This window comes from Oncorhynchus gorbuscha, linkage group LG21 (assembly GCF_021184085.1).
Source record: "Oncorhynchus gorbuscha isolate QuinsamMale2020 ecotype Even-year linkage group LG21, OgorEven_v1.0, whole genome shotgun sequence".
NCBI lineage: Eukaryota > Metazoa > Chordata > Actinopteri > Salmoniformes > Salmonidae > Oncorhynchus > Oncorhynchus gorbuscha.
The window spans coordinates 15,675,847-15,747,935 of NC_060193.1; the positions used below are offsets into that span (position 1 = coordinate 15,675,847).

The following is a 72,089-nucleotide window of genomic DNA, read 5'->3' on the forward strand; positions in this document are numbered from 1 at the left end:
CTTTCCCTCCTTCTATCCCTCTCTCTCCCCCTCCCTCTCTCACTCTCTCGCTCTCTCTTCTCTCTATCGTTCCGTTCCTGCTCCCAGCTGTTCCTATTCCCCTAATCATCATTTAATCTTCCCACACCTGTTCCCGATCCTTTCCCCTGATTAGAGTCCCTATTTATTCCTTTGTGATCCGTTCCTGTCCCGTCGGTTCCTTGTATTGTATTCACCATGCTGTGATTGCGTTTCGCCCTGTCCTGTCGTGTTTTTGCTGTGATTGTGTATCGCCCTGTCCTGTCGTGTTTTTTTGCCTTCATCAGATGCTGCGTGTGAGCAGGTGTCTCTGTCGACTACGGCCTGCGCCTACCCGAAGCGACCTGCAGTCTGTGGCCGCTTCTCCAGTTATTTCCCTCTACAAGTCTAGAGGATTTCTGTTATTCCCTGTTTGGACTTAAATAAACTCTGTTTCTGTTAAGTCGCTTTTGGGTCCTCTTTCACCTGCATGACAGAAGGAACCGACCAAGGAATGGACCCAGCGACTTCAGACGCTCGTTACACTGCCGTCGAGATCCAAGGAGCCATGCTCGGCAGACACGAGCAGGAATTGTCTGCTGCTCGCCATGCCGTGGAGAACCTGGCCGCTCAGGTTTCCGACCTCTCTGGACAGTTCCAGAGTCTACGTCTCGTGCCACCTGTTACTTCCTGGCCTGCCGAGCCTCCAGAACCTAGGGTTAATAACCCACCTTGCTACTCCGGGCAGCCCACTGAGTGCCGCTCCTTTCTCACGCAGTGTGAGATTGTGTTCTCTCTCCAACCCAACACATACTCTAGAGAGAGAGCTCGGGTTGCTTACGTCATTTCACTCCTTACTGGCCGGGCTCGAGAATGGGGCACAGCTATCTGGGAGGCAAGGGCTGATTGCTCTAACAAATTCCAGAACTTTAAAGAGGAGATGATTCGGGTTTTTGACCGTTCAGTTTTTGGTGGGGAGGCTTCTAGGGCCCTGGCTTCCTTATGCCAAGGTGAACGGTCCATAACGGATTATTCCATTGAGTTTCGCACTCTTGCTGCCTCTAGTGAGTGGAACGAGCCGGCGCTGCTCGCTCGTTTTCTGGAGGGACTCCACGCAGTGGTTAAGGATGAGATTCTCTCCCGGGAGGTTCCTTCAGATGTGGACTCTTTGATTGCTCTCGCCATCCGCATAGAACGACGGGTAGATCTTCGTCACCGGGCTCGTGGAAGAGAGCTCGCATCAACGGTGTTTCCCTGCTCCGCATCGCAACCATCTCCCTCCTCTGGCTTTGAGACTGAGCCCATGCAGCTGGGAGGGATTCGCATCTCGAATAAGGAGAGGGAACGGAGGATCACCAACCGCCTGTGCCTCTATTGCGGAGTTGCTGGACATTTTGTTAATTCATGTCCAGTAAAGCCAGAGCTCATCTGTAAGCGGAGGGCTACAGGTGAGCGCAACTACTCAAGTCTCTCCATCAAGGTCCTGTACTACTTTGTCGGTCCACCTACGCTGGACCGGTTCGGGTGCTACATGTAGTGCCTTGATAGACTCTGGGGCTGAGGGTTGTTTCATGGACGAAGCATGGGTTCGGAAACATGACATTCCTTTCAGAGAGTTAGATAAGCCTACGCCCATGTTCGCCTTAGATGGTAGTCATCTTCCCAGTATCAGATTTGAGACACTACCTTTAACCCTCACAGTATCTGGTAACCACAGTGAGACTATTTCTTTTTTGATTTTCCGTTCACCGTTTACACCTGTTGTTTTGGGTCATCCCTGGCTAGTATGTCATAATCCTTCTATTAATTGGTCTAGTAATTCTATCCTATCCTGGAACGTTTCTTGTCATGTGAAGTGTTTAATGTCTGCCATCCCTCCCGTTTCTTCTGTCCCTACTTCTCAGGAGGAACCTGGCGATTTGACAGGAGTGCCGGAGGAATATCATGATCTGCGCACGGTCTTCAGTCGGTCCCGAGCCAACTCCCTTCCTCCTCACCGGTCGTATGATTGTAGTATTGATCTCCTTCCGGGGACCACTCCTCCTCGAGGTAGACTATACTCTCTGTCGGCTCCCGAACGTAAGGCTCTCGAGGATTATTTGTCTGTGTCTCTTGACGCCGGTACCATAGTGCCTTCTTCTTCTCCGGCCGGGGCGGGGTTCTTTTTGTTAAGAAGAAGGACGGTACTCTGCGCCCCTGCGTGGATTATCGAGGGCTGAATGACATAACGGTTAAGAATCGTTATCCGCTTCCCCTTATGTCATCAGCCTTCGAGATTCTGCAGGGAGCCAGGTGCTTTACTAAGTTGGACCTTCGTAACGCTTACCATCTCGTGCGCATCAGAGAGGGGGACGAGTGGAAAACGGCGTTTAACACTCCGTTAGGGCATTTTGAGTACCGGGTTCTGCCGTTCGGTCTCGCCAATGCGCCAGCTGTTTTTCAGGCATTAGTTAATGATGTTCTGAGAGACATGCTGAACATTTTTGTTTTTGTCTATCTTGACGATATCCTGATTTTTTCTCCGTCACTCGAGATTCATGTTCAGCACGTTCGACGTGTTCTACAGCGCCTTTTAGAGAATTGTCTCTACGTAAAGGCTGAGAAGTGCTCTTTTCATGTCTCCTCCGTTACTTTTCTCGGTTCCGTTATTTCCGCTGAAGGCATTCAGATGGATTCCGCTAAGGTCCAAGCTGTCAGTGATTGGCCCGTTCCAAGGTCACGTGTCGAGTTGCAGCGCTTTTTAGGTTTCGCTAATTTCTATCGGCGTTTCATTCGTAATTTCGGTCAAGTTGCTGCCCCTCTCACAGCTCTTACTTCTGTCAAGACGTGTTTTAAGTGGTCCGGTTCCGCCCAGGGAGCTTTTGATCTTCTAAAAGAACGTTTTACGTCCGCTCCTATCCTCGTTACTCCTGACGTCACTAGACAATTCATTGTCGAGGTTGACGCTTCAGAGGTAGGCGTGGGAGCCATTCTATCCCAGCGCTTCCAGTCTGACGATAAGGTTCATCCTTGCGCTTATTTTTCTCATCGCCTGTCGCCATCTGAGCGCAACTATGATGTGGGTAACCGTGAACTGCTCGCCATCCGCTTAGCCCTAGGCGAATGGCGACAGTGGTTGGAGGGCGACCGTTCCTTTTGTCGTTTGGACAGACCATAAGAACCTTGAGTACATCCGTTCTGCCAAACGACTTAATGCCCGTCAAGCTCGTTGGGCGTTGTTTTCGCTCGTTTCGAGTTTGTGATTTCTTACCGTCCGGGTAGCAAGAACACCAAGCCTGATGCCTTATCCCGTCTGTTTAGTTCTTCTGTGGCTTCTACTGATCCCGAGGTGATTCTTCCTTATGGGCGTGTTGTCGGGTTAACAGTCTGGGGAATTGAAAGACAGGTTAAGCAAGCACTCACGCACACTGCGTCGCCGCGCGCTTGTCCTAGTAACCTCCTTTTCGTTCCTGTTTCCACTCGTCTGGCTGTTCTTCAGTGGGCTCACTCTGCCAAGTTAGCTGGTCATCCCGGTGTTCGAGGCACTCTTGCGTCTATTCGCCAGCGCTTTTGGTGGCCGACTCAGGAGCGTGACACGCGCCGTTTCGTGGCTGCTTGTTCGGACTGCGCGCAGACTAAGTCGGGTAACTCTCCTCCTGCCGGTCGTCTCAGACCGCTCCCCATTCCTTCTCGACCATGGTCTCACATTGCCTTAGACTTCATTACCGGTCTGCCTTTGTCTGCGGGGAAGACTGTGATTCTGACGGTTGTCGATAGGTTCTCTAAGGCGGCACATTTCATTCCCCTCGCTAAACTTCCTTCCGCTAAGGAGACGGCACAAATCATTATTGAGAATGTATTCAGAATTCATGGCCTCCCGTTAGACGCCGTTTCAGACAGAGGCCCGCAATTCACGTCACAGTTTTGGAGGGAGTTCTGTCGTTTGATTGGTGCGTCCGTCAGTCTCTCTTCCGGGTTTCATCCCCAGTCTAACGGTCAAGCAGAGAGGGCCAATCAGACGATTGGTCGCATACTACGCAGCCTTTCTTTCAGAAACCCTGCGTCTTGGGCAGAACAGCTCCCCTGGGCAGAATACGCTCACAATTCGCTTCCTTCGTCTGCTACCGGGTTATCTCCGTTTCAGAGTAGTCTGGGTTACCAGCCTCCTCTGTTCTCATCCCAGCTTGCCGAGTCCAGCGTTCCCTCCGCTCAAGCGTTTGTCCAACGTTGTGAGCGCACCTGGAGGAGGGTGAGGTCTGCACTTTGCCGTTACAGGGCACAGACGGTGAGAGCCGCCAATAAACGCAGGATTAAGAGTCCAAGGTATTGTTGCGGCCAGAGAGTGTGGCTTTCCACTCGCAACCTTCCTCTTACGACAGCTTCTCGTAAGTTGACTCCGCGGTTCATTGGTCCGTTCCGTGTCTCCCAGGTCGTCAATCCTGTCGCTGTGCGACTGCTTCTTCCGCGACATCTTCGTCGCGTCCATCCTGTCTTCCATGTCTCCTGTGTTAAGCCCTTTCTTCGCACCCCGTTCGTCTTCCCTCCCCCCCCTCCCGTCCTTGTCGAGAGCGCACCTATTTACAAGGTACATAAGATCATGGACATGCGTTCTCGGGGACGGGGCACCAATACCTAGTGGATTGGGAGGGTTACGGTCCTGAGGAGAGGAGTTGGGTTCCGTCTCGGGACGTGCTGGACCGTTCACTCATCGATGATTTCCTCCGTTGCCGCCAGGATTCCTCCTCGAGTGCGCCAGGAGGCGCTCGGTGAGTGGGGGTACTGTCATGTTTGTCATTTATTATCATGTCTTGTCCCTGTGCTCCCCATGCTATTCGTTTCCCTCTGCTGGTCTTATTTGGTTCTTTCCCTCCTTCTATCCCTCTCTCTCCCCCTCCCTCTCTCACTCTCTCGCTCTCTCTTCTCTCTATCGTTCCGTTCCTGCTCCCAGCTGTTCCTATTCCCTAATCATCATTTAATCTTCCCACACCTGTTCCCGATCCTTTCCCCTGATTAGAGTCCCTATTTATTCCTTTGTGATCCGTTCCTGTCCCGTCGGTTCCTTGTATTGTATTCACCATGCTGTGATTGCGTTTCGCCCTGTCCTGTCGTGTTTTTGCTGTGATTGTGTATCGCCCTGTCCTGTCGTGTTTTTTTGCCTTCATCAGATGCTGCGTGTGAGCAGGTGTCTCTGTCGACTACGGCCTGCGCCTACCCGAAGCGACCTGCAGTCTGTGGCCGCTTCTCCAGTTATTTCCCCTCTACAAGTCTAGAGGATTTCTGTTATTCCCTGTTTGGACTTAAATAAACTCTGTTTCTGTTAAGTCGCTTTTGGGTCCTCTTTCACCTGCATGACAGACCCACTGGAATTGTGATACAGTGAATTACAAGTGAAATAATCTGTCTGTAAACAATTGTTGGAAAAATGACTTGTGTCATGCACAAAAAAAATGCCAAAAGTATAGTTTGTTAACAAGAAATGTGTGGAATGGTTGAACAATGAGTGTATGTAAGTGTATGTAAACTTCCGACTTCAACTGTATGAATCAATAGGACCCAGGAAGTGATTCAGTTCCATTTCCATGTTGATATATGAAATGTGGGCCTGATAAAGTTGATTCTTTCTTGGCATGGAAATACAGTGATTCACACACAGAGAACTTCAACAGAGCACCTTCACACCTGAGAACTTTAAACAGCTCTTCTCAGCACAGAACCCAGTCAACAGGAAGTGGTTTTCAGTTTCTTGTCATAGTCACTCACACTTTAAAAGGTACCTACACCCCCTGACCCTAACCGTATATTTTTACCTCTCAAAGTCATGAATTTCTTTTAGACACACCTGTCTATAATGTTTATGCACCCTCAGCACCTCTACTTCCTACAGCTGTGGCTGCTGCAGCACCCTCAGCACCTCTACTTCCTACAGCTGTGGCTGCTGCAGCACCCTCAGCACCTCTACTTCCTACAGCTGTGGCTGCTGCAGCACCCTCAGCACCTCTACTTCCTACAACTGTGGCTGCTGCAGCACCCTCAGCACCTCTACTTCCTACAGCTGTGGCTGCTGCAGCACCCTCAGCACCTCTACTTCCTACAACTGTGGCTGCTGCAGCACCCTCAGCACCTCTACTTCCTACAGCTGTGGCTGCTGCAGCACCCTAAGCACCTCTACTTCCTACAGCTGTGGCTGCTGCAGCACCCTCAGCACCTCTACTTCCTACAGCTGTGGCTGCTGCAGCACCCTCAGCACCTCTACTTCCTGCAGCTGTGGCTGCTGCAGCACCCTCAGCACCTCTACTTCCTACAGCTGTGGCTGCTGCAGCACCCTAAGCACCTCTACTTCCTACAGCTGTGGCTGCTGCAGCACCCTCAGCACCTCTACTTCCTACAGCTGTGGCTGCTGCAGCACCCTCAGCACCTCTACTTCCTGCAGCTGTGGCTGCTGCAGCACCCTCAGCACCTCTACTTCCTACAGCTGTGGCTGCTGCAGCACCCTCAGCACCTCTACTTCCTACAGCTGTGGCTGCTGAAGCACCAGAAATACATATTCTGGAAGTAGCTTTAAGATGTTGGATATTTCTACGTTTACGATAGCAAAAAGTAGTGCTGAGAGGTTAACCTACATGTTGGGGGGGGGGAGCTTGATGCACACAATGCACAGTTTCTCTATAGATAAATCAGAGACAGCCTGAACTGAGCGATGAAGTAGGGAGTTGTAGTTTCCAACAAGACAAAATTCTACATAGTTTAGTGCATAAAACGTGGCAATTAACTACAGTGACCATAATCCATTGCGCATCTACTTATCCAGTTGTGTTTCTTTTATGCCTGCTACAGAAGAGACAGAAGAATGCGTGACTGTGAAGGGACATAGAGAGCAGCTGATGCTTTGCGAGCTGTCTGTACCTGAAAATACATGATCATAAAAGTATGCACTATTAAATAGCAATTTATTCAGACAGCATAGGCAGCACTTATAGAGATGAGATTAAATGGAATGAAGTAATAAAGCAATCAGATAAAACACGTCATTTACACAACAACTGACATATTATTAAAGTAAAGTCATGTGAATAAATGATAAGCAGTAATGGACAGCCACTACCATCATGGGACCTATATTAATTGTTTATTTATTAATTGTCTCTTTTTTTACAGCGTTCAACCCAAATAATCATCACCGAAATCCGTGATTTAAAAAAATAATCGAACCAAAACCCGAACAGATCTCAAAAAGCACTAATTGCTCAGCACCAGCAACAAGACTGTAGAGCACAGATCTGGGAAAAAATACCGTCAACCTCATTATTATTTGGCATTATCATTTAATTTGACACTTTACTTCAGCAAAGTGTGCCATAAGGAAGTCAACTTTGCACAACACAGAAGTCCCCCATTGAGTCATAAACAACTTCAAAGAGGACGGAGGAAGTAGTGAGGTGAGTAAATGCTACCGTTGTTTATTTAGTATTTGAGTCATTCAAAGTTGTCAGATCAGGGTAAGATACCAGATTTAATCTACCACACTTCTAAATTGAACATTGTGTGGTTTCTACCTCCTTCTCCTTCTCTTCAGGCTGAGGTTCACATTACAGTTTTCTTTAAGATAGTTGCAAAGTTTTCAAGTGTTCTGACAGTTTGTTGTCTGTGTGGTTTTTGTTAATCTATCCTCGTGGAGACATGAAATCCCCCATAGTCCCCACAAGGATAGTAAAACAAGGACAACTCCTTCGTGGGGACATTTCCCACATCCCCACAAGGGCAAAGACAATTTAACATTAAGGGTTAAGATTAGGGTTACAATTAGGATGAAGGGTTAGGTTTAGGGTTTAAGGTTAATGTTAGGTCCCCACAAGGATAAAAAAAACAAGTGTGTGTCTTCAATTTTCACAAGTATGTGCTTAGTACAAGACTCCAAAGAGAAAATTAAAAAGGCAGTTGTTTCAAAACTCTAAGCACTTTAGAGAGAATATAGTAGATGGTTGATGTCAAAAAGTGATTGATAATTTTTTTCTGTCTCCTGTGTTTGACTTGTTAATGTTCTCACAATATTGACTGTGTGCTTATGTAACTTGATAGTGCAGCTGTTTCTTTGAAGTGAAGCACATGTTTGAAATAATAAGTGATGGCCTGGTGATTGATGTGGCGCATAGTGACCTTGTTGAACTTAAAGAAAATGTGTTTGAAAAATGTAATTTCCGGGTAGGTCTGCCTAAGTATTAGTAAGTTTTAGACTTGTCCTGTGAACACTATGAGCGAGAAGAAACCTCATGAGAGATAAACCACAGAAAACTACAGAAAAATGTCTGCCAGACCTATTCTAGGTGAATTGTGTCCTTCATGTTTGTTTTAATGGTGGGATTGATATGAGTGAGGGCCATATGGGTTACATTTTCCAACCGGACGATTCAACGGTGAAGATTTTCCACACACAGCTGCCTCAACATCCTATTCCAGCCCCAAAATGGGAGATTTTCTCATGTGTTTACAACAAAAGAAAACATGTATCGTGTAGTGACGTGTAATAATAACAGTTCTGATCCATATTAAGGTTTAACAATAAACATTAGTGTTATAGTTTAATATTTTATATTGTATAGTATAACGTTAATAACTTGTATACTATGCTTAAATTAATGCAGTAAAGTTTTTGAAGGAAATAAAAGGTTTGAAAGAAACCTTCAAATTAATTAAATCTTTCTCTCTCTGTTCCTCTGTCTCGACAAAAACAATAATTACACATATAAACATTTATTGGGCATTACAGTTTTGTATTGTGTAACAATAATATGTAGGATTTATATTTATTTATTTTATTTACTTCACGTTTATTTAACCAGGTAGGCTAGTTGAGAACAAGTTCTCATTTACAACTGTGACCTGGCCAAGATAAAGCATAGCAGTGTGAACAGACAACACAGAGTTACACATGGAGTAAACAATTAACAAGTCAATAACACAGTATAAAAAATAAAATAAAAAAGAGAGTCTATATACATTGTGTGCAAAAGGCACAAGGAGGTAGGCGAATAATTGCAATTTTACAGATTAACACTGGAGTGATAAATGATCAGATGGTCATGTACAGGTAGAGATACTGTTGTGCAAAAGAGCAGAAAAGTAAATAAATATAAACAGTATGGGGATGAGGTAGGTAAATTGGGTGGGCTATTTACTGATAGACTATGTACAGCTGCAGCGATCGGTTAGCTGCTCAGATAGCAGATGTTTGAAGTTGGCGAGGGAGAAATAAGTCTCCAACTTCAGCGATTTTTGCAATTTGTTCCTGTCACAGGCACCAGAGAACTGGAACAAAAGGCGGCCAAATGAGGTGTTGGCTTTAGGGATGATCAGTGAGATGCACCTGCTATAAAGGTTTAGAAAAAAAAATGGTTTAGTTTAATAAGTTTTTATTGCATAGTAAACTTTGAATAATTGTAAATGTATGTTTAAATCTGTTGTACAAATCTGTCGTTCTGCCCCTGAACAGGCAGTTAACCCACTATTCCTAAGCCATCATTGAAAATAAGAATTTGTTCTTAACTGACTTGCCTAGTTTAAATAAAGGTTCAAAAAAATCCCAAAAGACTGTTTGGGGTTTAATTCCACATCTGCTTGCATTGCTTGGGAGTGTATTAGCACGGTATTAGACAACATAAATAATACAATTTAAGTCAAATAAAAATTAACACTATTGTCCCAAATTGAGATGTGAATAAAAATCTTTCAGAATGTACCTGTTTTCAGTACAGAATGACATGTATACCGATTATATTACAACTTTTTGTGTTTTATCTTAATGATTGTTCTTTAGTAAATAGGAAACTCAACAGTGTGTAAGTCTGAGAAACATGAACTAGATAGTTGTTTTATGTTTGTGAAACCTTGACATTTCTGGGTATGTCTCACCTGTAACAAATAATAATAATCATGATAATAAAAATAATAATGTTATATTTTTATAATAATACATCTGTCAATCACCCAAATGTGTTTCTTGAAACCCTTTTTTGGCATCGGCATTTGTCACAAAGTGTTTTACACATATCCAGCCTAAAAACCTAAGACTAATCAATGAATATGCTGAAGCACAGCATCTAGTAAACACTCCCTATAAGTCATAAACGAGGATTAAACATAGAGAGGAACAGCGCTCCGAGAGCTGTGCTGGGTGCACATTTAAGAGAACATGTGCCCCTTATTGTTATTCAAGAGGTTCCAATAGATGACCCGCAGGGTCAGATATTAACCAGGGTGGCTATAGAGTGGGCAAAAATTCAACACTCAGGAGTTAATGACATGTAATTTGTATTTTATCAGCGAGAGAGAGAGAATTTTTTTTCACTTTTGTATATTATCTATTCACTTGCTAAGGCAATGTTAACATATGTTTCCCATGCCAATAAAGCCCATTGAATTGAATTGAATTGAGAGAGAGAGAGAGATAATCTATTACATAAAGTTATCGCAGATGCACACTATATAACACATTATATTAATTTGATGTCATTGTCTATTTTTTACTTCGGTATACATTGAAGGAGGTAGTCGAAATAGAGAGCGAGACAGTAGTATTACACAATGACATAATATAATCACACCCACAGACCTGGCTTCAATGTTGGTCATAGTTTCTTATCATCGTTTGATCATAGTTTGTCATAGTTTCTAATCATAGTTTCCAATCATAGTTTCTAGTCAGAGTAGTTTTGACACGATAAGAGAGTCAAATAGAACCCAAGAGGGCAGAAGCTATTGTCTACAAACAGTATGAATACAAACAACGGCTACTGCTGAATAGATAAATAGCCTTCATATAAAAATAAAAACATACATGTCAACGAAAACAATGAATACAAATGTCTTAAATAATATATATCTATATCCAAACATCACATTGAATATCCAAATAATGTTCAAAAAGCTCTATGAGGAAGAAAGGATTCCCAGATGATCTTTTAGATGTTCTGACTTCAGGACATTCTGGGCTGATGGCTGTTGGAGAGGGGAGTGGCAGTTGAGTGAGCTAGGGACTTTTGAGGCCCTGCCTCTGGGAGCCTGTCAGCTTGTGACATGATGAGAGAGAAAGAGAGAGATGGCCTACCTGCAAAATATTTTGTGCTTCGAACATAATTATATTTGAAGAGTTTTTGACCAATCAGGGGCCAAATCTCAAACACTCATTTAAAAAATATATATTGTTGACACTAAAGAATGTGAATTTGGTCATAAAAACGCTTTTTGATAAGTTATAAGCACGAAAATAAAGATGCTTAAAAATGTGACATCGATATAAAAGCCTTATTCATATTGGAAATTCAACTCACCTTGCTCCATGAGGAAGAAAGAATTCAAGGAGTCTCTTTAGATGTCTTCATGGCTTCTGTCTGGGTCTTTTCTTGGTTGACTGAGACATCCAATGGATGCTCTTTTATGGGGGTCAAATTGATCTGTTTAGGTCATCAGTAAAAGGGGACATCTTAAAGAGTAGAATTCCTATTTTCTATTTTTTATTGACGGAGTAATCTCAAAGTATAAAAACAGAACAAGGAAGTTGTTGACATTTCCAAAACGTTTGGAAATGTGGGATAAGCCTTTTCAAACTAGATAAAAATGTCATTAAATATAAGAACAAACAACACATTTTTATTTTCAATGACAGCCTAAGAACAGTGCGTTAACTGCCTTGTTCAGGGGCAGAACGACAGATTCTTACCTTGTCAGCTCGGGGATTCGATTTGGCAACCGTTCGGTTATTAGTCCAACTCTCTAACCACTAGGCTACCTGCCACCCCATGAGAGTGAGAGAATGTACTGTACATATACTTTCTTTCTTTCATCACATTTACAGTGGGTCAGAAGTTTACATGCACTCAATTAGTATTTGGTAGTATTTGCCTTTAAATGGTTTAACTTGGGTCAAACGGTTTGGTTAGCCTTCCACAAGCTTGCCTCAATAATTTGGGTCAATTCCTCCTGACAGAGCTGGTGTAACTGAGTCAGGTTTGTAGGCCTCCTTGCTCGAACAAGCTTTTTGAGTTCTGCCAACACATTTCCTATAGGAATGAGGTCAGGGCTTTGTGATGGCCACTCCAAAACCTTGACTTTGTTGTCCTTAAGCCATTTTGCCACAACTTTGGAAGTATGCTTGGGGTCATTGTCCATTTGGAAGACCCATTTGCGACCAAGCTTTAACTTTCTGATTGATGTCTTGAGATTTTGCTTCAATATATCTACATAATATTCCTCCCTCATGATGCCATTGATTTTGTGAAGTGCACCAGTCCTTCCTGCAGCAAAGCAACCCCACAACATGATGCTGCTATGCCCCATGTTTCATGGTTGGGATGGTGTTCTTCGGCTTGCAAGCCTCCCCCTTTTCCTTCCAAACATAACGATGGTCATCAGACCAGAGGATATTTCTCCAAAAAGTACGACCTGTGTCCCCTTGCGCAGTTGCAAACTGTAGTCTGGCTTTATTATGGCGGTGTCTTGTCTTTGGCTATGCTGCATTAAGTGATATGACATGCTAATCTATAAAATATTTTCTCTGTAATTAATATTACCTGATAGAGCTAATCATGTAAATGTAACTAGAAAGTCGGGGCACCACAAAATAATATTTATAGAGCAGTTATCTTCCGAATAAACTCTTAAAGACCTTGTAATATTTTACATCAATAGCAGTTAATATTAATCGTCACCTTATTTCAGTCTCATCTGAAAGTTGTAAATTATTGGTTATCTTCACGAACCCTGGCTAACAAGTTGAATCAGCAATGCAAAATTGAGTTTAATTATTTATTTACTAAATACCTAACTAATCACACAGAATTACATATACACAGAATGAAAATGATGGCATACAGAAAACGTCCCTGGTGGACGGAGCCAACATGACGGCTGGTTACACAAAGGAAAAGGGGGTTGGATTTACAATTGTATTTCTGAGGTCTTGGCTGATTTCTTGTGATTTTCCCAGGATGGCAAGCAAAGAGGCACTGAATTTGAAGGTAGGCCTTGAAATACATCCACAGACACACCTCCAATTGACTCATTTTCACACACTCTACACCACCCAGGTGCATGTTGGGGGAGGAACACAACAAATAAATAGCTTTGCATGTGTGGCTCCTTACCACAATCAATCAGAATTGCAAACATAATCTCTGCTCAGAGGACCTTAGAAATAAGAGTAAAGATAGTGTGGATGGAGCGTCTTCGGAGTCTGACCGTGAGTTGGAAGAAGAGGATGAAACTGACCCTCAGCCAGCCTGAGGACCAGCCTGTCAGAAACCAGCTCATTAGCAGCCTGCAGGAGGAGAAATATGGATGTCAACCAATTGTGAAATGTAATGGTCTTCTTGCCTAAGGAATGAGCCACCCAGCATGGCTGCCAATGTGATAAAGATGCAACCAGGACTGAATGGCAGTTACCCATGTTCAGGACATAAAGTCTTCTTTTGAACTTTTCATCCCAGACACCATCCAGAAAATCACTCTGGACTGTACTAACTTGGAGGGAAGGTGTTTTTGGAGACATGCATACTTTGGGGTTCTTATCCTTGCTGGTGTTTTCAGATCCAATGGGGAATCCACAGAATCCCTGCGGGATGCAGAAGCTGGCAGAGAATAACGTCCACATTATTTTCAGGATTATCCACTTTGAGACACCAGACCAGCTCGGCAGCAGAGAGACAAGCTAGCTGCAATCAGGTCAGTGTGGGACAACTGGGTGGACCGCCTCCCCCTGTTCTACAACCCTGGGCCCAACACTACTGTTGATGAGCAGCTTATGCCATTTAGGGTCCACTGCCCCTTCAGGCAGTACATACCGTCAAAACCCCTAAAATATGGAATCAAGATCTAGACTGCCTGTGATGCTACATCATATAATTTGCGTGGAACTTGCAAGTGTGTACAGCGGATCCAGATGGAGGAGCCCCTGAGAAGAACCAAGGAATACAGGTTATCCTGGATGTAACACAGGGACTCTGGCCACAACATCACATGTGATGATTTTTTCTTCGCACAAGGTAGGAACAGTACAAAAAACAAGTCAGAGCTCCCACCTCAGCTGTTGAATACAGGGAACAGGCCTATCAATTCCTCTAAGTTTGTGTTGACGGCCGACACGTCCCTAGTGTCCTATGTGGTACTCATGAGTACACTGCATATGGATGGGATCATCTGTGGCCAGGAACATAATGGATTACAATGCCACAAAAGGAGGGGTGGAGAATTTAGACAAGCTGGTGACTGGCTACAGCTGTAAATAAAGAACCCTAATCTGGCCACTTGTGATATTCTTCAACATCTTGGACATCTGGATGGCGTTGAACCCCTCCTCTCTTCTCCAGACCATTTCCGGAGACCTTCTCCCTTACCTCACCTCGCTCATCAACTCATCCCTGACCGCTGGCTACGTCCCTTCCGTCTTCAAGAGAGCGAGAGTTGCACCCCTTCTGAAAAAACCCACACTCGATCCCTCCGATGTCAACAACTACAGACCAGTATCCCTTCTTTCTTTTCTCTCCAAAACTCTTGAATGTGCCGTCCTTGGCCAGCTCTCCCGCTATCTCTCTCAGAATGACCTTCTTGATCCAAATCAGTCAGGTTTCAAGACTAGTCATTCAACTGAGACTGCTCTTCTCTGTATCACGGAGGCGCTCCGCACTGCTAAAGCTAACTCTCTCTCCTCTGCTCTCATCCTTCTAGACCTATCGGCTGCCTTCGATACTGTGAACCATCAGATCCTCCTCTCCACCCTCTCCGAGTTGGGCATCTCCGGCGCGGCCCACGCTTGGATTGCGTCCTACCTGACAGGTCGCTCCTACCAGGTGGCGTGGCGAGAATCTGTCTCCTCACCACGCGCTCTCACCACTGGTGTCCCCCAGGGCTCTGTTCTAGGCCCTCTCCTATTCTCGCTATACACCAAGTCACTTGGCTCTGTCATAACCTCACATGGTCTCTCCTATCATTGCTATGCAGACGACACACAATTAATCTTCTCCTTTCCCCCTTCTGATGACCAGGTGGCGAATCGCATCTCTGCATGTCTGGCAGACATATCAGTGTGGATGACGGATCACCACCTCAAGCTGAACTTCGGCAAGACGGAGCTGCTCTTCATCCCGGGGAAGGACTGCCCGTTCCATGATCTCGCCATCACGGTTGACAACTCCATTGTGTCCTCCTCCCAGAGCGCTAAGAACATTGGCGTGATCCTGGACAACACCCTGTCGTTCTCAACTAACATCAAGGCGGTGGCCCGTTCCTGTAGGTTCATGCTCTACAACATCCGCAGAGTACGACCCTGCCTCACACAGGAAGCGGCGAAGGTCCTAATCCAGGCACTTGTCATCTCCCGTCTGGATTACTGCAACTCGCTGTTGGCTGGGCTCCCTGCCTGTGCCATTAAACCCCTACAACTCATCCAGAATGCCGCAGCCCGTCTGGTGTTCAACCTTCCCAAGTTCTCTCACGTCACCCCGCTCCTCTGCTCTCTCCACTGGCTTCCAGTTGAAGCTCGCATCCGCTACAAGAGCATGGTGCTTGCCTACGGAGCTGTGAGGGGAACGGCACCTCAGTACCTCCAGGCTCTGATCAGGCCCTACACCCAAACAAGGGCACTGCGTTCATCCACCTCTGGCCTGCTTGCCTCCCTACCACTGAGGAAGTACAGTTCCCGCTCAGCCCAGTCAAAACTGTTCGCTGCTCTGGCCCCCCAATGGTGGAACAAACTCCCTCACGACGCCAGGACAGCGGAGTCAATCACCACCTTCCGGAGACACCTGAAACCCCACCTCTTTAAGGAATACCTAGGATAGGATAAAGTAATCCTTCTCACCCCCCCCTTAAAAGATTTAGATGCACTATTGTAAAGTGGCTGTTCCACTGGATGTCATATGGTGAATGCACCAATTTGTAAGTCGCTCTGGATAAGAGCGTCTGCTAAATGACTTAAATGTATGTAAATGTAAATACCCCTTTCATGTTGTTGTTATTCACCCAATGTTCACGGGTCTGATGGACCCACAACATTATTGGGTTTTTGAAACAATACAGCCACAACAATTTACGTAAAAATACCAAATAGACTGAGATGTTGACTTATATTTACATTTACATTTAAGTCATTTAGCAGACGCTCTTATCCAGAGCGACTTATATCAATTACAAGCAATATAGACAGCATACATTGTTGATATTTGCCACTAACCTTTACGAGATCACATTTATCAATAAAAGCGCTATTCGTTTTTATAATCAAGACATGGGTATAATAAATCATGTTTATCTCGAACAAATATAAATGAAACAAGGTTTTCATCACTATTGATGTTTATTGCTTTGAACTGAACAAATTGTAAGGACAGATTTTGCTCTCAGTATTTTATGGAAATGATAAATGAGCCCTATTGAACACAAATTAAGGCCGGTCTACACACCACATGAGGGACAGAGTTTACTGTACTGTGTCTTCCTGTCGTCTCAGTGAACTGTTCAGTTACAGCTACAGGTGTGTGGGTGTTGTCTGTCTGCGATGGAGGTCAGTGCACACTGTCACAGCAGTCTCTGTCCACACCAGAGTCAACATCACCATCTCCAGTGGCAGTGGCAGAACCCAGCTAGTACAGTGGATCTGGGCCGATTCCGGCTGAGAGTTGCGGAACTTACGTATGGCTAGGATGTGAGTATTGAGCTCGGGCCGATTCCGTTGTGAGTTATCTGTTCCTAATATATTATTTTGCGCTTGGGTCGATTGTAGCTACTCTCTGACAGGTGATTACACCGGATGCTTTATATAATTAACATTTCATTATTTATTTTTCCATATTTTGTCATGGTTTCTGTAATCAAAAAATGTAATTAACATTTACATTCAATTCTTTCAGAGTCCTGTTCAAGTAGTATTTAGAATTTTGATACTTTGTGCAAATCGCTAATCATTAAAAACGTGGTGGATGGGTCCTCTAGGTGGTGCAGTGGTCTAAGACAATTTGCGATGCTGCAGATGCTGGTTTGATACCCGTGCTAGCCGTGACCGGGAGAACCATGTGAGGCAGTGCACAATTGGCCCAGCGTCGTCTGGGTTAGGTGAGGGTTTGGCCGGCCGGGATGTTCTTGACCCATTGCGGCACTCCTGTGGCGTGCCAGGCGCAGCCACGCCGGCATGGTTGGCTATCGATCTTTGCTTCTCCCAAGGCCGTACAGAAGTTGCAGCGATGGGACAAGACAATTGGATATGACTAAAAGGGGGTAAGAAATAAAAACAATTGTAATTTATTTTGTGGATGGGTATAATTTGAATGTACAAAATGTATATTAGTAATATTTTAAATGACCAAATCAGGTTATTTTGTATACATTTATTTATATTTGCATCGGGCCGCTTCTGGGGGGATTCTGATAAGATGCGGCCTGCTAAATTCCTGTAGATGGAAACGGCCTGATGTACTTGGGCCGATTCTGGGCAGTCCTTCATTTTGATTCTGGGCCGAGTCCGATACCCACTTCCGGGCCGATTCAATCAGTTCCGACCCCCAAGAAGAGGGCCGTTTTTGGGCCAATTCCTCATTGCTAGCTGGGAAATCACTTCAGTGCAGAGACCAGCTCACAACGCATGGAGGACATATGTAAGTCTAATTTACTAGCTTCCACCTTCTGTGTTTTAACATCACTGCAGTTATGTTGTTCTCCAGTAACATTTTGAACAACAGGTAGGTCTCTGTCAACCACTTATTTTGTTTAAATACATTTTTAAAGAATTATAATTTAAATGTTGCTATGATTTCTCATCTCCGAACAGGTCATTGTTCCAGAAGTTGACAACCCAGTGAGCACTATACCAGAAAGACCAGAATCACAGAACACCCCTGGATCTGAGGTGACATCTATCTACATTAGTGCTGGGAGACCAGCAGCAGCAGGGGAAGTCCACCACCCAGTGGACAAAGTGAGCACTTCACCAAAATAGAAGACTCAATCACAGTCCTCCCCAGCAACCAGCGGTACAAGAGCACCATCCAATGGAACGTGCGACTCAAACAAACTCAATTTGTTTGTATGTTGATTAGCACGGTAAACATGATCCCAATTTTTGCTTCAAGATGCTGGAAATTTTAAAAAGTAGATTGTGCTGATTTATCGGCATATTGAACCATGTTTAATTTATTTTATTCATATATATTTTTTACACAGCTGTTACTCACTGTTTATTATCTATGCATAGTCACTTTACCCCTACCTAAATGTACATACTACCAATTTTGTTAATATATTTTATTTAACCTTTACTTAACTAAGGTCAGTTAAGAACAAATTCTTACTTACAATGACGGCCTACACTGGCCAAACCCTGACAACGCTGGGCCAATTGTGCGTCGGCCTATCACGTCCGTTTGTGATACAGCCTGAAATTACCTCGACTAACCTGCACAACTTGGTACCGGTACCCCCTGTATATAGCCACGTTATTGTTATTTTATTATATTACTTTATTTATTTTTTACACATGGGAAAATTGTGAAGTAGAGAGCTTAAAAAAATGAAAACATATGTTAAGGCTAAACCATACAATAGCAATATAAAAATTGGTAAAATATCACAGCACACAATCAATCAATCAGTTAACCAATTAACCAATTAAGCAACCAATCAGTCATCTGAGTATATCATGTTTTTTCTGTAACAATTGTTCTGATATATACTGTACTGTATGTCTAATTATTAATAAGACGAGAAGACATATTTACAAATCTGTTAACTTCTGTGACATCCAGCTGGTTGTATGAAGAACTACAGAATCAATGTATTTATACAGCCCTTCTTACATCAGCTGATATCTCAAAGTGCTCTACAGAAACCCAGCCCAAAACCCCAAACAGCAAGCAATGCAGGTGTAGAAGCACAGTGGCTAGGAAAAACTCCCTAGAAAGGCCAAAACCTAGGTAGAAACCTAGAGAGGAACCAGGCTATGAGGGGTGGCCAGTCCTCTTCTGGCTGTGCCGGGTGGAGATTATAACAGAACATGGCCAAGATGTTCCACCCACTTTGCCAAGCAACAGCCCCCACACCACTAGAGGGATATCTTCAACCACCGACTTACCATCCTGAGACAAGGCCGAGTATAGCCCACAAAGATCTCCGCCACAGCACAACCCAAGGCGGGGCGCCAACCCAGACAGGAAGATCACGTCAGTGACTCAACCCACTCAAGTGACGCACCCCTCCTAGGGACGGCATGGAAGAGCAACAGTAAGCCAGTGACCCCTGTAATAGGGTTAGAGGCAGAGAATCCCAGTGGAGAAAGGGGAACCGGCCAGGCAGAGACAGCTAGAGTGGTTTGTCGCTCTAGTGCTTTTCCGTTCACCTTCACACTCCTGGGCCAGACTACACTCAATCATATGACCTACTGAAGAGATGAGTCTTCAGTAGAGACTTAAAGTTTGAGACCGAGTCTGCGTCTCTCACATGGGTAGGCAGATCATTCCATAAAAATGGAGCTCTATAGGAGAAAGCCCTGCCTCCAGCTGTTTGCTTAGAAATTCTAGGGACAATTAGGAGGCCTGCGTCTTGTGACCGTAGCGTACATGTAGGTATGTACGGCAGGACCAAATCAGAGAGATAGGTAGGAGCAAGCCCATGTGTAGATTATAGATTTAAAGATAAAACAGAATAATTTGAGAATAATGTCAACAAACCAGACACAGTGTACTTCATAATAGGAGATAAACTACCCTACTAAACTCCCCCCCATCCCTCTCAGAGACTGGACGTAGACTCAGATACTGAACCGCAAACACAGCAAATTTTGAACATTTAGATCATTCAATTTTTATTTATGTATTACTTCATGTCTAATTCCATCTATTAGACCTGCACATACAAATACATATATAAAAACAGCTGAATTAATGAATCCCATTGTTACAAATAAATTTGTAAAAACAGCTGAATTAATGAATCACAATGTTACAAATACACCTGTAAAAACAGCTGAATTAATGAATCCCAATGTTACAAATACACCTGTAAAAACAGCTGAATTAATGAATCCCAATGTTACAAATACACCTGTAAAAACAGCTGAATTAATGAATCCCAATGTTACAAATACACCTGTAAAAACAGCTGAATTAATGAATCCCATTGTTACAAATACATTTGTAAAAACAGCTGAATTAATGAATCCCAATGTTACAAATACACCTGTAAAAACAGCTGAATTAATGAATCCCAATGTTACAAATACACCTGTAAAAACAGCTGAATTAATGAATCCCAATGTTACAAATACACCTGTAAAAACAGCTGAATTAATGAATCCCAATGTTACAAATACACCTGTAAAAACAGCTGAATTAATGAATCCCAATGTTACAAATACACCTGTAAAAACAGCTGAATTAATGAATCCCAATGTTACAAATACACCTGTAAAAACAGCTGAATTAATGAATCCCAATGTTACAAATACACCTGTAAAAACAGCTGAATTAATGAATCCCAATGTTACAAATACACCTGTAAAAACAGCTGAATTAATTAATCCCAATGTTACAAATACACCTGTAAAAACAGCTGAATGAATGAATCCCATTGTTACGAATAAATCTGTAAATCAACTGAATAAATAAATGTAATCATATTGTTAGAAATCCAACCTAGATACATTTTCCTGAATAGAAGGTTGAGTGGACAGTCAAAACCTTACAGGCTAAACCATGCAGGCTAAACCATGCAGGCTAACCCATGCAGGCTAACCCATGCAGGCTAAACCATGCAGGCTAAACCATACAGGCTAACCCATGCAGGCTAAACCATACAGGCTAACCCATGCAGGCTAAACCATGCAGGCTAACCCATGCAGGCTAAACCATACAGGCTAACCCATGCAGGCTAAACCATACAGGCTAACCCATGCAGGCTAAACCATACAGGCTAACCCATGCAGGCTAAACCATACAGGCTAACCCATGCAGGCTAAACCATACAGGCTAACCCATGCAGGCTAAACCATGCAGGCTAACCCATGCAGGCTAAACCATACAGGCTAAACCATATAGGCTAACCCATGCAGGCTAAACCATGCAGGCTTTCTAATACTACTGCATTGATCTGTATATCAAGACCGTCTGTTAATTGACTAAAATATCAAATGTTACAATGGAAAGCATATTTACCAATATAAATAAAGAAGTTAAATCCATATCAGTAGGATCTGTCAGATCCAGCTGGCTGTGTGGAGGAACTACACAGGTATGACATTCAATTATAGCTCAAAGCAGAAGTATTTGTTGTGTGGACACAAGCTCAAATGAAGGTAATACTTAGTCCAGCAATACATTCTTAGAAAAAAAGTGGCTATATATTGTCTGTCCCCATAGGAGAAACATTTGAAGTAGTGCTTTTGGTTCCAGGTAGAACCCTTTCAACAGAGAGATCTTCCTCTACACAGAACCCAATAGTGTTCTACATGGAGTCAAAAAGGCTTCTACTTGGAGTCAAAAATGGTTCTCCTATGGGGACACCCGAAAAACCCTTTTGGAACCTTTTTTTCTAAGAGTGTAGGTTTGGTCTGTTTCTAGAAAACGGGCCCTGAATACTTCCCAACAATACGGTGCCTTGTGCTGGTTACTCATTCAATACACTACATTTGGCTTCACTATGGAGTGGCTGCCTGACTTTCACAGACTGCACGACTCTCACAGATTCTCTTAGATGGTTCGGCACATGGAAAGTCAAACCAACAATTTATTTGGTTGTGACATTTTTGACCAATTCGGACACAGTTTTCACTTTCACCTTTAGGCCCATAGTTATTTGGTTCGCCATAGTCCCAGTACCTAGAAAAGGGAGAAGAGAACCCATTACTCCATACAGTATGTCCCAGAATAAATACATTTTTGCGACCAAATGTATTGGCACCATGGATTTTTACAATTTTAATTTTGAAAATAAAGACAAATGGCATGGACAAAATGATTGGCACCCCGGAGCTAGTACTTGGTTGCATAGCCTTTGGCCAAGATCACTCAAGACAAATGCTTCTTGAAGCCATCAATAATCTGCTGCACCTTTCGACAGGCAATTTGGCCCATTATATAGCAACAAACTGCTCCAATTCTTCAATTTGAGGGGTGCCCTCCACCAAGTGCTGTTTTCTGCTCTCGCCATAGGTTATGGATGTGATTTAGATCTGGACTCTTCTTTGGCCACAAACAAACCAAACTACATTTGAGTTACAGATCAGCACTGTGTTTACCGATGACCAAATGAAGCATTCAATGAAAATAACACCCTCCCTACAATCAAACATGGGGAAGGTTTGCATCTCGTCCTGGGGGCCTTGAACATGTGCAAGGCATCATGAAATCAGCAGATTATCAAGGAGTTTCAAACACACATCAAAAGCACCCAGGAATGGTTCAAGAAGAAACGCTGGACTGTTCTAAAGTGGCCAGCAATGTCCAGAACTGAATCACATCCAATATTAATTGCCGATATCGTCCCCAAAAATGTTTTATTGTCACCGGATAGGTGTAGTGAAATGTGTTGTTATACAGGGTCAGCTATAGTAGTATGATAGGTGTAGTGAAATGTGTTGTTATACAGGGTCAGCTATAGTAGTATGATAGGTGTAGTGAAATGTGTTGTTATACAGGGTCAGCTATAGTAGTATGATAGGTGTAGTGAAATGTGTTGTTATACAGGGTCAGCTATAGTAGTATGATAGGTGTAGTGAAATGTGTTGTTATACAGGGTCAGCTATAGTAGTATGATAGGTGTAGTGAAATGTGTTGTTATACAGGGTCAGCTATAGTAGTATGATAGGTGTAGTGAAATGTGTTGTTATACAGGGTCAGCTATAGTAGTACGCTGGAAATGAAGCTCAAAGGCACATCAACAGATTGTTTCACCTTGTCGGCTCGGGAATTCAAATCGGCAACCTTTCGGTTTAGCTCTAATTCGCTAGGCTACCTGCCGGCCAAAAAAGCAGTTGGTTGAGGGCACCCATCCAGCATTGAAGAATTAGAGTGGTTTGCTGCTAAATACTGGGCCAGATTGCCAGTAGAAAGCTGCAGCAAGCTCATTTGTGGCTACAAGAAGCATTTGTCTTCAGTTATGTTGGCCAAAGACTGCACAATCAAGTACTAGCTCCAAGCACATTGTCGATGCCATGAAAACCCAATAACAAGGTGTGTATATTAAAGGCATTTTTTCTATTTCAACTTATTTGTGAAGAAATATGGAATGATTTAATTAAAGTGGTGGTGTGGTCCTGTGTAGCTCAGTTGGTAGAGCATGGCGCTTGTAATGCCAGGGTAGTGGGTTCGATCCCCGGGACCACCCATACGTAGAATGTATGCACGCATGACTGTAAGTCGCTTTGGATAAAAGCGTCTGCTAAATGGCATATATTATTATTATTATTATTATTATATATATATTATATTATTATATTATTATTATTATTATTATAAAGTGGAAGGGTGCCAATATATTTGCCCTCAACTGTACAAGGCTTACAAAACTATGTTTACTACTTTGTGCTTTTGAGTGTACAGCTGATTTGTGTGTGTGTGTGTGTGTGTGTGTGTGTGTGTGTGTGTGTGTGTGTGTGTGTGTGTGTGTGTGTGTGTGTGTGTGTGTGTGTGTGTGTGTGTGTGTGTGTGTGTGTGTGTGTGTGTGTGTGTGTGTGTGTGTGTGTGTGTGTGTGTGTGTGTGTGTGTGTGAATTTATGCCTTAGAAACATCCTTACTTGATGTTCTCGTTAAGAGTTGTATTGTCCATCCAGACCCACAATTTCTCATGCTTCTCATCTGTCAGTCCAATCCAGGGGCTGTGATCATAAGGATCCATTCCCAGTGCTACCACTCTCTGTTTTATAAACTCCTATGGAGAAAACCACATGTTAGTCAACCAATGGACCCAAGGTGCTCATCCTTATGTTCTCTAAATAAAGTATATTTTTAACTTGAAGAGCGAGAACCCTGTCTGCTTTCCACTCAAGTCAACCAATGGAGACCACAGAGAGACACTTAAAGAAGGCCATATCCTAACTTGAAGTCTGCCCTTTATATGAGAGTCAAGTAGCAGTTAATTACACTAAATGACCAAAAGTATGTGGACACCTCAAATATCTCATTCCAAAATCATGGGCATTAATATGGACTTGGTCCTCCCTTTGCTTCTATAACAGCCTCCACTCTTCTGGGAAGGCTTTCCACTAGATGTTGGAACATTGCTGTGGGGAAGTACTTCCATTAAGCCACAAGAGCCTTGCAGTCGACATTCCAATTCATCCCAAAGGTGTTCGATGGGGTGTTCGATGGGGCAAAAATGGAACTGACTTGTTGGAAAGGTAGCATCCTATGAAGGTGCCACATTGAAAGTCTGAGCTCTTCAGTAAGGCCATTCAACTGCCAATGTTTGTCTATGGAGGTTGCATGGCTGTGTAATCGATTTGATACACCTGTCAGCAACGGGTGTGGCTGAAATAGACATATTGACTAACTTGAAGGGGTGTCCATGTACTTTTGTATATATAGTGTACTACACCTCCAATCCTACCTGCTCCTGCTGACTCTCTATGATGACCAGGTGTCCTCCATCGTGGATGCAGGCGTACTGACTCTGTTCCCAGGTCAGTTTGCCTATAGAGAAGTAGTAACATGATCCATTGTAGAACTCCCAGCCAGGAGAACACAGCTGACTGGTATTACATCTCATCTGATTCCCTGTAAAAGAGAGAGGAGAGACAAGAACACACAAGAAGACAAGGAGATAAGAGACAATGAGATGCGATTTGTATTTGATGACTTACAGTACTACACTATATACTATATTTATATGTATATCCAGGATATACAGTATAATACAGTATAATATTCAGTACTATAGTATGTCCTATACTTATATGTATATAAATACAGCATAATAATATAAGTACAATATAATACAGTATAATATTCAGAACTACAATATATGGTTGTACTATATGGCAGTATATTATAACTGTTCATGAGGCATCCACTTTTGTACTCTCATGCATTGGAGGATGATAGAACTAACCTTGGATGGTTGCCAGGAGATCTTTGACCCTAGTAAGGTTGGCATTACAGTCTTGTAGCTCTGAGGAAAACAGGTCTCTCTGGACTGAGAACAGAATAGATTGATATCTTATTAGAAGATTTTTCCTATCTTAATCTTTTCTTTTTATTGGCCAGTCTGAGATATGGCTTTTTCTTTGCAACTCTGCCTAGAAGGCCAGCATCCCGGAGTCGCCTCTTCACTGTTGATGTTGAGACTGGTGTTTTGTGGGTACTATTTAATGAAGCTGCCAGTTGAGGACTTGTGTGGTGTCTGTTTCTCAAACTAGACACTCTAATGTACTTGTCCTCATGCTCAGTTGGGCACCGGGGCCTCCCACTCCTCTTTCAATTCTGGTTAGAATCAGTTTGCGCTGTTCTGTGAAGGTAGTAATACACAGCGTTGTAAGACATTACATTTACATTTAAGTCATTTAGCAGACGCTCTTATCCAGAGCGACTTACAAATTGGTGCATTCACCTTATGACATCCAGTGGAACAGCCACTTTACAATAGTGCATCTAAATATTTTAAGGGGGGTGAGAAGGATTACTTTATCCTATCCTAGGTATTCCTTAAAGAGGTGGGGTTTCAGGTGTCTCCGGAAGGTGGTGATTGACTCCGCTGTCCTGGCGTCGTGAGGGAGTTTGTTCCACCATTGGGGAGCCAGAGCAGCGAACAGTTTTGAATGGGCTGAGCGGGAACTGTACTTCCTCAGTGGTAGGGAGGCGAGCAGGCCAGAGGTGGATGAACGCAGTGCCCTTATTTGGGTGTAGGGCCTGATCAGAGCCTGGAGGTACTGAGGTGCCGTTCCCCTCACAGCTCCGTAGGCAAGCACCATGCTCTTGTAGCGGATGCGAGCTTCAACTGGAAGCCAGTGGAGAGAGCGGAGGAGCGGGGTGACGTGAGAGAACTTGGGAAGGTTGAACACTAGACGGGCTGCGGCATTCTGGATGAGTTGTAGGGGTTTAATGGCACAGGCAGGGAGCCCAGCCAACAGCGAGTTGCAGTAATCCAGACGGGAGATGACAAGTGCCTGGATTAGGACCTGCGCCGCTTCCTGTGTGAGGCAGGGTCGTACTCTGCGGATGTTGTAGAGCATGAACCTACAGGAACGGGCCACCGCCTTGATGTTAGTTGAGAACGACAGGGTGTTGTCCAGGATCACGCCAATGTTCTTAGCGCTCTGGGAGGAGGACACAATGGAGTTGTCAACCGTGATGGCGAGATCATGGAACGGGCAGTCCTTCCCGGGAGGAAGAGCAGCTCCGTCTTGCCGAAGTTCAGCTTGAGGTGGTGATCCGTCATCCACACTGATATGTCTGCCAGACATGCAGAGATGCGATTCGCCACCTGGTCATCAGAAGGGGGAAAGGAGAAGATTAATTGTGTGTCGTCTGCATAGCAATGATAGGAGAGACCATGTGAGGTTATGACAGAGCCAAGTGACTTGGTGTATAGCGAGAATAGGAGAGGGCCTAGAACAGAGCCCTGGGGGACACCAGTGGTGAGAGCGCGTGGTGAGGAGACAGATTCTCGCCACGCCACCTGGTAGGAGCGACCTGTCAGGTAGGACGCAATCCAAGCGTGGGCCGCGCCGGAGATGCCCAACTCGGAGACGGTGGAGAGGAGGATCTGATGGTTCACAGTATCGAAGGCAGCCGATAGGTCTAGAAGGATGAGAGCAGAGGAGAGAGAGTTAGCTTTAGCGGTGCGGAGCGCCTCCGTGATACAGAGAAGAGCAGTCTCAGTTGAATGACTAGTCTTGAAACCTGACTGATTTGGATCAAGAAGGTCATTCTGAGAGAGATAGCGGGAGAGCTGACCAAGGACGGCACGTTCAAGAGTTTTGGAGAGAAAAGAAAGAAGGGATACTGGTCTGTAGTTGTTGACATCGGAGGGATCGAGTGTAGGTTTTTTCAGAAGGGGTGAAACTCTCGCTCTCTTGAAGACGGAAGGGACGTAGCCAGCGGTCAGGGATAAGTTGATGAGCGAGGTGAGGTAAGGGAGAAGGTCTCCGGAAATGGTCTGGAGAAGAGAGGAGGGGATAGGGTCGAGCGGGCAGGTTGTTGGGCGGCCGGCCGTCACAAGACGCGAGATTTCATCTGAGAGAGAGGGGAGAAAGAGGTCAGAGCACAGGGTAGGGCAGTGTGAGCAGAACCAGCGGTGTAGTTTGACTTAGCAAACGAGGATCGGATGTCGTCGACCTTCTTTTCAAAATGGTTGACGAAGTCATCTGCAGAGAGGGAGGAGGGGGGAGGGGGAGAAGGATTCAGGAGGGAGGAGAAGGTGGCAAAGAGTTTCCTAGAGTTAGACGCAGATGATTGGAATTTAGAGTGGTAGAAAGTGGCTTTAGCAGCAGAGACAGAGGAGGAAAATGTAGAGAGGAGGGAGTGAAAGGATGCTAGGTCCGCAGGGAGGCGAGTTTTCTCCTCCATTTCCGCTCGGCTGCCCGGAGCCCTGTTCTGTGAGCTCGCAATGAGTCGTCAAGCCACGGAGCGGGAGGGGAGGACCGAGCCGGCCTGGAAGATAGGGGACATAGAGAGTCAAAGGATGCAGAAAGGGAGGAGAGGAGGGTTGAGGAGGCAGAATCAGGAGATAGGTTGGACAAGGTTTGAGCAGAGGGAAGAGATGATAGGATGGAAGAGGAGAGAGTAGCGGGGGAGAGAGAGCGAAGGTTGGGACGGCGCGATACCATCCGAGTAGGGGCAGTGTGGGAAGTGTTGGATGAGAGCGAGAGGGAAAAGGATACAAGGTAGTGGTCGGAGACTTGGAGGGGAGTTGCAATGAGGTTAGTGGAAAAACAGCATCTAGTAAAGATGAGGTCGAGCGTATTGCCTGCCTTGTGAGTAGGGGGGGAAGGTGAGAGGGTGAGGTCAAAAGAGGAGAGGAGTGGAAAGAAGGAGGCAGAGAGGAATGAGTCAAAGGTAGACGTGGGGAGGTTAAAGTCGCCCAGAACTGTGAGAGGTGAGCCGTCCTCAGGAAAGGAGCTTATCAAGGCATCAAGCTCATTGATGAACTCTCCGAGGGGACCTGGAGGGCGATAAATGATAAGGATGTTAAGCTTGAAAGTAAGAGAGTAAGAGATCTTCCGTTTCTTGGCAATTTCTCGCATGGCCTTCATTTCTCTGAACAAGAATAGACTGACGAGTTTCAGAGGAAAGGGTTATGTTTCTGGCCATTTTGAGCCTGTAATCGAACCCACAAAGGCTGATGCTCCAGTTGAACAGTTTTCAGCTGTGTTGACATAATTGCAAAAGGGTTTTCTAATGATCAATTATCCTTTTAAAATGGTAAACTTGGACTAGCTAACACAACGTGCCATTGGAACACAGGAGTGATGGTTGCTAACAATGGGCCTCTGTACGCCAATGTAGATATTCCATTAAAAAATATGTAATTTCCAGTTACAATAGTCATTTACAACATTAACAATGTCTACACTGTATTTCTGATCAATTTGAGGTTATTTTAATAATAGACACATTTTTTTCTAAGTGACGCCAAACCTTTGAACGGTAGTGTATATATTATTTAAAATATGTACAGTACCAGTCAAAAGTTTGGACACATCTACCCATTCAAGGGTTTATCTTTAATTTTTATAATTTTCTACATTGTAGAATAATAGTAAAGAAATTAAAATGATGAAAAAACACACATGAAATCATGTCATAACAAAAAAGTGTTAATCAAATCAAAATGTATACATGTATTTTTTACACATATTTACCTTTATTATAAAATAACTGTTGAAATAAGGCCATAATACAAAGGTATGTATTTGACGAACAAAACATTTGAAGTACAAAATTGTCACGCCTGCTCCCGCTCCCGCTCCCCCACCCTGGCGCTCGAAGGCGCCAGGCTCCCCAGCATTACGCACTCCTGCCACCATCATTACGCACTCCTGCCACCATCATTACGCACTCCTGCCACCATCATTACGCACTCCTGCCACCATCATTACGCACTCCTGCCACCATCATTACGCACCCCTGCCACCATCATTACGCACCCCTGCCACCATCATTACGCACTCCTGCCACCACCATTACGCACTCCTGCCACCATCAGTACGCACACCTGCCTTTCCCCGTCACGCGCATCAGCATATTATTGGACTCACCTGGACTCAATCACCTGTTTATTACCTCCCCTGTCAGTTCCCCATCTCTGTTCCCCCGCTGCTGCATTGATTGTCGTTTGTCATTATGTATCCGTGTGCTGCCGCTGTTTCTGTCTTGCTCTTTGTCGGTTCCTAATTAAATGTCAACTCCCTGTACCTGCTTCTCGTCTCCAGCGTCGGTCCTGACACAAAATGACTTTCCAATACACTTCACCACACTGATATGACTAGGTTTCCATTAGGGCCAGACATATTTTCTGGCCAAGTAAAACCCCTCTGCTTCCTCATATACATTACAATACTGCTGTAAATGTAATCCTAACCTTGATAACATGGAACTTTGTACTGAAATGAGAAGTTTGAGTTAAATTGGGTTCGACTTCCACTTTTAAACTTCACATGAATAATGAATGAATATATGATATGAATAGAATAGGAGTGTTGTGGCAAGTCAGTTGAGTCCTGTTCTAGACAGCTATAAGAGACTACAGAATGAGACCCAATGAGACCCACATCAGACTACCTACCTGTTATGATGTGGGTCTCATTCTGTAGTCTCTTATAGCTGTCTTGCAGTTCATGTAGTTTCCCTGTTATTAAAGAGCAAATCATATGAAGGAATAACATTAATTTATTTACATATCTAAACATAAAGTAAGAAAGTAAACCTTGTACAAGCTAGAATGACCTATTATCTAACAATAGACCTATTCAAATGAAACAATATTTTCTTTATATATTACAGTGAAATGGCAGTATTTTAATCTGAGCCAGTCCCCCATTGACAAACTGCATCTTAATGATTTATATGAAGGATTCTCTCAAACAATTATATAAGGGGTTGATCATGGGAATCACCTGTTAGATTCTCTTTCATCTGGGCAAAGCGAGCCCCTTCAGCTTGAAGACTAGTCATGTTGGAAGCATCTGGAACAGAGACAATAAGACAAGATGGAGGGTTGTGGTTTTTCTCTTGTGTTTGTCACTATTGTACCAACCTGAAATGTACTGGTCTGGGTTGGCTTGGATACATCTTTGCACATTGTCATTTTCAACAGAGTTCCAGGCCAGCAACTATGGTGGATGCATAACCAGTCCAGCTCAGCTCAGTGGTGTAAAAGGGTTCAGTTGTGTAAAAGGGCTCAGTAGTGTAAAAGGGTTCAGTAGTGTAAACGGGTTCAGTAGTGTAAAAGGGTTCAGCAGTGTAAAAGGGTTCAGTAGAATAAAAGGGTTCAGCAGTGTAAAAGGGTTCAGTAGAATAAAAGGGTTCAGCAGTGTAAAAGGGCTCAGTAGTGTAAAATGGTTCATTAGTGTAAAATGGTTCAGTAGAATAAAAGGGTTCAGCAGTGTAAAAGGTTCAGTAGAATAAAAGGGTTCAGCAGTGTAAAAGGTTCAGTAATGTAAAAGGTTCAGTAGTGTAAAAGGGTCAGGGTTCCGTATAATGGTTATATACTCACAGAGGACTCCCAGAGTGATCGCCAGGCACAGCAGTAGAACACAGAGACACATCAGGGTCACCACGGGAACTCTCCCAGACCCTCCATCAGGGATTGTAGCCTTTGACCCCACTGGGGGAGTGGGGTCACTATTGCCAGGGTCCCTTCCTGTAAAATGAGTGGGTGTCAGAGTTTAAAAGGTCATAAGGTTTGTTATATTCGGGGTAAACTTTGAACATTGAGATATTAAAGACATGATAGATCAGACGCATAGTGAATAAGAAATGGAAGAGACTGGATTTTATGTCAGGAGGTGGTGAGTCTCTGTAGAAAGACAGATGGCTTTGGAATGTGTTGGGTGGACGGGAGGAGACCACTGGATTGCTATAGGGGAAGCGGATGGACATGTGTGGATTAGGCAAAGGAGGAGTTGAGGTCAGGAGGTCAGGTCAGATCCCCTGAAGGAAGTAATAAGGGTTTATTATCCTAGTACCCTCTTCCCGTGGAACCATAAGATGTAAGGATTGGAGAGAAGGAGGAGTGTCCAAAGTGGAGTATATATACTTGTGATGGTGAGAACATGTTTTTGTCTGAATTCAGCTGTAACGACCCTTTGGGAAGAATTCAACTTGGTTAAAGCTTCTCTGGTGTCTGTGAGTTATTTACTCTGAAAATTAGTACATAACAGGTTAATTAAGGGGTACTTAATGTAACCCTTAGCTAACTGTAATACAAATACATCTCACCTTTCCCAGGATCCTTCTGCTCACTAGCTCTACCTCCCGGTCTTTTAACCTCAGAGTATGTGACATCCTCTTCACGTTCGGCTACTCCTATGGTTACAGAGAGAGAGATGAAGAAAGAGATAATTTTTTTCACTTATTTTATACATATTTTTATACATATTACACATATTGCACCCCATGCGTGATTATATTGTTTCCCTAAAACTAACCCCATGGTGATTACCACCTATTAGAATTGTACCATTCTAGTTCCTCTCTATGAATCCACTACCTCAACATTCTATAAGAATTGTACCATTCTAGTTCCTCTCTATGAATCCACTACCTCAACATTCTATAAGAATTGTACCATTCTAGTTCCTCTCTATGAATCCACTACCTCAACATTCTATAAGAATTGTACCATTCTAGTTCCTCTCTATGAATCCACTACCTCAACATTCTATAAGAATTGTACCATTCTAGCTCCTCTCTATTAATCCACTACCTCAACATTCTATTAGAATTGTACCATTCTAGCTCCTCTCTATTAATCCACTACCTCAACATTCTATTAGAATTGTACCATTCTAGTTCCTCTCTATGAATCCACTACCTCAACATTCTATTAGAATTGTACCATTCTAGTTCCTCTCTATGAATCCACTACCTCAACATTCTATTAGAATTGTACCATTCTAGTTCCTCTCTATGAATCCACTACCTCAACATTCTATTAGAATTGTACCATTCTAGTTCCTCTCTGTGAATCCACTACCTCAACATTCTATTAGAATTGTACCATTCTAGTTCCTCTCTATGAATCCACTACCTCAACATTCTATTAGAATTGTACCATTCTAGTTCCTCTCTATGAATCCGCTATCTCAACATTCTATTAGAATTGTACCATTCTAGTTCCTCTCTATGAATCCACTACCTCAACATTCCATTAGAATTGTACCATTCTAGTTCCTCTCTGTGAATCCACTACCTCAACATTCTATTAGAATTGTACCATTCTAGTTCCTCTCTATGAATCCGCTATTTCAACATTCTATTAGAATTGTACCATTCTAGTTCCTCTCTGTGAATCCGCTACCTCAACATTCTATTAGAATTGTACCATTCTAGTTCCTCTCTATGAATCCGCTACCCCAACATTCTATTAGAATTGTACCATTCTAGTTCCTCTCTATGAATCCGCTATTTCAACATTCTATTAGAATTGTACCATTCTAGTTCCTCTCTATGAATCCACTATTTCAACATTCTATTAGAATTGTACCATTCTAGTTCCTCTCTATGAATCCGCTATTTCAACATTCTATTAGAATTGTACCATTCTAGTTCCTCTCTATGAATCCGCTACCTCAACATTCTATTAGAATTGTACCATTCTAGTTCCTCTCTATGAATCCGCTATTTCAACATTCTATTAGAATTGTACCATTCTAGTTCCTCTCTATGAATCCGCTACCTCAACATTCTATTAGAATTGTACCATTCTAGTTCCTCTCTATGAATCCGCTATTTCAACATTCTATTAGAATTGTACCATTCTAGTTCCTCTCTATGAATCCGCTATTTCAACATTCTATTAGAATTGTACCATTCTAGTTCCTCTCTATGAATCCGCTACCTCAACATTCTATTAGAATTGTACCATTCTAGTTCCTCTCTATGAATCCGCTATCTCAACATTCTATTAGAATTGTACCATTCTAGTTCCTCTCTATGAATCCACTATCTCAACATTCTATTAGAATTGTACCATTCTCGTTCCTCTCTAAGAATCCACTATCTCAACATTCTATTAGAAATGTATCAGTATACACAGAACAAAAATATAAATTCAACATGTAAAGTGTTGGTCCCATGTTTCATGAGCTGAAATAAAAGATCCCAGAAATGTTCCATACACACAAAAAGCTTATTGCTCTGAAATTTTGTGCACAAAATTACATCGCTGTTCGTGACCATTTCTACTTTGCAAAGATAATCCATCCACCTGACAGGTGTTGCGGATTAAAAAACGTTATGATGACACAAATAAAAGGCAGTTTTGTCACCCAACACAATGCCACAGATGTCTCAAGTTTTGTGGGAACATGCTATTGGAATTGTGACTGCAGGAATGTCACCAGAGCCGTTGACAGAGAATTCAGTGTTCATCAACAGACCATGCGAATGTCTTTGTGTGGGCAAGCAGTTTGCTAATGTCAACAACAGACCATGCGTATGTCTTTGTGTGGGCAAGCAGTTTGCTAATGTCAACAACAGACCATGCGTATGTCTTTGTGTGGGCAAGCAGTTTGCTAATGTCAACAACAGACCATGCGTATGTCTTTGTGTGGGCAAGCAGTTTGCTAATGTCAACAACAGACCATGCGTATGTCTTTGTGTGGGCAAGCAGTTTGCTAATGTCAACAACAGACCATGCGTATGTCTTTGTGTGGGCAAGCAGTTTGCTAATGTCAACCGCAGACCATGCGTATGTCTTTGTGTGGGCAAGCAGTTTGCTAATGTCAACAACAGACCATGCGTATGTCTTTGTGTGGGCAAGCAGTTTGCTAATGTCAACCGCAGACCATGCGTATGTCTTTGTGTGGGCAAGCAGTTTGCTAATGTCAACAACAGACCATGCGTATGTCTTTGTGTGGGCAAGCAGTTTGCTAATGTCAACAACAGACCATGCGTATGTCTTTGTGTGGGCAAGCAGTTTGCTAATGTCAACAACAGACCATGCGTATGTCTTTGTGTGGGCAAGCAGTTTGCTAATGTCAACAACAGACCATGTGTATGTCTTTGTGTGGGCAAGCAGTTTGCTAATGTCAACAACAGACCATGCGTATGTCTTTGTGTGGGCAAGCAGTTTGCTAATGTCAACCGCAGACCATGCGTATGTCTTTGTGTGGGCAAGCAGTTTGCTAATGTCAACAACAGACCATGCGTATGTCTTTGTGTGGGCAAGCAGTTTGCTAATGTCTACAACAGACCATGCGTATGTCTTTGTGTGGGAAAGCAGTTTGCTAATGTCAACAACAGAGAGCCCCATGTTGGTGGAGGAGTTATGGTATGAGCAGGAATAAGCTATGGACGAACATAATTACATTTTATCGATTAGCCATTTGAATGTACAAAAATACCATAACGAGATCCTGAGGCCAATTGTGAGGCCCATTTCTTTTAAATACAGATACGCATCTTTTTGTATCTGCATTCCCAGTCATGTGAAATCCGTAGATTCCAGCCAAATGAATTTATTCCAATTGACTGATTTCCTCATATTAACTGTAACTCAGTAAATTCTTTCACAATTTACTATTTCAACATTCTGTTAGAAATGCAGTGTTCTATTTCCCCTTTCTCAATCAACTCTCTCAATCAACTCTCATCATTCTCTTACAAAAGATACCGTTCTCATTCCTCTCTCACAATCAACTCTCAGAATTCTATTAGAAAGATACCGTTCTCATTCCTCTCTCTCAATCAACTCTCAGAATTCTATTAGAAAGATACCATTCTCATTCCTCTCTCTCAATCAACTCTCAGAATTCTATTAGAAAGATACCATTCTCATTCCTCTCTCTCAATCAACTCTCAACATTATATTAGAAAGATACCGTTCTCATTCCTCTCTCTCAATCAACTCTCAACATTCTCTTAGAAAGATACCGTTCTCATTCCTCTCTCTCAATCAACTCTCAACATTCTCTTAGAAAGATACCGTTCTCATTCCTCTCTCTCAATCAACTCTCAACATTCTCTTAGAAAGATACCGTTCTCATTCCTCTCTCTCCATCAACTCTCAACATTCTCTTAGAAAGATACCGTTCTCATTCCTCTCAATCAACTCTCAACATTCTATTAGAAAGATACCATTCTCATTCCTCTCTCTCAATCAACTCTCAACATTCTCTTAGAAAGATACCATTCTCATTCCTCTCTCTCAATCAACTCTCAACATTCTCTTAGAAAGATAACGTTCTCATTCCTCTCTCTCAATCGACGAGCTCAGCATTCTATTAGAAAGATACTGTTCTCATTCCTCTCTCTCAATCAACTCTCAACATTATATTAGAAAGATACCGTTCTCATTCCTCTCTCTCAATCAACTCTCAACATTATAGTAGAAAGATACCGTTCTCATTCCTCTCTCTCAATCAACTCTCAACATTCTATTAGAAAGATACCATTCTCATTCCTCTCTCTCAATCAACTCTCAACATTCTATTAGAAAGATACCGTTCTCATTCCTCTCTCTCAATCAACTCTCAACATTCTATTAGAAAGATACCGTTCTCATTCCTCTCTCTCAATCAACTCTCAAACATTATATTAGAAAGATACCGTTCTCATTCCTCTCTCTCAATCAACGATCTCAGCATTCTATTAGAAAGATACCGTTCTCATTCCTCTCTCTCAATCAACTCTCAACATTCTATTAGAAAGATACCGTTCTCATTCCTCTCTCTCAATCAACTCTCAACATTCTCTTAGAAAGATACTGTTCTCATTCTCTCTCTCAATCAACTCTCAACATTCTATTAGAAAGATACCATTCTCATTCCTCTCTCTCAATCAACTCTCAACATTCTCTTAGAAAGATACTGTTCTCATTCCTCTCTCTCAATCAACTCTCAACATTCTCTTAGAAAGATACTGTTCTCATTCTCTCTCTCAATCAACTCTCAACATTCTATTAGAAAGATACCGTTCTCATTCCTCTCAATCAACTCTCAACATTCTATTAGAAAGATACCATTCTCATTCCTCTCTCTCAATCAACTCTCAACATTCTATTAGAAAGATACCATTCTCATTCCTCTCTCTCAATCAACTCTCAACATTCTCTTAGAAAGATACCGTTCTCATTCCTCTCTCTCAATCAACTCTCAACATTCTCTTAGAAAGATACCATTCTCATTACTCTCTCTCAATCAACTCTCAACATTCTCTTAGAAAGATACCATTATCATTCCTCTCTCTCAATCAACTCTCAACATTCTCTTAGAAAGATACCGTTCTCATTCCTCTCAATCAACTCTCAACATTCTCTTAGAAAGATACCGTTCTCATTCCTCTCAATCAACTCTCAACATTATCTTAGAAAGATACCGTTCTCATTCCTCTCTCTCAATCAACGATCTCGGCATTCTATTAGAAAGATACTGTTCTCATTCCTCTCTCTCAATCAACGATCTCAGCATTCTATTAGAAAGATACCGTTCTCATTCCTCTCTCAATCAACGATCTCAGCATTCTATTAGAAAGATACTGTTCTCATTCCTCTCTCTCAATCAACTCTCAACGTTATATTAGAAAGATACCGTTCTCATTCCTCTCTCAATCAACTCTCAACATTCTATTAGAATTGTACCATTCTAGTTCCTCTCTATGAATCCGCTATTTCAACATTCTATTAGAATTGTACCATTCTAGTTCCTCTCTATGAATCCGCTACCTCAACATTCTATTAGAATTGTACCATTCTAGTTCCTCTCTATGAATCCGCTATTTCAACATTCTATTAGAATTGTACCATTCTAGTTCCTCTCTATGAATCCGCTATTTCAACATTCTATTAGAATTGTACCATTCTAGTTCCTCTCTATGAATCCGCTATTTCAACATTCTATTAGAATTGTACCATTCTAGTTCCTCTCTATGAATCCGCTACCTCAACATTCTATTAGAATTGTACCATTCTAGTTCCTCTCTATGAATCCGCTATCTCAACATTCTATTAGAATTGTACCATTCTAGTTCCTCTCTATGAATCCACTATCTCAACATTCTATTAGAATTGTACCATTCTCGTTCCTCTCTAAGAATCCACTATCTCAACATTCTATTAGAAATGTATCAGTATACACAGAACAAAAATATAAATTCAACATGTAAAGTGTTGGTCCCATGTTTCATGAGCTGAAATAAAAGATCCCAGAAATGTTCCATACACACAAAAAGCTTATTGCTCTGAAATTTTGTGCACAAAATTACATCGCTGTTCGTGACCATTTCTACTTTGCAAAGATAATCCATCCACCTGACAGGTGTTGCGGATTAAAAAACGTTATGATGACACAAATAAAAGGCAGTTTTGTCACCCAACACAATGCCACAGATGTCTCAAGTTTTGTGGGAACATGCTATTGGAATTGTGACTGCAGGAATGTCACCAGAGCCGTTGACAGAGAATTCAGTGTTCATCAACAGACCATGCGAATGTCTTTGTGTGGGCAAGCAGTTTGCTAATGTCAACAACAGACCATGCGTATGTCTTTGTGTGGGCAAGCAGTTTGCTAATGTCAACAACAGACCATGCGTATGTCTTTGTGTGGGCAAGCAGTTTGCTAATGTCAACAACAGACCATGCGTATGTCTTTGTGTGGGCAAGCAGTTTGCTAATGTCAACCGCAGACCATGCGTATGTCTTTGTGTGGGCAAGCAGTTTGCTAATGTCAACAACAGACCATGCGTATGTCTTTGTGTGGGCAAGCAGTTTGCTAATGTCAACCGCAGACCATGCGTATGTCTTTGTGTGGGCAAGCAGTTTGCTAATGTCAACAACAGACCATGCGTATGTCTTTGTGTGGGCAAGCAGTTTGCTAATGTCAACAACAGACCATGCGTATGTCTTTGTGTGGGCAAGCAGTTTGCTAATGTCAACAACAGACCATGCGTATGTCTTTGTGTGGGCAAGCAGTTTGCTAATGTCTACAACAGACCATGCGTATGTCTTTGTGTAGGAAAGCAGTTTGCTAATGTCAACAACAGAGAGCCCCATGTTGGTGGAGGAGTTATGGTATGAGCAGGAATAAGCTATGGACGAACATAATTACATTTTATCGATTAGCCATTTGAATGTACAAAAATACCATAACGAGATCCTGAGGCCAATTGTGAGGCCCATTTCTTTTAAATACAGATACGCATCTTTTTGTATCTGCATTCCCAGTCATGTGAAATCCGTAGATTCCAGCCAAATGAATTTATTCCAATTGACTGATTTCCTCATATTAACTGTAACTCAGTAAATTCTTTCACAATTTACTATTTCAACATTCTATTAGAAATGCAGTGTTCTACTTCCCCTTTCTCAATCAACTCTCTCAATCAACTCTCATCATTCTCTTACAAAAGATACCGTTCTCATTCCTCTCTCACAATCAACTCTCAGAATTCTATTAGAAAGATACCGTTCTCATTCCTCTCTCAATCAACTCTCAGAATTCTATTAGAAAGATACCATTCTCATTCCTCTCTCTCAATCAACTCTCAGAATTCTATTAGAAAGATACCATTCTCATGCCTCTCTCTCAATCAACTCTCAACATTATATTAGAAAGATACCGTTCTCATTCCTCTCTCTCAATCAACTCTCAACATTCTCTTAGAAAGATACCGTTCTCATTCCTCTCTCTCAATCAACTCTCAACATTCTCTTAGAAAGATACCGTTCTCATTCCTCTCTCTCAATCAACTCTCAACATTCTCTTAGAAAGATACCGTTCTCATTCCTCTCTCTCCATCAACTCTCAACATTCTCTTAGAAAGATACCGTTCTCATTCCTCTCAATCAACTCTCAACATTCTATTAGAAAGATACCATTCTCATTCCTCTCTCTCAATCAACTCTCAACATTCTCTTAGAAAGATAACGTTCTCATTCCTCTCTCTCAATCAACTCTCAACATTCTCTTAGAAAGATACCGTTCTCATTCCTCTCTCTTAATCAACTCTCAACATTCTCTTAGAAAGATACCGTTCTCATTCCTCTCTCTCCATCAACTCTCAACATTCTCTTAGAAAGATACCGTTCTCATTCCTCTCAATCAACTCTCAACATTCTATTAGAAAGATACCATTCTCATTCCTCTCTCTCAATCAACTCTCAACATTCTCTTAGAAAGATAACGTTCTCATTCCTCTCTCTCAATCGACGAGCTCAGCATTCTATTAGAAAGATACTGTTCTCATTCCTCTCTCTCAATCAACTCTCAACATTATATTAGAAAGATACCGTTCTCATTCCTCTCTCTCAATCAACTCTCAACATTATAGTAGAAAGATACCGTTCTCATTCCTCTCTCTCAATCAACTCTCAACATTCTCTTAGAAAGATACCGTTCTCATTCCTCTCTCTCAATCAACTCTCAACATTCTATTAGAAAGATACCATTCTCATTCCTCTCTCTCAATCAACTCTCAACATTCTATTAGAAAGATACCATTCTCATTCCTCTCTCTCAATCAACTCTCAACATTCTATTAGAAAGATACCGTTCTCATTCCTCTCTCTCAATCAACTCTCAACATTCTCTTAGAAAGATACCGTTCTCATTCCTCTCTCTCAATCAACTCTCAACATTCTATTAGAAAGATACCGTTCTCATTCCTCTATCTCAATCAACTCTCAAACATTATATTAGAAAGATACCGTTCTCATTCCTCTCTCTCAATCAACGATCTCAGCATTCTATTAGAAAGATACCGTTCTCATTCCTCTCTCTCAATCAACTCTCAACATTCTATTAGAAAGATACCGTTCTCATTCCTCTCTCTCAATCAACTCTCAACATTCTCTTAGAAAGATACTGTTCTCATTCTCTCTCTCAATCAACTCTCAACATTCTATTAGAAAGATACCATTCTCATTCCTCTCTCTCAATCAACTCTCAACATTCTCTTAGAAAGATACTGTTCTCATTCCTCTCTCTCAATCAACTCTCAACATTCTCTTAGAAAGATACTGTTCTCATTCTCTCTCTCAATCAACTCTCAACATTCTATTAGAAAGATACCGTTCTCATTCCTCTCAATCAACTCTCAACATTCTATTAGAAAGATACCATTCTCATTCCTCTCTCTCAATCAACTCTCAACATTCTATTAGAAAGATACCATTCTCATTCCTCTCTCTCAATCAACTCTTAACATTCTCTTAGAAAGATACCGTTCTCATTCCTCTCAATCAACTCTCAATATTCTATTAGAAAGATACCATTCTCATTCCTCTCTCTCAATCAACTCTCAACATTCTCTTAGAAAGATACCATTATCATTCCTCTCTCTCAATCAACTCTCAACATTCTCTTAGAAAGATACCGTTCTCATTCCTCTCAATCAACTCTCAACATTCTCTTAGAAAGATACCGTTCTCATTCCTCTCAATCAACTCTCAACATTCTCTTAGAAAGATACCATTATCATTCCTCTCTCTCAATCAACTCTCAACATTCTCTTAGAAAGATACCATTATCATTCCTCTCTCTCAATCAACTCTCAAACATTATATTAGAAAGATACCGTTCTCATTCCTCTCAATCAACTCACAACATTATCTTAGAAAGATACCATTATCATTCCTCTCTCTCAATCAACTCTCAACATTCTCTTAGAAAGATACCATTCTCATTCCTCTCAATCAACTCTCAACATTCTCTTAGAAAGATACCGTTCTCATTCCTCTCAATCAACTCTCAACATTATCTTAGAAAGATACCATTATCATTCCTCTCTCTCAATCAACTCTCAACATTCTCTTAGAAAGATACCATTATCATTCCTCTCTCTCAATCAACTCTCAAACATTATATTAGAAAGATACCGTTCTCATTCCTCTCTCTCAATCAACGATCTCAGCATCCTATTAGAAAGATACCGTTCTCATTCCTCTCTCTCAATCAACTCTCAACATTCTATTAGAAAGATACCGTTCTCATTCCTCTCTCTCAATCAACTCTCAACATTCTCTTAGAAAGATACTGTTCTCATTCTCTCTCTCAATCAACTCTCAACATTCTATTAGAAAGATACCATTCTCATTCCTCTCTCTCAATCAACTCTCAACATTCTCTTAGAAAGATACTGTTCTCATTCCTCTCTCTCAATCAACTCTCAACATTCTCTTAGAAAGATACTGTTCTCATTCTCTCTCTCAATCAACTCTCAACATTCTATTAGAAAGATACCGTTCTCATTCCTCTCAATCAACTCTCAACATTCTATTAGAAAGATACCATTATCATTCCTCTCTCTCAATCAACTCTCAACATTCTCTTAGAAAGATACCGTTCTCATTCCTCTCAATCAACTCTCAACATTCTCTTAGAAAGATACCGTTCTCATTCCTCTCAATCAACTCTCAACATTATCTTAGAAAGATACCATTCTCATTCCTCTCTCTCAATCAACTCTCAACATTCTCTTAGAAAGATACCGTTCTCATTCCTCTCAATCAACTCTCAATATTCTATTAGAAAGATACCATTCTCATTCCTCTCTCTCAATCAACTCTCAACATTCTCTTAGAAAGATACCATTATCATTCCTCTCTCTCAATCAACTCTCAACATTCTCTTAGAAAGATACCGTTCTCATTCCTCTCAATCAACTCTCAACATTCTCTTAGAAAGATACCGTTCTCATTCCTCTCAATCAACTCTCAACATTCTCTTAGAAAGATACCATTCTCATTCCTCTCAATCAACTCTCAACATTATCTTAGAAAGATACCATTATCATTCCTCTCTCTCAATCAACTCTCAACATTCTCTTAGAAAGATACCATTATCATTCCTCTCTCTCAATCAACTCTCAACATTCTCTTAGAAAGATACCGTTCTCATTCCTCTCAATCAACTCTCAACATTCTCTTAGAAAGATACCGTTCTCATTCCTCTCAATCAACTCTCAACATTATCTTAGAAAGATACCGTTCTCATTCCTCTCTCTCAATCAACGATCTCAGCATTCTATTAGAAAGATACTGTTCTCATTCCTCTCTCTCAATCTATGATCTCAGCATTCTATTAGAAAGATACCGTTCTCATTCCTCTCTCTCAATCAACGATCTCAGCATTCTATTAGAAAGATACCGTTCTCATTCCTCTCTCAATCAACTCTCACCATTATATTAGAAAGATACTGTTCTCATTCCTCTCTCTCAATCAACTCTCAACATTATAGTAGAAAGATACCGTTCTCATTCCTCTCTCTCAATCAACTCTCAACATTCTATTAGAAAGATACCGTTCTCATTCCTCTCTCTCAATCAACTCTCAACATTATAGTAGAAAGATACCATTCTCATTCCTCTCTCTCAATCAACTCTCAACATTCTCTTAGAAAGATACCGTTCTCATTCCTCTCTCTCAATCAACTATATCAACATCCTATTAAAAAGATACCGTTCTCATTCCACTCTCACAATCCGCCATCTCAATATTATTTTAGAAATATACCATTCTAGTACCTCTCTTACAATCAACTATATCAACATTCTATTAGAAATATATCACTCTAGTTCCTCTTTAACAATCCACTATCTCAGCATTTTTTCCTTTGAGCTCTACTAAGTTACAGTCCCTTGACAGTCCCAACATGCAAATCACTTTATTAACTGTTAGGGTCACTAACCAAAATATACAATGTCTAATATTCTAATTCAACATATCTGAAGAAAAGCTGACATATGTCTGTCTGTCTGTCTGTCTGTCTGTCTGTCTGTCTGTCTGTCTGTCTGTCTGTCTGTCTGTCTGTCTGCTGGCTGGCTCTGTCTGTCTGTCTGTCTGTCTGTCTGTCTGTCTGTCTGTCTGTCTGTCTGTCTGTCTGTCTGTCTGTCTGTCTGTCTGTCTGTCTGTCTGTCTGTCTGTCTGTCTGTCTGGCTGTCTGTCTGTCTGTCTGTCTGTCTGTCTGTCTGTCTGTCTGTCTGTCTGTCTGTGTCTGTCTGTCTGTGGCTGTCTGTCTGTCTGTCTGTCTGTCTGTCTGTCTGTCTGTCTGGCTGGCTGGCTGGCTGTCTGTCTGTCTGTCTGTCTGTCTGTCTGTCTGTCTGTCTGTCTGTCTGTCTGTCTGTCTGTCTGTCTGTCTGGCTGGCTGTCTGTCTGTCTGTCTGTCTGTCTGGCTGGTCTGTCTGTCTGTCTGTCTGTCTGTCTGTCTGTCTGTCTGTCTGTCTGTCTGTCTGTCTGTCTGGCTGGCTGTCTGTCTGTCTGTCTGTCTGTCTGTCTGTCTGTCTGCTGTCTGGCTGTCTGTCTGTCTGTCTGGCTGTCTGGCTGTCTGTCTGTCTGTCTGTCTGTCTGTCTGTCTGTCTGTCTGTCTGTCTGTCTGTCTGTCTGTCTGGCTGGCTGGCTGTCTGGCTGGCTGTCTGTCTGTCTGGAAGATGGTTGACAGTGTGAAATCCAACAGATACGTCCAGAGTGTGACGAGTAACAACTCATTTAGATGGAACTGTAATATTCTCATGCCCTTTATATTGCACTAATAATGTACATATCCTTCAAAATAGGATTCTCTGTGGAGAACCATTGTTGAGGCCATGTGGAATGTATTCAAAAGGAAATTAACGTGCCTGAGAGTCATAAATAAAACACAAACGTTGCACTATATATAACTATGCTATAGTACATTCTAAAAGAGATGCCCAGTGACTCATACACTACCACATGTTAAACATATAGTACTAATTCATATTAATAAGTACAATTACAAATATTGATCCCAACCAAAATACTGTCTTCTTTTCCCAAAAGCCCCTGGGTTTACACAGTTAATGTTCATGACACAACCATACAGTAAATCATCATCACTATAATTATAACCAGTTAACAACAGTCTATACAGCCTTCTTCTGTTACTAACTCCTTGTTGAATTATGACATCTCCACCCTCGCCCCCCAATGTGATGAAATGTTGAAAACTAATAAAGCCATATAAATGAGAGAGAACCCACCATTAGAAAGTTCACTTTCTGCTCCAGTATCTTGGTTCTGATGCCGAGTGAATGTAACATCAGAGTAGATGATTTCACCAGACATCATCACAGCTCTAAGTTCTCTTTCAGAGTGGGGACCAGAAGAGGAAGAAGGCCCTCATCACACACACTCACTCATTTAAATCCCACAAACACTCACACACTCAACCACACAGACACTGGCAGTACACAACCACAACTGTTATGGAATACACAGGATGTTATGCAAATAACATTCAGACACACACACACACACACACAAACATGTACGCACGAATGCCCGCACACACACTCACACGTCCCAGGAGAATGATGAGGAACTGCAGTGGGGTAGGGAGGTGCAGTAAAAAAATGTATATTCAGTTCCTATTTACAGCTGGGCTTCATTTGAATATGTGATAAACTAGAACGTCATTTGAATATGTTGTAAACTAGCAACCCTGTCATTGATCTGTATTACTGATATCATTTCTAAAAGCAGTACGAAGACAGTTGGCTTGTCATCGTCATTCAAACATGGCCTGTAGAATTTACTGTAGGTAGGATTCTAGCTAGCTGTAAGTATATAGCGATATAAAATGTTATCTTTCAGATAAGTTTAATTCATGATAGATCGTTAAAGAAAGCCATCAGATAATACATTATTTCTATAATCCTAATATATCATAGAACATCAGATATCATCAAATTATGTGTTACAATAATAATTTCATAATGACAGCTCCTTTCAATTTGACTCTTTTTTTGAGGGCTCTCTTGGAACTCCATTTTGTTTTTTGGTGGTTTTCCTAAGCCAGGATTCAGACACGGCTAAGACATCCGGGTTAGCAGAGTGTGCTAAAGCAGTGAGTAAAACAAACTTAGGGGGTAGGCTTCTAATGTTAACATACATGGAACTAAGGCTTTTACGGTTACAGAAGTCAACAAATGAGAGCAGATGGGGAGTGGGAGTGGGCTAGGCACTGCAGGGCCTGGATTAACCTCTACATCACCAGAGGAACAGAGGAGAAGTAGGATAAGGGTACAGCTAAAGGCTATACGAACTGGCCGTCTAGCACGTTCGGAACAGAGAGTAAAAGGAGCAGGTTTCTGGGCATGATAGCATAGATTCAAGGCATAGTGTACTAAACAAGCTAGCAGTTAGCAGACCGGGTTAACAAGCAAGCAGTTGCCAGGGGCTAGCAGTTAGCAGACTGGGGCAGGCAAGCTTGCAGTTAGTAGACCGGGGCTAGCAAGTTAGCCTTTGGGGGACATCACGATGGGGGTAAGTCTGTTTTTGCCTCTTCGTGCGGTGACGTCGCTAGACCAGTCGTGGAGTTAATAAGGTTCCAAGTTGCTCTAAGTAGCTAGCAGGTTATCAGAATGGGCCTTCAGCGGGCGTTGTGCCTAAGGGCCTGTCGGTATTCCAGTCGTAGAGGATCGGCGGGGTTCCGAAGGGGTCTGGATATTGTAGCCCAGGAGTCAGCTGGGAGATGGGTCTAGCATGGGATAGCTCCAGGCTAGTTGGTGCTAGCTCTGGGATGGAAACGTTAGCCAGGAATAGTCAACCCGGGTTGAGGTTAGCTAGCTGTGATGATCCATATGAAAAGGTTCAGAGTTTGTGGTAGGAATACGGGGATATGGAGAGAAAAATAGGTCCGTTATGTTCTGGTTTGAAACGCGTTGTATGAACTGGCGAGAGCTTTCCGAGCTATAGGTTAGCTGATGACCGCTAGCAGTCGTTAGCTGACTGATAGCTGGTAGCTAGTTAGCTAGCTTCAGTTGAGGTATTCCAGTTCGGAGGTAAATAGAAATACTTTAGAAAAAAAAGACCCACACCACATTGGGTGAGGCGGGTTGCAGGAGAGTATTTTGAAGTTGAGGTTTAGGAAAAATATAAAAAAGAACGCGAAGAAAAAGATATATACACATGGGACGAGACAAGACAAAGCCAAAGACATCTGACTGCTACGCCATCTTGGAAAAATGTGCCTATTAGACAGTTCTACATGTTTGACCTATACATTTGGAGAGAGAGAGAAAGAAGGAAATGGAAAGACAGAGGGGTAGTCCTAGGTAGTCTCTTTACCTCTCCCTCAGGGGCTTTCACTAGATGACGTCTAAACCGTCTTCTATTCTTGATTACGGTAAAGGTGACTCCAAAATGACAAAATACATTACTTACCATTAATTTCTATTGGGCACAAAATGATCTGAAACACAACCAAAACTAACAATCATTTTGAAACCTAACTTTTTGTTTTATAATTCTTCTTAGGCTAGGGTCTATTTTTCTCCATTTCCGCCTGACTGACGTGCCCAAAGTAAACTGCCTGTTGCTCAGGCCCTGAAGCCTGGATTTGCATATAATTGGTATCATTGGAAAGAAAACACTCTGTAGTTTGTGAAAATGTTAAAATAATGTAGACTTTAACACAATAGATATGGTAGGAGAAAATCTAAAGAAAAATCAACCTTTTTTTTGAGAGCCCATGCTTTTTCATTAGAAATTACAGGGAATAGAAATAATCTAGATCCCAGTATGCAATTCCTATGGTTTCCACTGGATGTCAGTAGTCTTTGTATAAGGTTTCAGTCTTGTTTCTTCCCAAACAAGGAAGAATTATGAGCTTTCGTACTGGGATACAGACTTGGAAATCAGTCTGTGCGCGCATGATGAAGAGGATGCGCACCTGTAAATATTATTTTGCTATATTATATACTTCTTTACGTATGAAATATTATAGTTTAATTACATTTTAGGATACCTGAGGGTTACATAGAAACATATTTTGATTTGTTTTAACAAAGTTTAGCGGTAGATTTTTGGATTCCTTTCTCTGCAGTTGAATGAGTGGATTACTCAAATCAATGGCGCCAACTAAACTGAATTTTGGGATATAAAGAAGGATTTTATCTAACAAAACAACACTACATGATGTAGCTGGGACCCTTTGGATGACAAATCAGAGTAAGATTTTCAAAAAGTAAGTGAATATTTAATCGCTATTTGTGAAACTATGAAACCTGTGCTGATGGAAAAATATTTTGATGTGGGGCGCCATCCTCAAACAATCGCATGGAAAGCTTTCGCTGTAAAGCCTATTGTAAATTCGGACAGGGCAGTTGGATTTTAAATAATTTAAGCTTTTAACCAATATAAGACAGTTGTATATTCCTAAATGCTTAGTATCCATCATTTTTATGATTATTCATTTGAATTGCGCTCCCTCCAGTCTCACCGGTTGCCTAAACACAATCTCTTCTCTGATCAATCATTTATAAAACAACTTCTCATTTTTGGGGGAAGCACACAATATACAGTGCCATCAGAATATATTCACACCCCTTGACTTTTTCCACATGTTGTTGTGTTACAGCCTGAATTTAAAATAGATTAAATTGGTATTTTTTGTCATTGGCCTACACACAATCCTCAAAATGCCAAAGTTAAATTATGTTTTTCTAAAGATTTACAAATTAATAAAAATGAAATCTGAAATGTCTTATAAGTGTCTTATATTTGCCAGGTCTTTCCAGCGTGTTTACCCGTCTACCTGATTTCTCAAGTTCTGTTTCCTAGTTTCCCCAGTTCCGACCATTCTGTGTCACGAATCCCATTTCCTGAGTCTGTTTTTTGCCTGTGTTCTGTCCTGGAGTGTTTTTTTTCCGGCGTCCTGGAACGCACCCTGTCTGGTTGCCGGGCAATGTAGCCAGTTGGGAGTTCTGATTACCCACACCTGTATCCCATCAGCTATCTGCACACCTGGTCCTGATCATCATCTCTCCTCTTCATAAGCCCGGACCTGACATCCATTCCCTGCCGGATCGTTAGCCATGAACAGTATGTTGTGCCATAATATCAGCCTTAAGTTGGATAGAATTTGTTTTGTTGTTTTTTACGTATTGCTTGCCTTAAACTTACCTCCGTTTGTTCTGTCTTCAGTTACTCACCCGGATCATTTACCCCATTCCCGCCTGGTCGTCGGAGAATTCCGCTACCACATTGGATCCACCTATTTACTCCCATCAACTCACCACCGCTGCCCGCTACGCCACCTGGATATATCTACCCATTCACATTCACTTGTAAATAAATACTCACCTTCTTCCTACTCTCCTTGTCCAGGTCTGCTTCTGGGTTCGATTTTGAAAGAACGTGACATTCTGCCTGTCCAGACCCCGAGCCTGCCTGCCTTTCTGTACCTGCCTGACTCTGACCCGTTTAACAACCTCTGCCTGTCCAGACCCCGAGTCTGCCTGCTGTTCTGTACCTACCTGACTCTGACCCGTTTAACAACCTCTGCCTGTCCAGACCCCGAGTCTGCCTGCTGTTCTGTACCTACCTGACTCTGACCCGTTTAACAACTTCTGCCTGGCCAGACCCCGAGCCTGCCTGCCGTTCTGTACCTTATTGATTCTGCCCTGGATTACAGACCTCTGCCTGTCCAGACCCCGAGCCTGCCTGCTGTTCTGTACCTTATTGATTCTGCCCTGGATTACAGACCTCTGCCTGTCCAGACCCTGAGCCTGCCTGCTGTTCTGTACCTTATTGATTCTGCCCTGCATTACAGACCTCTGCCTGTCCAGACCCCGAGCCTGCCTGCTGTTCTGTACCTTATTGATTCTGCCCTGGATTACAGACCTCTGCCTGTCCAGACCATGAGCCTGCCTGCTGTTCTGTACCTTATTGATTCTGCCCTGGATTACAGACCTCTGCCAGCCTTTGACCTGTCTTTTGCCTAACCCCTGTTCATGGCCAATAAACATCTGTGACTCTAACTGTCTGCATCTCGGTCTTATCCTGAGTTCTGATACATGCAATTATCTGTAAGGGAGGTTTTCTAATGCCTAGCAGAGAAGGATACCTATTGGTAGATGGGTAAAAAAAGCAGACATTGAATATCCCTTTGAGCATGGTGAAGCTACTAATTACACTTTGGATGGTGTATCTATACACCCAGTCACTACAAAGACAGTCTTCCTTCCTGTCTCAGTTGCCAAACAGGAAGATAACAGCTCAGGGATTTCACCATGAGACCAATGGTGACTTTAAAACAGTTAGAGTTTAATGGTTGTGATATGAGAACTGAGGATGGATCAACAATGTTGTTACTCCACAATACTAACCTAAGTGACAAAGTGAAAAGAAAGCCTGTACAGAATAAAGAATATTCCAAAACATGCATCCTATTTGCAACAAGGCACTAAAGTAATACTGTAAAACATGTGACAAAGCAATTGACTTTCTGTCCACATTACTGAGTACCACTCTCCATATTTTAAAGCATAGTGGTGGCTGCATCATGTTTTCCTACCTCATTTGCACATGCTGTATATAGATTTTTCTACTGTATTATTGATTATATGTTTGTTTATTCCATGTGTAGCTCTGTGTTGTTGTATGTGTCGAACTGCTTTGCTTTATCTTGGCCAGGTCACAGTTGCAAATGAAAACCAGCCTACCTGGTTAAAAAAAGGTTTAAAAAAATGTTATGAGTATCCTTAACATGTTAATGACTGGGAGTTTTTCAGGATAAAAAAGAAACGGAATGGAGCTAAAGCACAGGCTAAATCCTAGAGGCTAACCTGGTTCAGTCTGCTTTCCAGAGATGAATTCACCTTTCAGTAGGACAAAATACAATGCGAATCTACACTTGAGTTGCTTACCAAGAAGACAGTGAATGTTCCTGAGTGGCCGAGTAACAGTTTTTACATAAATCTACTAGGAATCTATGGCAAGACCTTCAAGTGGTTGTCTAACAACAATCCAGGTGCATAATCCAGGTGTGGAAACTATTAGGTATTTACCTAGAAAGTAAAACGTAATTTTTTAAAATAAAAATAATTACATTTAACAAATTGCCTCAGGGGTGCGAATACCTATGTAAATGAAATATTTCTGTATTTCTTTTTCATTAATTGTGTAAACATTTCGAAAAACAAATTTTCACTTTGTCATTATGGGGTACTGTAGATGGGTGTAGATGGGTGAGAAAGAAATCAAATCCATTTTGAAGATAACACAGCAAAATGTGGAATAAGTGAAGGGGTATGACTACTTTCTGTAAACCCCTCGATGGTTGCTAGACAGCGCCAGTTAACCATCCTGCTGCGAGTTCTTATCATTGAGGCATGTCACTTCTCCCATCGTTTAACATAGCCCACCACTAAGCATGCACTGTTTTCTTAACCACAACTGGATGGATCCATAAACTGACTTGCCTAGTTAAATAAAGGTGAAATAAAATAAAGAATTACTGTCACAATAAAAATCACTGAACCTAGAAAATATTGGAATAAAGTAGTTCAATGCAATAGAAGTCATGTATCCAAGTGTTGCTTACTGAAACCTCCAAAGTCATCCAATCATGATAATAAATCTGAAGCAATAGCCTACCTGTGTGTATTCAACTAGATGACAACTTAAGCACCGGTTTGATTGGGACAGCGCCATCGCACTGTGGGGACTCCGGTTGAGGTGAGTGCTGCCTATGATCATCTTGTCTAGTTGGCTCATTTATTAGAAACTGTAGCCAGCATGATATGTAGTTTAACATGGGTAGACTAGTCCTACGCCTGACCTAAAGCCTGTGACTTCACTGAATCTCCGACAGGCTATTTGGTCCATTTGGTGTCTGGCTGGGCAAATAAGTGGAGGTGGAAAAAGCTCATCTATTCATTTGCTCATCACTGATCAGAAACATTTATCATGCAAATTAGCACAATTTTTATATGACCGCGGTTCCATATGTTCCCGGGACGCACGTCAAATGGGAAAAAATATTACTTGTATTTTATTCTGTTATATTCCATTATAATCTTATTACATAATATATGTGTGTTGACTGTGATCAAGGTAGGTGTGTCTTGAATGCTTAAAATGAACAAAATAATGAACTAATGATTTCATTCAGTTGGACCTAACATAATTCAACTCTAAATATGCCATTCTATTGGTTTTACAATACATTTTATTAGTCTTATAAGTTTACTTCAGACCTGCCGAAATAAATTAATAATGGATGTATTGTTGATGGTGTATATTCAATGAATCTATTAATCTAGAAACCCACCCACATCCGCACTCTCTCTCTCTCTCTCTCTCTCTCTCTCTCTCTCTCTCTCTCTCTCTCTCTCTCTCTCTCTCTCTCTCTCTCTCTCTCTCTCTCTCTCTCTCTCTCTCTCTCTCTCTCTCCATTATTCATCTGTGGACACACTCAAAGAGAGTTGACCTGTGACTAAAAATGTTGTTGTTTAATTCAATTTAATTCATTTAATTCTATCCACATTTACAAAATATCATTAGTTAATATACCATTGCCATTATTAGCAAATCAGACCAATTATGCTGCACTCGGCCTATTGGCAACTTAACTTATTCAAGGCCGTCTCAAAATACAACACTGCCCCTTTAAGACAAAAAATAGCTCTTTACCTGACTCCTTTTTCAAAGAGGGCTAGAAATGTACACATGTTGAGCTCTTGTAGGAAGCCACCACTCCCCCAATGTTGACTAGAAATGAGCTATAACTAGGCTAAAAACTCACTAACTAAGAAAGAATATGAACAATGTGCACACATTGCCACATGTATTGCCACATGTAGCTTTCGCCTTGAGCTCAAAACAAGCTCATCTACTTGCGACCTCTCATACAGTCCAGTTCAAAGTGAATGGCACAGATCCATATGGCAATGGCTATTTGCAAAATATGCCTATTGCAGCTCTGATCGGTTATGTGGTCTGTGTAGTGTACTGTCCTCTGCCTACAGGAACATCTCTAACACAGTTAGTTGTGCATACTAAGTCTTGCATAGATTGTTTTGTTTCGATATGTTATATTGAAAGTGGCTAATATTGTGTTGATTCGATCACAATTCCCACTGTAGCGCGCAAAGTTGATAGTGTTTACCTAAAGGAGAAAACTGTGAAGTTCAATCTAGTTGCTATTTCATCTGCACACGGCAGTTCCCCTGGTCCGCATGTGCACAGTTTAGAGGTGACATTGCTGGTCTGTATGTAAACCAAAATAAAAGTGACCATATTACTGAAGTCAGATCATGCTTTGGAAAGATTGTTGCTCTGACTGCATTTGTCTTCATATAACTGTTTCCACAGCTCTGCCCACGGCCTCAGTGAAGATAGTCACTCCACAGGATCTCCTCTACCCTGGAGAGACAGTCACTCTGCAGTGTGACATATCAGACTACACAGACTGGACGTACCGCTGGGTCAGAAACAATGAAGAGCTTCTCATTAAGACCAGGAAAAACATCACCATCTCTCTCCCTGACCAGGCTGGTCAGTACCAGTGTGTTGGGATGCGGAGAAGTCGGCCCCAGAAGTCATATTACAGCTTTTCTCGCCCCATCATCATCACTGGTGAGCTCACTGTTTGTCGTCAATCTGGACTTTGTAAATTCAGAGCCAATAAGAGTTCATCTAAATACAGATATATACACTGTAAATTCTAACTGTATGGAGTCAACACACCCATATGTAAAATATAATTTTTATCACAACGTTTCAGCATCAGCTGAATTACCACGTAGGTATCATGATGTTTTGTGCTCTATTTTCACAGCTCTGCCCAAAGCTACACTGACTGTAGAGCCAAACCCTGTGTTTCCTGGAGAGACAGTTACTCTGATGTGTTCAGTGAGGTCTGACAGTATCTGGAGCTTTAAGTGGTACAAAGACTGGAATTATAATGTAGTATCCCAGTCTGGTTACAGTAACATTGGAGTCTCTCACATCAGTAGAGCTGCTGAGTCTGACCAGGGTCAGTACTGGTGTGAAGGGAACAGAGTGTCTAGACCCACATCTTCACAACCAAGTAATGCTATTACTGTTACTGTAAAAGGTAAAGTACTTTGTTCTGTTCTCTCTCGTCATACAGATACATAGACACTGTTGTTTCAGAGTCAATCGTGTAGACATTTTCTGTGTCTGTAGACTTTTCTGCATCACTGAATTTTGATCAGTTATTCATCAAGAGGACATCTTGCAGCAGATCAGATCCATGTTTTCCAGATACATCACAACCTTTTCTTGATTCCAAAAGTTAGTCATCCGATGGCTACACTGAGTTCTGACAACCAGGGTATATTCACAGGAGACAGAGTGACACTGAGCTGTACTGTAGAGTCTTCTGGATGGAAGATTTACTTGTACAGACACAGACCAGACTCTACACCAGTAACCACAACCTCTGGATACTCCTACACACTCACCTGGGTCAGTGTCTCTGATGGAGGACAGTACTAATTTAAAAAGGTAAGTATTCATACTTCGTCGTATTGGTCTCATCAATACGACGAACGTGAAAGAATAACCCACCTAACCAGGACCAAGCAGCATGAAAGGGAGGAACAGCGCTTGGTGGAAAAATGGACCTGGGACGAAATACTGGACGTTAAAGGATCCTGGACGTGGGAGGAGATTTTGGCAGGAGAGGATCGCCTACCATGGAGGCAGGTGGAAACAAAGCAGGAGGAACGGCGAAGTAAGAGAGGACAGAAACGAAGGTTGGGAGGTAGGCCACAGAAACCCCAATCCTTTTTTCCAGGGGGGCACATGGAGCAGTCGGCAAAGTTGAGGGGTGAGCATGAGATTGTCGAGGAGTTATTGGACAGATTGGAGGAGAGTGAACAGAGGGGTGATTATGAGATATTCGAGGAGTTGTTGATGAGATTGGAGGAGAGTGAAGAGACTAGAAAACGTGATTGCAGTCAAACGTGATTACCTGTGATATTTATATATACGTGTATATACTGTATATCCACCCTATGAGGTTGGACTAATACTGTGAAATTGTAAAAAAGATAATACCCTTTTAGTGTTAGATGTTTGAAAGGACTGCCTGATATTTGAGCCTGTTTTGGTGGTATGACGTCATGGCCTAAATCACCAATTTAGTTTCCCCATCCCCACTCAGACCACTAACAGTCAGTCCTAGCAACATGGTTGCTTGGGAAATCACTCTTTGCTAAGAAACTATAAGGTACTTAATTGTTACCCAGAAATGATTTGGTATTAAGATAAAATCAGTGACATTGGACCGTTAAAAAACAACTAAATATGATTATATGTAAAAATCAAACAAATAAAAAATTATGGGCGTGATCATCCATGGCTGCTATAGTGGTGCCATCATGGCAATTAAAGGACCTCACACTATACTTTAACATTAAACTACTGTTGTTCTAAAAACCATCACACACAAATACTTTGTGTTTTTTAATTTTGAAATGTGGACATGCACGCCTATGATTGCAAAGGGGTCTTCAAAGAACATGATGGGGTCAACTTGGGGTCATGATAGGGGCTGCACCAAATGTTTGATGTATTATAATAATTGATTATGCTTATGTTGTATTAATAGAAGGGGAAGGGCTATTTGACCCCTCCCTCACTACATTTATAGGGTCCTGGACTACAGATTAGCAATACACATATTCATTATAAGGTTTAGTATTGTTCCCCAGTTCATTCATAGTCTTTGCTTCTTTTAAGAAATGGCCTGAGAGATGTGAGTTATTGCAGTCAAAACAGGGTGTCTGTGAGAAAGCGCCTCAAGGCTAAAAGAGATTCATAGACACAGAACCCTGCAGGGGACTGAAAGAGATAAGAGACTAGTCAGACATACCAATATAAAGCAACTAGGAGAGTGGAAGATTATTGCTGAGTCCTTAGAAAACACTGGAACTATTGTCTCTCCTGCAAGTTTGTAAAACTGTATATGCATGGTCTTGGTTTCATGAGTAGAAGGTTTTGACGTAGGCAGTTACATCACTAGGGGTTGAATGCAAGCATATTAAAAGCAACTTGGACTTTTCCTATTTTGCAGAACTCAGGAGAGACATCAGTTGTATATTTGATGTTTGACTTCTGTCTACAGCTGTATTTTGATTAAAATTACATTTTGAACATTCCTTATTTGTTAATTTTAAGTAAATAACCGTGCCCAGAAAAGTGGAACCAACAAACGCAAGGTCAGACTCATAAGATTGGGTGTGGTATCTACATGGAAATAGTATCAATATTTCCATTACTGTGTTACATTCCATGTATAAACTACCTGACCAGGCCTTGCTAATAGCCTCACCATCCTACAGATGAGGTCACCGTGATTAATGACAGTGGCCCTTCATGGTTGGTAAGGCCACTGTTCCTGTTAGGGGATTTCTGTGTCTGTTTATATCCAACACAATCTCACACTAAATTAGTGCAAATATGTACTAAAAGTATTTCAGCAGATTTAGTGTTTTTTTTTGTGCATTTTTGTGTGGCGCAATTCGTGTGAAAATACATTTTGTGTGACTTGATTCATAGAAAAATACATTTTTGGGGGGACAATCTTCAGAACAGTCTTTCGAAAGTTTTGGGAGCAATGCATTTTGGAAAATTATGTTCTACACTGCCTTTTGTGTCCCATATTAATTTATATTAAAAAACAAATGTGTTAACAACCCAATATTGTTAATCAACCAGGTTGTCAACAAAATACTTATAATAGTTGACTTATGTCTTTAAATGTTTCATTATTAATATCAATACTGTTTTCTTGTCACGCCTTGGTCTTAGTATTTTGTGTTTTTTTTAATTATTTGGTCAGGCCAGGGTGTGACATGGGTTTATGTTGTTGTATTTCGTATTGGGTTTTTTGTATTATTGGGATTGCGGCTGAGTAGGGGTGTTGCATAGTCTTGGCTGCCTGAGGCGGTTCTCAATCAGAGTCAGGTGATTCTCGTTGTCTCTGATTGGGAACCGTTTTTAGGTAGCCTGGTTTCGCTTTGTATTTCGTGGGTGATTGTTCCTGTCTCTGTGTAGTTTCACCAGATAGGCTGTAATTAGGTTTCACGTTCCGTTTGTTGTTTTTGTATATTACGTTATTTTCATGTATCGTCATTTCATTCATTAAAGAACATGAGTAACAACCACGCTGCATTTCGGTCCGACTCTCTTTCGACAAACGAAGAACGACGTTACATTTCTATGCTTGTTTTCGCTTAATATTTTATGAGGTTTGCCAGATTGGAGTAAAAAAAACTGTATTTGTCAGATTTTTGTGTGGTATCTGTCAGGGATTTCTTCCATTGACGGAGAGGCGGACCAAAGCGCAGCGTGGTTGTTTTGATTCATGTTTTAATAAATCACTTCACATGAACAAACGAACAAAAACAAGAACCGTGAAAACCCAAAACAGCCCTATCTGGTGCAAAACACAGAGACAGGAACAATCACCCACAAACACACAGTGAAACCCAGGCTACCTAAGTATGATTCTCAATCAGAGACAACTAATGACACCTGCCTCTGATTGAGAACCATACTAGGCCGAAACATAGAAATACCCCAAAACATAGAAAAACAAACATAGACTGCCCACCCAACTCACGCCCTGACCATACTAAATAATGACAAAACAAAGGAAATAAAGGTCAGAACGTGACAGTATCGTAATTCGTAGAAAAAGACACACATTTTCGTGCAACTTCATTCATAGGAAAAAACTTTTGTTGGGGGACAAACTTCGGAAACGTCTTTTGAAAGTTATTAGATCAATGCATGATGGGCAATGGTGTTTCTACACTGCTTTTTTGAGTCCAACAAAAACAAACGTGTTAACAACACACCGATATAATTCTAATATAATAGTATCCTTGCGTTATTTTTTATTTTATTATTAATGCCAATACTGTTTTCTATGGTTATTTTCACTTAACTTTGGGATTCTGGTGCACTTGTAGTAAGGAAGGCCCTTCTTTTGTAGTCAACATTCGGCCTACGCGATTTTCTTCATAAGGCATTTCACATTCCGTGGAGCTTACATTACACAATTTTCTTAAATGCATTGAGTACAAGTCTCCACTTTTTCATGTATGTTACACCATTTCTTTCATTGAAAATCCTAAATCCATCACATCAAATCAGAACAGGATGGATCAACAGTGACTCACAATACTGGTTTGCATCCAAAAAAAAGGATAGTTCTTTTGTTTGTTGCTTCATAACACACTTACATCATTGGTCTATCCATATGATGTGGATATTGTCGGGTTATTAGATATATAAGCTTCGGTAACAAACTAACAACATGGTTGTAATAACACTTTAAACAGGTCGTTTTGTAAACGTGTAGAATGGGTTTGTTTTGGGTCAACACTGGTAAGTCAACTTATTTAAATTAGACAGTCACAGAGGATTTTCTACTGAATAACTGGTCAGCGCTTAGCACTTTCCATTCAGATTCAGGCAACTTTGATCACAGCTGGAGTGACTACGTCTGTCTGTCACGCTCATTGTTGCTTATCCATTGTTCACTAGAAGTATCAATGGAATTACACCCAACTCAAAGTGGGACAAAATAATGCTTCCCACCACTAGATCACATAACTAGACTTGAGCTGGACGTGGTCCCAATGCTGCCACCAATGTAACTGAAGAAAGTTAAAGCTGCAACAGGGGCTCTAACCAGGGCTCATACACAGCAAAGTGAGCTCTAACAGCTATTGCCATCAAAGCCTAGTATTCATCTGGGCAGAGGCAGAAGGCCTACAATGATGGCATATGCCTTGATCTAATAGCCTAAATATATACAGTGGATTTGGAAGGATTCCTTTTTCCACGTTGTTACGTTACAGCCTTATTCTGAAATGAATTAAATAGATATTTTTCCTCATTAATCTTCACAAAATACCCCATCAGGACAAAGCAAAAACAGGTTTTTAGAATGTTTGCAAATGTATTGAAAATTAGGGGGACTTTGTCAGTAAGTTAGGACCCATTTCCTCCTGAAAACGCACAAGTGGGCGGGTGTTTCATGTACCTCAGCCACACTGAGAAATGGGCATGGAAGATAACTCATGCAAACTCTTCTGCAGGCATGCAACACCTACATGAAAATTCACACACACACAGTTCTGATACCATCAGCCTGATCAGCACAGTAACAGACCCCAAAGTTAGGTAGCATTGTTAAATAAGATGTTTTATCGATTTTCATAAGTATGCTAATGTGGGAAAAGTCACTTGGGCCCCAGAGAGGGGAGAGGTCAGGCTTGTCTTCATATGTGAATGTATCTTTTAAACCACGTGAAGGGATGTTTGAGGGGGAATCAATTATCTCTTGGCTCCACAATGTCTGTGTGCTTGTCACTCCCTACTTTTCCCATTTGGGGGAAGAGTAGGGCAGTGTCTGGAACCATTGTATGTCCCCTCTGATGTTGACCTAGTATATGACCTAAGAGGCTCACTGTCTTTTCTGATCTTGTCCAGGAGGAGGTGAATTTGAGATGGGAGTATCTAGAATTGACCATTGATATATGCCATTGGATGAGGTAATGTTTTGGTACTATGTTGTACCAAGAACGAGATAAGAACTTAGTTTAGGAGACCAAACGGAACAATAATTTATAGCTAACGCTATCTGGCTATGGGATACTCCTCTTTCAAGTAAAAGGCACTTTGTGAAGTTCCTATTATCTGTGGTTTGTCATGTCGACGAGGGGGTGGATCTTTGCTATAAAACATCTCAGTTGCCATTTTGTAAACACTCTCAGATAATTCATTTATAGACACTGAACTGATCTGAGAGTCACAGGGCTATGGTGAAGCTCATATAATTAAAGATGGACTTTATAATATAACTCTGACTTGTGTGTGGTTTGCTCTCTCAATGTTTAGTACTACAGGAAATTACCACGACAACACACCCACTCCTCTTGGTCTAACTCTCAAGCTGAGTGAAAGGGGATTTTCAGAGAATGACTATAGAGTGCGACTTCCTTTTCAGCTAACATACAAAGCCCCCCTTCAACTAACACGACAAGGCCCCCTTCTACTAGCTACCTGTCTCATCAAAATAAATATATTCTCTGATCTCTCTTCTCTGTGTGTTTTGGTGAGTCTAGCAAGCTACTTGTCAGTCATAGAGAAAACAGACTTACAACTCCTAACAGAGATGTCTGGTGGTCCCCTCTCCTGCCTCTCCAAACAGGGAATACTCCTACTCTCTATCCTCCACTATGGTACGTTTTGTATGGATTATTGACTTTCTCCTGCTCATGTTTTGTATCTATTAAATGTGCTTGCTTGCATGATAATGTTAGAAATACAGTTAAACAATGAACTTCTTTGTTGGTTTTTACATGGTGTGTTGAATGTACTGCAATATGACTAGTCATCAGTGATTGTGTGTTAAAGTGTTACTTGCATGATAACGTTAGGAATACAGTTAGCTTTCTCTAACTTCTTGTTCTTTTTTCCGTGGTGTGTGATACCGTATATTGATGCTGCATGTTTTTAACGAAACACATTCACATATATTTGATGTGTGTGTCATTGGTGTGGTTGGGTCAGCAGCTCTTGCAGTGCTTCCAGAAAGCAAGATCTTATGATCCTGTGCTAGATGCATGTGATTTGTTTAATTTAAGGCGATACTGGATTGTATCCAATTATTGTTTATAAATTGTCACTTACAACAACAACAAAAATAGGTAAATAATAAGACAAGGACAAGTACAGATATTTGATTTCTTACTTCATGACAGAGTTAGTTATTTCTAAAATTTAACAATATATGATTGGCCTGCAGGGGGAAGTTTACAATCAAACCTTCTGCATTTTATTAATAACAACTTATAATAAAGTATATGGTTGTAGACTGCCATGTAATAATCCCCATTTCCCATGTGTGTATATACAGTGCATTGGGAAAGTATTCAGACCCCTTGACTTTTTCCACATTTTGTTACATTACAGCCTTATTCTAATAAACATAAACACCTAATGTACATGTGTTTTCAGACCCTTTGCTATGAGACTCGAAATTGAACTCAGGTGCATCCTGTTTCCATTGATCATCCTTGAGATGTTTCTATAACTTGATTGGAGTTCACTTGTGGTAAATTCAATTGATTTGACATGCTTTGGAAAACCACACACCGGTCTATATAAGGTCCCACAGTTGACAGTGTATGTCAGAGTAAAAACCAAGCCATGAGGTTGAAGGTATTGTGTACATATCTCCGAGACAGGAGTGTGTTGAGGCACTGATCTGGGGAAGGGTACCAAAACATATCTGCAGCATTGAAGGTCCCCAAGAACACAGTGGCATCCATCCTTCTGAAATGGAAGAAGTGTGGAACCACCAAGAGTCTTCCTAGAGCTGGCCACCAAGCCAAACTGAGCAATAGGGGGAGAAGGGCTTGGTCGGGGAGGTGACCAAGAACCCAATGGTCACTCTGACAGAGCTCCAGAGTTCCTATGTGAAGATTGGAGAATCTTCCGGAAGGACAACCATCTCTGCAGTACTCCACCAATCAGGCCTTTATGGTAGAGTGGCCAGATGGAAGCCACTCCTCAGTAAAAGGCACATTAGAGCCCGGCTGGAGTTTGCCAAAAGCTAGCTAATTGACTCTCAGACCATTAGAAACAATATTCTCTGGTCTGATGAAACCTTTACATTTCATTGAGCTATAAAGCGTCTCTTCAGCGGTAAGGATTTAGTTTTGGATTTTGAAAACGTGCCTCTAAAATGGCATTCTCATCACAAAGTCAGAATTACACGAGACTAATCTCTTGACAGACATTTGAAGCTAAGCTAGCCATCTTGAGAATTTGATCCTGGCTCTTGAGAATGGTCTTACACCTTTTAAAGAGAGGCAAAGATAGTATTTAATTCTCTCATTGAGTTTGTTGTTAATGTTGATTTAAAGGATGAACTTATTTAATAATCACTTAACTGTTTGGTAAACCTATAGATTTTAAACTGGTTTGTTTACAACAGATTATGTGAACTACATGGAAGTTGAATTACGAATAGTTATGAGTGAGCTGTGGGCAGCAGGTAGCCTAGTGGTTAGAGCGTTGGGCCAGCAACCGAAAGAGTGCTAGATCAAATCCCTGAGCTGACAAGGTAAAAATCAGTCGTTCTGCTCCTGAACAAGGTAGTTCCTAGGCTGTCATTGTAAATAAGAATTTGTTCTTAACTAACTTGCCTAGTTAAATAAATACCCCCAACACAATTTAACCTTTCAATAGCTGGGGGTATGCTTTTTGTGTGTCTGTAAATTTCTCACTCATCATTATTCACGATTCATTCGGGATTATCCATAATCGTTGCAGCATCCTCATTAATGTAGACATGTTTAGAAACGTATTGTATTCTTATTTGCAATAAAAGTGACCCCAAAATAACACAATACATTATATACCATAAATTTCTGTTTTGCACAAAATAATCTGAAACACAACCAAAACGAATAGCAAATGCATCCAACAGATTTGTAGAGTTACAAGCTTGTTGTAGTCATTGCATGCTATGAATATGGGACCAATTCACTTTGTACTTTTTTTAATACACATACGTGAATTTGTCTGAATACTTTTGGTCTCCTAAAATAGGGGGACTGTTGTTTTTGTGTGTATATGTGTGTTTGTGTATGTCATGTAAATGTGTATGTGTTTATGCGTGTGTGTGACATCTCAGGTATTGGTGAGAAGAAGGGGATCGCTGCAGCATCACTAGTTGGCATCATTGTGGGCATTGTTACTGGTGGATTATTCTTAGTTGGTGTAGGATGCATCATATCAACCAGAAGATGGCGATCCCCTAAAGAAAAACTGCCACTGAAGGTACCCTCTCTATGATGAATCTATGTTTAAACAATTGTAGAGTCTATTGACGCACCGGTGCGTAAATGTAAGTAACATAATAATAACATCCAGATACAAATCTGTCAGGTTAAACTAGAGAATCGGTTTGTTTTGCATGGGCTGCATCTCAATCAACAGTAGATATGGAATGGCGCCATAGGTGGATGTGGTAGATTGAGATGCAGCCCATGCTACAGCAGTGTTTGTCAAACCAAAAGACATTCCTAAAATTGGTTGTCTCAGGAAAACGTTTGTAGCGTCTGAACGGTTTGGGCTACAAACTAATGTGACCCCACTGAGGAAAGGGGAGATTATGTTGTTCTCCATTTTGCTCTATGACCTGTTTGAAGGTAGCCAGTATCAATTAGTCAAATGTATTTATAAATCCCTTCTTACATCAGCTGATGTCACAAAGTGATGTACAGAAACCCAGCCTAAAACCCCAAACAGCAAGCAATGCAGGTGTAGAAGCACGGTGGCTATGAAACACTCCCTAGAAAGAACCTAGGAAGAAACCTAAAGAGGAACCAGGCTTTGAGGGGCGGCCAGTCCTCTTCTGGCTGTGCCGGGTGGAGATTATAACAGAACATGGCCAAGACGTTCAAATGTTCAAAGATGACCAGCAGGGTCAAATAATAATTATCGGTACTGGTTAAAAAAAATGAAAGTATGGAGGTATTCTTGTGCCTCCAACAAAAATGTGTTAAATATGTGCCAAGGCCAAAGTCAATATTTTATCAAAACATTTATAAAATCAAATAGCTAAATGACCCATGGTATGACCATCTTAAAGCAATTCCCCAACCTCCCAACGTCTTAGACTCTTGAGAAATGTCTACAACATTTGCATGTTATGATTACTTATCTCCTAACAGGCCGTTGTTCCAGAAGTTGACAACCCAGTGAGCGCTATACCAGGAAGACCAGAACCACAGAACACCCCTGGATCTGAGGTGACATCTATCTACATTACTGCAGGCAGACCAGGAGCAGTACCAGCATCAGCAGAAGGAGAAGAGGGGCATCCAGGGGACAAGGAGTACACTTCACCAGAAGAGAGGAAAGAACCACAGCCCCCCCCACAGGCAGAGACATTCTACAGCACCCTACAGCCACCAGCTGCAGCACAGCGCCACCCAGTGGGCAAAGGAAATAATCTAAAGAAACCAGACACGGTGTACTGCACAAGAGGAGATTACCCCTCCATCCTTCTCAGAGACCCACGGATGTTGCTTTGATTAAGATTTTACCCATTATGTTGGAAAATTCATTAAAAATCCTACAATGTGATTTTCTGGATTTTTTTTCTCATTTTGTCTGTCATAGTTGAAGTGTACCTATGATGAAAATTACAGGCCTCTCTCATCTTTCTAAGTGGGAGAACATGCACAATTGGTGGCTGACTAAATACTTTTTTTGCCCCACTGTATAGGTAGGGATTAGGAGAAAGTGACTGGTAGCAGGATATATCTTTTTTATATAATAATGTGAAACAATATAGCCGTGTAAATAGGGCTTAAAAGTGACTGGTAGGAGGAATATATTCATATTTCAATGTGAAACATTTTGGAGTTTATTCATGGTAGGATATTCTGCGCATTCGGAAAGTATTCAGACCCCTTGACATTTTCCACATTTTGTTAGGTTACAGCTTTATTCTAAAGTTGATTAAATCGTTTCCCCCTCATCAATCTACACAATACCCCATAATGACAAAGCAAAAACAGTTTTTAGATTTTTTTCTGAATCTCTATAACAAAATGGAAACATCACAATTAGATAAGTATATTCAGACCATTTACTCAGTACTTTGTTGAAGCACCTCTTGGCAGTGATTGCAGCCTAGAGCCTTCTTGGGCATGACGATACAAGCTTGGCACACCTGTGTTTGGGGAGTTGCTCCCATTTGTCTCTGCAGATCCTCTCAAGCTCGGTCTGATTGGATGGGTAGCGTCGCTGCACAGCTATTTTCAGGTCTCTCCAGAGATGTTTGATCGAGTTCAAGTCCATGCTGGGCCTCTCAAGGACATTCAGAGACTTGTCCCGAAGCCACTCCTTAATTTTCTTGCTTGTGTGTGTAACAGATGTTTTGTTGTGTTTTGTCCAAATAAATCACATCAGCCAGTGGTCCCAGTTCAGCATCATTTATTTCTGTTGCTGTTGTTAAATTGGAGACATCACGTTAGTTGTGCAGGGCTTAACGATATTGATGGCTGTCGATGGCAAAATCTGTAGCATGAAGACATGTGTGTTAGCAGTGGGCTTATGTGACCATTACATCGGTGTACGCTAGCTAACACACTTATTTACAGCAATCATTTGCCAAAGCACATCCTAGATAGCCTCTCAATCCCTAACAGGTACCATATACCCACACATGTATAAATCAGTAATGTACTGAACCTTGTACACATTGTAAAATAGAAAATAGTAAACAGTATTCAGAATGTGACCTAGCCCTTACATCACATTTTCAAACACATCACGCCTTATTGTCATCAGAGTTGAACCAACCAATAAGAATGCTTGAACATTAAATACACCTTTCTTTAGAGGTAAGTGGAAACATAACCAACCCTGTTACATGTGGTTAGGGTCGTTGTCCTGCTGGAAGGTGAACCTTCGCCCCAGTCTGAGCTCCAGTTTGCTCTGGAGCAGGTTTTTGTCAAGGAACTCTACCTTCTACCATTCTTCTTTCTCTCGATCCTGACTAGTCTCCCAGTCCCGTCCACTGAAAAACATCCACACAGCTTGATGCTGCTGCAGAGATGGTTGTCCTTCTTTCTCCCATCTACACAAGGGAACTCTAGAGGTCTGTCAGAGTGACCATAGGGTGACCTCCACCGATTGCTCAGTTTGGCTGGGCGGAGTCTTGTTGGTTCCAAACTTCTTCCTTTTAAGAATGATGGAAGCCACTGTGTTCTTGGAGACCTTCAGTGCTGCAGAAATGTTTTGGTACCCTTTCCCAGATCTGTGCCTCGACACAATCCTGCCTCGGAGATATACAGATAATTCCCTTTTGGTTTTTGCTCTGGCATGTGCTTGGTTTGACATGTGCTTTGTTCTCTCACATGTGCTTGTGCTTGGTTTTTGCTCTGACATGCACTATCAACTGTGAGACCTTATATAGACAAGTCTGTGTGCCTTTCCAAATCATGTCCAATCAATTGAATTTACCACAGGTGGACTCCAATCAAGTTGAAGAAACATCTCAAGGATGATCAATGGAAGCAGGATGCACCTGAGCTCAGGGTCTGTCATTATGGGGCATTGTGTATAGATATTATTTAGAATAAACCTTTTATGGTGTGAGGATATTTTGTGAAAAGCAATTAATTTATATTAACATGTACAGTTGAAGTTGGAAGTTTACATACACTGTCACGTCCTGACCTTAGTTCCTTTTGTATGTTTCTGTTTTAGGTTGGTCAGGGCGTGAGTTGGGGTGGGCATTCTATGTTTTGTTCTTGTGTTTATATTTCTATGTGTTTGGCCTGGTATGGTTCCCCATCAGAGGCAGCTGTCAATCGTTGTCTCTGATTGAGAACCATACTTAGGTAGCCTGTTTTCCCACTCTTGCTTGTGGGTGGTTCTTTTCCGTTTCAGTGTTTTTCACCATTCAGGACTGTTTCGTTTTTTTCTTTATTCGCTTGTTCGTTTGTTTCCTGTGTTCAGTGAAATAAATATGAAGAACACTTACCACGCTGCATATTGGTCCGATATTTCCTACTCCTCCTCAGAAGAGGAAGACGACAACCGTTACATACACCTTATCCAAATACATTGAAATGTAGATTTTTCTCAATTCCTGACATTTAATCCAAGTAAAATTCCCTGTCTTAGGTCAGTTAGGATCACCACTTTCTTTTAAGAATGTGAAATGTCAGAATAATAGTAGAGAGAATGATTTATTTAAGCTTTCATTTCTTTCATCACATTCCCAGGGGGTCAGAAGTTTACATGCACTTAATTAGTATTTGGTAGCAGTGCCTTGAAATTGTTTAACTTGGGTCAATCGTTCCGGGTAGCCTTCCACAAGCTTCCCACAATAAGTTGGGTGAATTTTGGCCCATTACTCCTGACAGAGCTGGTGTAACTGAGTCAGGTTTGTAAGCTTCCTTGCTCGCACATGCTTTTTAAGTTCTGCCCAAACGTTTTCTATGGGATTGAGGTCAGGGCATTGTAATGGCCACTCCAATACCTTTACTTTGTTGTCCTTAAGCCATTTTGCCACAATTTTGGAAGTATGCTTGGGGTCATTGTCCATTTGGAAGACCCATTTGCGACCAAGCTTTAACTTCCTGATTGATGTCTTGAGATGTTGCTTCAATATATGCACATAACATTCCTTTTCATGATGCCATCTATTTTGTGAAGTGCACCAGTCCCACCTGCAGCAAAGCACCCCCACAACATGATGCTGCCACCCCCGTGCTTCACGGTTGGGATGGTGTTCTTCGGCTTGCAAGCCTCTCCCTTTTTTCTCCAAACATAACAATGGTCATTATGGCCAAATAGTTATATATTTTTTTTCAACAGACCAGAGAATATTTCTCCAAAAAGTACAACCTTTGTCCCCATGTGCAGTTTCAAACCGTAGTCTGGCTGTTTTATGGCGGTTTTGGAGCCACTTCTTTCTTGCTGAGCGGCCTTTCAGGTTATGTCGATATAAGACTCGTTTTACTGTGGATATAGATACTTTTGTACATGTTTCATCCATTAAATTCACAAGGACCTTTGTTCTGTGATTTATTTACACTATTCACACCGAAGTACGTTCATCTCTAGGAGACAGAACGTGTCTCCTTCCTGAGCGGTTTGAAGGCTGCGTGGTCCCATGGTGCTTATACTTGCGTACTATTGTTGGTACAGATGAACGTGGTACCTTCAGGCGTTTGGAAATTGCTCCCAAGCAATGATCAGACTTGTGGTGGTCTACAATTTTTCTTCTGCGGTCATTTCTTTTGATTTTCCCACGATGTCAAGCAAAGAGGCACTGAATTTGAAGGTAGGCTTTGAAATACATCCACAGGTACATCTCCAATTAACTCCAATTATGTCAATTAGCCTATCAGAAGCTTCTAAAGCCATGACATCATTTTCTGGAATTTTCCAAGCTGTTTTAAAGCACAGTCAACTTAGTGTATGTAAACTTCTGACCCACTGGAATTGTGATACAGTGAATTATAAGTGAAATAATCTGTCTGTAAACAATTGTTGGAAAAATGACTCGTGTCATGCACAAAGCAGATGTCCTAAACGACTTGCCAAAACTATAGTTTGTTAACAAGAAATTTGTGGACTGGTTGAAAAATGAGTTTTAATGACTCCAAACTAAGTGTATGTAAACTTCTGACTTCAACTGTATAAGCAATTCAGCTTTTAGCTGACGTTTATGCCAGAAAGACTAGTTGTTACGGGCAACCAAAAGGTTGCTGGTTCAAATCCCCGACTTCAACTGAATTTCTAGATGAAATACACATTCATTTTGGTGAAAAAGTGACTGGATGATGTTGTGTGTTGCACTTAGTGAAAATGCCTTTCGATTTTTGAACCAACTGCCTTTTTGATGACCTGTTTGGAGTTCTTTTACTAATCGTTGTGAAAACACACCACATACTTGTGATAAGTGCACACACACTCACACACTTGCTTTTCTGTCCTTGTAGGGACCTAAACTTTTTTTTTTTCTAAGTTTCCCAAACCCCTAATCCAAAACCAAACCTTACCACTAACCTTAGCCCTACATTAACCCCTAAACCTAACCCTAATTCTAACCCTAATTGCAACCCTAAATCTAACCCCTAAGTTTAAAATGAAATAAAAATCAAATCACATTTTATTGGTTGCATGCACATATTTATCAGATTTTATTGTGGGTGTAGCTAAATGCTTTTGTTCCTAGCTCCAACAGTGTAGTATTATCTAACAACACAAAACAATACATGCAAATCTAAAAAGTACAATTAATGGAATTAGGAAGTTTTATTATTTTTTAAATAGATTTAACCAGGAAGGGCTCATTGAGATTTAAAATCTCTTTTTCAAGAGCATCCTGGCCAATATAGGCAGCACAAAGTCATTACAAAAATTATAGGCAAACAACATGAAAAACTACAAGTAATCTGGTAAAAGCCATAGAATTCACAAGAGTATAACAAAATCAAAAACATCAAATTAAAAACATTGACAGGTCAGGGATTCAGTCTCAAGATCATTCATCAGTGATTTAAAAACACCAGTAAATATGTACAGTACATACATAAATATGTATGCATATGATGGGATGTACATTATGGATAGTATACTACATCGTCTATCCAAATATCTGTAGAATATGTAGGATAGAATAGTATATGTACAGCAATAGTTAAATAGAATAGGCCTTGACTGGAATGCAGTATATACATATAAAATGGGTAAAACAGTATGTCAACATTATTAAAGTGACCAGTGTTCAGCGACTACGTACTGTACAGTACATACTGTAGGGGCAGTAGTATCTAAGGTGCAGGGTTGAGTACCAGCTGGTAGCCAGCTAGTGATAGTGACTAAGAAGGCTTTGTCCTCATGGGGATGTGGGAAATGTCCCCAGAAGGGAGAATTGTCCTTGTTTTACTATTCTTGTGGGGGACTTTGGGGGATTTCACTCTTGGGGATTTCACACACAGCAAAATGTCAGACGACTTGAAACCTTTACAACTATCTTAAAGGAACCTGCATTGTAACCCTCAGCCTGAAGAGAAAGAGAAGGAGGTAGAAACCACACAATGTTCATTTTAGAAATGTGGGATGTTAAGTCTGGTATTTTACCCTGATCTGTCAACTTCGAGTGACTAAAATACTGAATTAAACGACGGTAACATTTACTCACCTCACTACTTCTTCCGTCAACATTAAAGCTGTTTATGACTCATTGGGGGACTTCTGTGTTGTGCAAAGTTTACCTCCTGATGACACACTTTGCTGAAGTGTCAAATTAAATCGTAATGCCAGATAATACTGAGATTATAGTATTCACAGATCTATGCTCTACTTTCTTTTAGCTGTCTGAAACGTATTGCTATCCCACATCTTAAAGCTAGTTCCAGTATGGGTATCTCTAGATCATCAGTAGCCCCATTTATACCTGCCACTTATGTGTCTTGTTTTGATATTTTCCTGATCTTGCCAGATTATATTTATAAGATCTGATGAAAATCCCTTCACAATGCGTTATTTAATCATCTACAACTCTCTAAAAATGTGGGTGCATTCAGAATGAGGACAAGATCAGGACAAAGGACACATGCTAGAACCAGGTATGAATGTGGCTAGTGTTAGAATGTGAAAGTAAATTGCTAAAAATATGTTTTTGCACCAGTTCCTCTGAGGTAATCCGACCATAGCACTTGTTTGGTGATTGTTGAACACATGAGATGTATTACTAAACAATCTCAAGACAGACCTCACTATTGAAGTTGAGTTGCTTAAATGACCTCTTTCAACAAAATCATTTACGGAATGAAAGACTATCTTTGACTGGCCATAATCTATTTCTCAAACTAGATAGCTCAGCTTTAAATGCCTGAATTTGTGATGTGAATGAGATATTGGACATGTCTAACACAATTTGTAAATGCTTTAATTAGAGACAATGTCTAAACATTGGCAACAGCTGTAAATGGTTAACGAGTAGTTTAGATGGGTCGTTAAATCTACGGTTAGGGTGAGGAGGTGTAGCTCTCTTTTAAGGTGTGAGAGGAACTGCGACCAGAAATTGAAACTGTTACTGTTGACTGATTCTGTTCTGTTCTGAGAAGAGCTGTTTGAAGTTCTCAGCTGTGAAGATGTTCTGGATCTGAATCACTGTATTTCCATGGCAAGAAAAATCAACATTTTCAGGCCTACAGCTTATATGATAAAATGGAACTGAATCATTTCCTGGCTGATTTTGACTCATAGCTGCTAAATTAAAAAATATTTTCTTCCCAATAACAATACAAAATCCCTGCATGTTTCCTTCATGGAAGTGGGGGCTTTAACAGAGATGTAGTGGGTTTTGTTTAGTTTTGAAATACACCTTCATGTTTCCAATTCCTTCAGTGCAGTTTTGTAGGGACTTTGTTTGATAGAGGTTGACCAAAACAGAGCTGTTGTAAATCTTCACATTTATAAAAACAGACCCTTCATAGTATATTACCTGTTAGGATGATGAGGTTCCAGTATTATAGCTGGGCCCTGACCTAGCCAACACCTTGTAAACCATCACAGACATTGGGTGCGATCAGCAGAACGCAACGTTTAGGAATGTTAAGTTAGAAATATAATTTATGGGCTACATGATAATGCCAATGGGCTACATGGACATTGACATGGCAATTCAAAGGGGGAAATCAAATTTGTGTGTCAATAACTGTGTGTGTGTGTGTGTGTGTGTGTGTGTGTGTGTGTGTGTGTGTGTGTGTGTGTGTGTGTGTGTGTGTGTGTGTGTGTGTGTGTGTGTGTGTGTGTGTGTGTGTGTGTGTGTGTGTGTGTGTGTGTGTTTATAGCTAAGATCCAATGGTGGTAATTGGTGAGAGTGGAGATGGACTCTATCTGAGGGATTGGGACTCGGTAGCTGGGAGGGCATCTGACACTTCCCTGAAGAACGTGAGGTTCCTCCAATAATCTTACTTCAGTCTTTCGGTGGACCCATTCTCCCCGAGTAGAGCCCCACCAGCCACTAAACTTGAATTACAAACTGACTATTTACAATAACATAATCCACAGATTTTTGGTACATTAGAAGTGGAGTTTAATGAGAGTGAAAAAACCAGAAGCGTTGCAGTTCTTGACACAAACCAATGCGCCTCGCACCTACTACCATACCCTGTTAAAAGTCACATATATATTTTGTCTTGCCCGTTTACCCTCTGAATGGCACACATGCATGTCTCAAATGTATCCAGGCTTAAAAATTGTTCTTTAACCTGTTTCCTCCCCTTCATCTACACTGATTGAAGTGGATTTAACAAGTGACATCAATAAGGGATCATAGCTTTCAACTGGTCAGGTCAGTCTGTGTCATGGAAAGAGCAGGTGTTCTTAATGTTCTGTACACTCAGTGTACATATTTGTATGTAAGTAACCAATATTTACAATAGCCCTGTTGTGCATGGCCATTCGTTTCCTCTAAAAACATCTTGAGTAGTCTGACGGTGGCACGATTATATTTTTTGTACAACTTCTATGGCACTTTACAAAGGACCCAGGGCTCTAAAGTGTGACCAACTTGGTCGACAATGCGGCAAAACCTTTTGCAGTGTGACCAGGACTGTGCCATCATAGGGCATCGGTCAGAATGCAATGACGAGATGGAGAAGATAGTACAATTCCATTTATTTCACACACAACAAAGGCAAACACAGACACAGAGGGGGGGGGGGATTTGATCCTGGATTCTGTTTTGGCTTGTAAGTTTGGTAGGCAGGGTTAGGAAGGATGTGAGACAGAGGTTAGCTTGAATGATGCTGTGGAGCAGTGAAGGTTTCAACTTCTTGCCTGATGGTCCACAGTGTTACGTCTTCAACTTCACCCTGTAGCTGGAGGTGTCAGGCAGCTGGTTGTAGGAGGGGGGGTTCTCTCAAAAACATAATCAGGATTGCATAAGTGTCAAGGGATCTTTCTCTGTTGTGTAGGGTTACCGTGACTAGTTTAAGGAGAACTCTGTTGTTGGTATCAGGTCTGTTGAGGTAAAGAGGTAAAGGGTCCGTACAATTGAGGCACCTGTTGTTACCCGGATGCTGGTTGACCTCACATAGGATCTGTAGGTGTCTCCCTTTGCAGGTTGAACAAGGTTTATTTAGGTCAATTTGAAAGGCCTGGCGATTACGTGCACAGTGCACAGCGCCAGCAACGCCGTTACTCCTGTACCCAGCTCAGTGCACAGCGCCAGCAACGCCGTTACTCCTGTACCCAGCTCAGTGCACAGCGCCAGCAACGCCGTTACTCCTGTACCCAGCTCAGTGCACAGCGCCAGCAACGCCGTTACTCCTGTACCCAGCTCAGTGCACAGCGCCAGCAACGCCGTTACTCCTGTACCCAGCTCAGCCTTTAGCCCCTTGACATATGTTGGAATTGATCAAATCTACTGATGTGGTGGTCAGTGGAGCTTCAATAAGGACAGGTTGGGGAGTTTGTCACTGTTTGGAAATATGGTGGAGGAGGGTTACTGTCTGTGGTCTTTTGGGTCCCATGGAGGATGGTGGTGGCACCCTAGCTGGACCTACGGGACTTCCCCTGTGGAACCTGAGCAGCTGGGTAATGCTCCTTTCTTGGCAGACATCTTGCTTCAGTCTGGAGCCAGGCA

At 41.6% G+C, this 72,089-nt stretch overlaps 1 protein-coding gene across 2 annotated transcripts; it reads right to left on the minus strand.

Annotated features, from left to right (window-relative positions):
* Window positions 1-20,670: 20,670 nt before the first annotated feature.
* On the minus strand, window positions 20,671-44,285 carry LOC124008427 (C-type lectin domain family 4 member A-like). Of its 2 annotated transcripts, XM_046319696.1 has the most exons (9): window positions 44,098-44,285; window positions 31,383-31,469; window positions 30,658-30,804; window positions 30,059-30,127; window positions 29,728-29,790; window positions 25,054-25,137; window positions 24,553-24,719; window positions 23,741-23,874; window positions 20,671-21,824 (listed from the first exon to the last, which is right to left on the minus strand). In XM_046319696.1, the coding sequence occupies exons 1-9, from the start codon at window positions 44,183-44,185 to the stop codon at window positions 21,644-21,646; spliced, it is 1,020 nt and encodes a 339-aa protein (XP_046175652.1). In that variant the 5' UTR covers window positions 44,186-44,285; the 3' UTR covers window positions 20,671-21,643. The 2 variants fall into 2 exon arrangements, with proteins under 2 accessions (XP_046175652.1, XP_046175653.1); XM_046319697.1 differs by lacking the exon at window positions 29,728-29,790.
* Window positions 44,286-72,089: the final 27,804 nt, after the last annotated feature.

Excerpts from the sequence above, each read along its gene's own strand:
- LOC124008427 (XM_046319696.1), bottom strand. The coding sequence starts at position 44,185 with ATGATGTCTGGTGAAATCATCTACTCTGATGTTACATTCACTCGGCAT. Across the intron at positions 31,470-44,097 it reads AGAAAGTGAACTTTCTAATG|GAGTAGCCGAACGTGAAGAG; the intron begins GTGGGTTCTCTC and ends CTGTAACCATAG. Across the intron at positions 30,805-31,382 it reads GCAGAAGGATCCTGGGAAAG|GAAGGGACCCTGGCAATAGT; the intron begins GTGAGATGTATT and ends CTCATTTTACAG.